Source organism: Bombina bombina, unplaced genomic scaffold (genome assembly GCF_027579735.1).
Source record: "Bombina bombina isolate aBomBom1 unplaced genomic scaffold, aBomBom1.pri scaffold_773, whole genome shotgun sequence".
Lineage (NCBI taxonomy): Eukaryota > Metazoa > Chordata > Amphibia > Anura > Bombinatoridae > Bombina > Bombina bombina.
This window is the reverse complement of record NW_026512552.1, coordinates 103,204-175,292: the sequence shown is the minus strand read 5'-3', so window position 1 is coordinate 175,292 and position 72,089 is coordinate 103,204. Positions and strand designations below refer to the sequence as shown.

The 72,089-nt window shown below is 36.0% G+C and overlaps 2 protein-coding genes across 2 annotated transcripts; one reads left to right on the top strand and one right to left on the bottom strand.

Moving 5' to 3' along the window:
* Positions 1–19,806: 19,806 nt before the first annotated feature.
* Positions 19,807–29,719, bottom strand: LOC128644393 (zona pellucida sperm-binding protein 3-like). Its single transcript, XM_053697021.1, has 9 exons — positions 29,456–29,719; positions 27,842–27,960; positions 26,105–26,208; positions 24,656–24,833; positions 24,465–24,585; positions 24,249–24,340; positions 23,846–23,995; positions 22,954–23,071; positions 19,807–19,851 (listed from the first exon to the last, which is right to left on the bottom strand). The coding sequence occupies exons 1-9, from the start codon at positions 29,717–29,719 to the stop codon at positions 19,807–19,809; spliced, it is 1,191 nt and encodes a 396-aa protein (XP_053552996.1).
* Positions 29,720–45,160: 15,441 nt separating this feature from the next.
* LOC128644392 (olfactory receptor 1361-like) lies at positions 45,161–46,105 on the top strand. Its single transcript, XM_053697020.1, has one exon. It carries the CDS (start codon positions 45,161–45,163, stop codon positions 46,103–46,105), a length of 945 nt encoding a protein of 314 aa, XP_053552995.1.
* Positions 46,106–72,089: the final 25,984 nt, after the last annotated feature.

The following is a 72,089-nucleotide window of genomic DNA, read 5'->3' as shown; positions in this document are numbered from 1 at the left end:
AAAAAAAATGTTGTTCAAATTTTTATATTAGTTTAAATATTTAACAATGTAAATTTAGACGTGTGCATTTGGAGGTTTCGGATACCTCTGAATGAGGAAAGGCGGCAGCTGTTTGTGCTGTTCAGCTATTTTTTTTATATATACAGATAGTAAACTAGAAGAAACCTTTCAATTAAATAAAGTATGTATACCTTTTTATAGAGATGATATGATTGGTGGATAGAAGATAGATAAGATAGATAGATAGATCAGGCACTGCATAATATGTTGGCGCTTTATAAATTGTTATTCAATAACATTTTAATGTAATTATATGTTGTCATTTATATTTGTAAATGGCAATTCTTTTAAGAACCTTACCTTAGAAGAATGCATTCAAGGTAATAAATAGTATGTCTCCTATAGCCAACCAAGTTCCACACAGTGAAAGATTCATAAATATCTTTTATATCCTCAAATTTATAACTCAAGGGAATACCTTAAATCCCAGATCCTCTCACATAGTTTCAACTGACTAATTATTTTTGCAAGGTAATTATAATTGCTGTAATAATTATTTTTAGAAATTTGCTACTATCCCTTTTTCTTGGCAATTAATTGCCTGTTTCTCCAACATTGGTGTGTCCGGTCCACGGTGTCATCCATTACTTGTGGGATATTCTCCTCCCCCACAGGGAAAGGCAAGGAGAGCACACAGCAAGAGCTGTCCATATAGTCCCTCCCAGGCTCCGCCCCCCCCAGTCATTCTCCTTGCCGCTCTGAACAAGTAGCATCTCCTCGGGGATGGTGAGGAGTTTGTGGTGTTTAGTTGTAGTTTTTTATTCTTCTATCAAGAGTTTGTTATTTTAAAATAGTGCTGGTATGTACTATTTACTCTGAAACAGAAAAAGATGAAGAATTCTGTTTGTGAGAGGAAGATGATTTTAGCAGACAGTAACTAAAATCGATTGCTGTTTCCACATAGGACTGTTGAGATGAAGTAACTTCAGTTGGGGGAAAAAGTTAGCAGGCTCTTCTGCTTAAGGTATGACTAGCCATTTTCTAACAAGACTGTGTAATGCTGGAAGGCTGTCATTTTCCCTCATGGGGATTGGTAAGCCATTTTTTTAGTCTCAAACAGAATAAAGGGCTTATTATGGGCTATAAACTGGTAGACACTTTTAGGGGCTAAATCGATTGCTTTATTTAAGTATTATATGCAGTTTGAAGTTGTATTTCACACTTTTATAACATTGGGGAACGTTTTTAGCACCAGGCACTTGTTAAGACACCTTCCCAGTCAGGAAGGGCCTTTCTCTGTAGTAGGCAGAGCCTCATTTTCGCGCCATTACTGTGCAGTTAATTTTGAGTTCAATACATGCAGCTGCATGTGTGAGGGTCTGGAATCCACTAAAAACGTTCCTAGAAGGCTTCATTTGGTATCTTATACCCCCCTGGGATTGGTGAAGTTGCAGCAAAGGCTGTGGCTGGGACTGTAAGGGGGTTAAAATTAAAAATGGCTCCGGTTTCCACATTTTAAGGGTTAACAGCTTGAAAATTGGGGTGCAATATTTTGAATGTATTAAGACACTGTGGTGAAAATTTGGTAAAGATTGGATAATTCCTTTTCACATATTCAGTAATAAAGTGTGCCCTGTTTAACATTTAAAGAGACAGTAACGGTTTTGTTTTAAAACGGTTTTTTGTGCTTTATTAACCAGTTTAAGCCTGTTTAACATGTCTGTACCTTCAGATAGATCATGTTCTGTATGTATGGTAGCCAATGTGGTTCCCCATTCAAATATAGTGTGATAATTGTGCCATTGCGTCCAAACAAAGTAAGGACAGAACTGTCACAAATTGTAAAGTTGCCCAGGATGATTCCTCAGATGAAGGGAGTAGACATAGTTCTACATCATCTCCTTCTGTGTCTATACCAGTTATGCCCGCGCAGGCGACCCCTAGTATTTCTAGCGCGCCAATGCTTGTTACTATGCAGTAATTGACGGCAGTAATGGATAACTCCATAGCTAATATTTTATCCAAAATGCCAGCATTTCAGAGAAAGCGCGATTGCTCTGTTTTAAACACTGTAGAGCAGGAGGGCGCTGATGATAATTTTTCTGTCATACCCTCACACCAATCTGAAGTGGCAGTGAGGGAGGGTTTGTCAGATGGGGAAATTTCTGATACAGGAAGAATTTCTCAGCAGGCAGAACCTGATGTTGTGACATTTAAATTTAAATTAGAGCATCTCCGCGCATTACTTAAGGAGGTACTATCTACTCTGGATGATTGTGACAATCTGGTCAACCCAGAAAAATTGTGCAAGATGGACAGTTCCTTGAGGTCCCGGTGCACCCTGATGCTTTTCCGATACCTAAACGGGTGGCGGACATAGTGAATAAGGAGTGGGAGAAGCCAGGCATACCTTTTGTCCCTCCTCCTAATATTTAAGAAATTGTTCCCTATAGTCGACCCCAGGAAGGACACATGGCAAACAGTCCCTAAGGTCGAGGGGGAGTTTTCTACTCTAGCCAAGCGCACGACCATTCCTATTGAGGACAATTGTGCTTTCAAAGATCCTATGGATAAAAAATTGGAGGGTTTGCTTAAAAAGATTTTTGTACAGCAAGGTTACCTCCTTCAACCTATTTCGTGCATTATTCCTGTCACTACAGCGGCGTGGTTCTGGTTCGAGGAACTGGAAAAGTCACTCAGTAGGGAGACTCCATATGAGGAAGTCATGGACAGAATTTACGCACTTAAGTTAGCTAATTCCTTTATTTTAGACGCCGCTTTGCAGTTAGCGAGGTTAGCGGCAAAAAAATTCAGGGTTTACAATTGTGGCGCGCAGAGCGCTCTGGCTAAAGTCTTGGTCGGCGGATGTATCTTCCAAGACAAAATTGCTTAATACCCCTTTCAAAGGTAAGACCCCTTTTGGGCCAGAATTGAAAGAGATTATTTCAGTCATCACTGGGGGAAAGGGCCATGCCCTCCCACAAGATAAACCTTTCAAGGCTAAGAATAAGTCCAATTTTCGTTCCTTTCGCAATTTCAGGAACGATAAAAGTGTATATCCTGCGCAGATAACAGAAGGGAAAGGGGATATGAAATACCTCTGGCTCTCCTCAGCGGGTCCCTAGTGTACCCAATATGAAAGTAGAAAATAGATGGGGGTGGAGGTGAGCGCCAAAAAAGGCTGAGGTAGGGAATGGGGACACCTGTTAGACTGATAGAGCGGTGTCCACAATGTAGGTTCTCTTGTTGACGTTGGTGGAATCGATGTACAAATAGTATAATAACTATAAATTAGTTGTAAACTTTAAGAATGTATATCAATGTTTAATCCACACAAAAATGTTAAAATATCTCAGATCTACTTAAAAACATACACAGTCCTAAAAATAGAAATAAAAATAACAATCATATAAAATCATATAAAATCATGGATCCATGTTACAATAAAATAAATGCAAAAAATGGGAATGCACAATAAAAACCTTTTTGCAATAATTGATCTTATAGACCAAGTATCCTAATTAGGCCACGTGTCCTAATTGGAGTAGTTTATTTAGAAACAGTCCAGATGGTGGTAAATGTTCTTATGGTTATATTTGTCCAATTAAATCACAATATGGCAAAAAAAAATTAGTGTCTCTGTCCGTGACCAATTCTGAAATAATTCCAAAGCAGTGTGTGTCCTGTGCCTGAAATGGTGAGAAAATGGAAAATCCAAAAATGTGTGATCACTTAATGTGAAAAAAAGGGGAAAAAAATGTAGAAAAAATGTAGAAAAAAATGTAGAAAAAATGTGTAACCTTGCAAAAAATGTGAGAATCCTCCAGTTTATGTGGCAAAAAGTGAGTATTCAAGGTGATTAAAAAAGTGTCCAATGTGATATAGTGATTTCTGTGCAATGAAGTTGTAGCTCAGTATGATCCAATCAAAAACCAAATAACATTGTGCAAAAACCTGTAAAGAAAACAAACAATACTATAATATATACAAACTGTTAAGTGGGTATATCAGTATTATGCTTACTCAAATCAGTCGACGCGTTTCGGCCATGTACTCCTGGCCTTTATCAAGACTCAGTCTTGATAAAGGCCAGGAGTACATGGCCGAAACGCGTCGACTGATTTGAGTAAGCATAATACTGATATACCCACTTAACAGTTTGTATATATTATAGTATTGTTTGTTTTCTTTACAGGTTTTTGCACAATGTTATTTGGTTTTTGATTGGATCATACTGAGCTACAACTTCATTGCACAGAAATCACTATATCACATTGGACACTTTTTTAATCACCTTGAATACTCACTTTTTGCCACATAAACTGGAGGATTCTCACATTTTTTGCAAGGTTACACATTTTTTCTACATTTTTTCTACATTTTTTCTACATTTTTTTCCCCTTTTTTTCACATTAAGTGATCACACATTTTTGGATTTTCCATTTTCTCACCATTTCAGGCACAGGACACACACTGCTTTGGAATTATTTCAGAATTGGTCACGGACAGAGACACTAATAAATTTTTTTTTGCCATATTGTGATTTAATTGGACAAATATAACCATAAGAACATTTACCACCATCTGGACTGTTTCTAAATAAACTACTCCAATTAGGACACGTGGCCTAATTAGGATACTTGGTCTATAAGATCAATTATTGCAAAAAGGTTTTTATTGTGCATTCCCATTTTTTGCATTTATTTTATTGTAACATGGATCCATGATTTTATATGATTGTTATTTTTATTTCTATTTTTAGGACTGTGTATGTTTTTAAGTAGATCTGAGATATTTTAACATTTTTGTGTGGATTAAACATTGATATACATTCTTAAAGTTTACAACTAATTTATAGTTATTATACTATTTGTACATCGATTCCACCAACGTCAACAAGAGAACCTACATTGTGGACACCGCTCTATCAGTCTAACAGGTGTCCCCATTCCCTACCTCAGCAATTTCAGGAACGGACCGGCTTCCAACTCGGCAGCCTCTAGACAAGAGGGTAATGCTTCCCAGATTAAACCAGCTTGGAAATCAATGCAAGGCTGGAACAAGGGTAAACAGGCCAAGAAACCTGCTGCTGCTACCAAGACAGCATGAAGAGGTAGCCCCCGATCCGGAACAGGATCTAGTAGGGGGCAGACTCTCTCTCTTTGCTCAGGCTTGGGCAAGAGATGTTCAGGATCCCTGGGCACTAGAAATAGTCTCTCAGGGTTATCTTCTAGAATTCAAGGAACTACCCCCAAGGGGAAGGTTCCACATGTCTCACTTATCTTCAAACCAAGTAAAGAGACAGGTTTTCTTACATTGTGTAGAAGACCTGTTAAAGATGGGAGTGATACTCCCAGTTCCAACTGTGGAACAAGGTCAGGGGTTTTACTCAAATCTGTTTGTAGTTCCCAAAAAAAAAAAAAAAAAAGAGGGAACTTTCAGACCAATTCTGGATTTAAAAATTCTAAACAAATTTCTCAGAGTGCCATCGTTCAAAATGGAAACTATTCGAACGATTTTACCTACAATCCAGGAGGGTCAATTTATGACTACCGTGGATCTAGAGGATGCGTATCTGCATATTCCTATCCACAAAGATCATCATCAGTTCCTAAGGTTCGCCTTTCTGGACAAACATTACCTATTGTGGCTCTCCCATTCGGACTAGCCACTGCTCCAAGGATTTTCACAAAGGTGCTCGGGTCCCTTCTAGCGGTTCTAAGACCCAGGGGCATTGCAGTGGCACCTTACTTGGACGACATCCTAATTCAAGCGTCGTCTCTTTCAAAGTCAAAGGCTCACACATTGTTCTAGCCTTTCTCAGATCTCACGGGTGGTAGGTGAACATAGAAAAATGTTCCCCGTCTCCGTCAACAAGAGTCCCTTTCTTGGGAACAATAATAGATTCTTTAGAAATGAAGATTTTCCTGACAGATGTCAGAGAGTCAAAGCTTCTAAACGCTTGTCAAGTTCTTCACTCTGTTCTACGGCCTTCCATAGCTCAGTGCATGGAAGTAGTAGGGTTGATGGTTGCAGCAATGGACATAGTTCCTTTTGCGTGAATTCATCTAAGACCATTACAACTGTGCATGCTCAAACAGTGGAATGGGGACTATACAGACTTGTCTCCAGTGATTCAAGTAGATCAGAAGACCAGAGACTCACTCCATTGGTGGCTGACTCAGGATCACCTGTCCCAGGGAATGAGCTTCCGCAGACCAGAGTGGGTCATTGTCACGACCGACGCCAGTCTATTAGGCTGGGGCGCGGTCTGGGATTCCCTGAAAGCTCAGGGTTTATGGTCTCGGGAAGAGTCTCTTCTCCCGATAAACATCCTGGAACTGAGAGCGATATTCAATGCTCTCCGGGCTTGGCCTCAACTAGAAAAGGCCAGATTCATAAGATTCCAATCAGACAACATGACGACTGTTGCTTACTTCAACCATCAGGGGGGAACAAGGAGTTCCCTGGCAATGAGAGAGGTGACCAAGATCATCAAATGGGCGGAGGATCACTCCTACCACCTGTCTGCGATCCACATCCCAGGAGTGGAAAACTGGGAGGCAGATTATCTGAGTCGTCAGACCTTTTCATCCGGGGGAGTGGGAACTCCACCCGGAGGTGTTTTTTTGCCCAGTTGACCCAATTATGGGGCATTCCAGACATGGATCTGATGGCGTCTCATCAGAACTTCAAGGTTCCTTGCTATGGGTCCAGATCCAGGGATCCCAAGGCGACTCTAGTGGATGCATTAGTGGCGCCTTGGACTTTCAACCTAGCTTATGAGTTTCCACCGTTCCTTCTCATTCCCAGGCTGGTAGCCAGGATCAAACAGGAGAAGGCCTCTGTGATTTTGATAGCTCCTGCGTGGCCACGCAGGACTTGGTATGCAGACCTGGTGAATATGTCATCGGCTCCACCATGGAAGCTACCTTTGAGACAGGATCTTCTAGTACAAGGTCCATTCGAACATCCAAATCTAGTTTCTCTCCAGCTGACTGCTTGGAAATTGAACGCTTGATTTTGTCTAAGCGTGGGTTTTCGGATTCTGTGATAGATACTCTGGTACAAGCCAGAAAACCTGTGACTAGAAAGATTACCATAAAATATGGAAAAGATATATCTGTTGGTGTGAATCCAAGGGATTCTCATGGAGTAAGATTAAAATTCCTAGGATCCTTTCCTTTCTCCAAGAAGGTTTGGATAAGGGATTATCAGCGAGTTCTCTAAAAGGACAGATTTCTGCTTTATCTGTCTTGTTACACAAACGACTGGCAGCTGTGCCAGATGTTCAAGCTTTTGTTCAGGCTTTGGTCAGGATCAAGCCTGTTTACAGACCCTTGACTCCTCCCTGGAGTCTAAATTTGGTTCTTTCAGTTCTTCAAGGGGTTCCGTTTGAACCCTTACATTCCATAGATATCAAGTTGTTATCTTGGAAAGTTCTGTTTTTGGTTGCTATTCTTCTGCTAGAAGAGTTTCTGCATTATCTGCTCTGCAGTGTAATCCGCCCTATCTGGTGTTCCATTCAGATAAGGTTGTTTTGCGTACTAAACCTGGTTTCCTTCCAAAGGTTGTTTCCAACAACAATATTAACCAGGAAATAGTTGTGCCTTCTTTGCGTCCGAATCCAGTTTCAAAGAAGGAACGCTTGTTACACAATTTAGATGTAGTCCGTGCTTTAAAGTTCTATTTAGAAGCAACAAAGGATTTCAGACAAACGTCTTCTCTGTTTGTAGTTTATTCTGGCAAGAGGAGAGGTCAAAAAAGCTACTGCTACCTCTCTTTCCTTTTGGCTGAAAAGCATCATACGATTGGCTTACGAGACTGCCGGACGGCAGCCTCCTGAACGAATCACAGCTCACTCTACTAGGGCTGTGGCTTCCACATGGGCCTTCAAGAACGAGGCTTCTGTTCATCAGATATGTAAGGCAGCGACCTGGTCTTCTCTGCACACTTTGTCCAAATTCTACAAATTTGATACTTTTGCTTCTTCGGAGGCTATTTTTGGGAGAAAGGTTTTGCAAGCCGTGGTGCCTTCTGTTTAGGTAACCTGATTTGCTCCCTCCCTTCATCCGTGTCCTAAAGCTTTGGTATTGGTTCCCACAAGTAATGGATGACACCGTGGACCGGACACACCAATGTTGGAGAAAACAGAATTTATGCTTACCTGATAAATTACTTTCTCCAACGGTGTGTCCGGTCCACGGCCCGCCCTGGTTTTTTAATCAGGTTTGAAGAATTTCTTTCTCTATACACTACAGTCACCACGGCACACTATAGTTTCTCCTTTTTTTCTCCTAACCGTCGGTCGAATGACTGGGGGGCGGAGCCTGGGAGGGACTATATGGACAGCTCTTGCTGTGTGCTCTCCTTGCCTTTCCCTGTGGGGGAGGAGAATATCCCACAAGTAATGGATGACACCGTGGACCGGACACACCGTTGGAGAAAGTAATTTATCAGGTAAGCATAAATTCTGTTTTACAGCTAGAGCTATTCATTATGCCTCATAGTAATTACCAATGTTGATGTAGATTTAGTTACCCAAAAAGAGACATTAATGAAGCAGACAATTAGAAGACAGTTCATATAGACGTGTCTACTTAATGGAGCATTAAAATAACTTTTTTGTTTTTGCATCCACCACATTACAACATATATAAAAGACAAAATAAATGTCAAAAAACAAAACATGTCATTGTGTTTGGAAAATATGCATTGTTTTGTAGTCCCTGGACACAACTCTTAAGAAATCATTTGAATGCTGTTTACGTTACTTCCTTTAGTGTCGCCAATTAGGGATGGATATTATTGAGCTCCTGAGCATGATGACCAATCACTGTGCAGCACATTGGAGTGCCAGATAATCCGTCTCTGCACGCTTTAAGTATTATTTCTGCCTGTGCTGGACATAGCTATTGTGTAATACACTTACATAGCCCTCAGGCCCTTGGTAGGTACATCAATTTTGAGGTCAATTCAAGCCAGGGGATTTATACATATACCAGACATTAAACACCACTTAGTTAGATTATTATCATAACACAATAGTCTATTTTACATTTAGGAGACCTTTACTTTATAGGTTTAATTCCTTGCTTCTGTTTAACGTGCACTAGCCTATTTTCTATTATATGGGCCCTTGATGCATTGTATATTTCAATTTTAGCGTGCTCCAGCTCTTAGGTAGTTTAGCTTCATTAACAACAGCTCTCTCTTGTAAAGTTAGCATGCTCCATTCAAGTAAGTAGAACCAGGGCCGGTGCAAGGATTTTTGTCTACACAGGCGAAGGTGCATTTTGACGCCCCCCCCACCACAACACCATAAAAAACCCAGACAATACCACCAACCTTCCTGCCCTCCTCCAGACCACCCCCATACCAAGTACATTTTATTGGCAAAATAGAGCTAAAGAGCAGCATTGTTACATTATAGGATATAATACTCTCTAGCACCCAATGGGGTTAAAAAGTTGAATTTTCCAAGCAAGAAATGTAGTAATCTGCAGGTGTTCAATAAATTTTCTAAACTTCATGTTACATTATACACTGATCTCCAGAGTCAGCACTGAACTTTATCATAGATCACTTGTGTCTAGTTAGTTGAATGCACTACTGTATTTGAATTATGTATTAGAAATATGACAATTAGTTCATTAATATTAATCTAAATTGCACAAACCTTGGTAGAAAGCCAATAAATAAAAGGAATTCCCTCTTACACAACAATTTAATTAACTACTTTATTTACTTTCCATTTATGCTCTCTGGCACTGTTTTTTTTTAAAAAAAAACCTCATACTTTATTTTAAAGTTTAGTAGGAAGCTTCCTCACTTTTATTCTGAGAAGCACCAATATAGTTTACTGTTAATAAACATAAAAACACTTCCACAAAAAGGGTTTGTCTCAGAAAAGCACAATATAATTTTGTCTCAAAAGGTGTGCACAAAACTTTCAAACATTTTACAATACTTAATTAATTTCTGTATGGAATTGATAAAAAAATAATGTTAATAGGGTGGAAGATTTTCACTAGTCCAGTACTAGTATTTTCTCCACTAGATTAATTTTCTGATGGACAAATTTATTTTCACCTGCCTGGTAAACTGGGTTATTTTCCACCCTGGACATTAGGATGCTTAGCATAACATGTCCTTATATAATAACCTCTTGGATTCTGCAGAACTACTGTAGTTCTGCAGAATCCAAGAGGTTAATATAATACATACACGTTATAGCTGAATCAATTTCACTGCTCCATCTGCAACTATCACCGCACAGTGCCCCCTCAGAGACCCCCACCATTCCAAATGCCCACTCCGGCTGCCGGACCCCTGCACCTGAGCCCCCCATTCCTAGGCTACAAGTGACCGCTCCAGGCCTATATATGTCTTATATATACATACATATATATATGTGTGTCAGAGGAAGGGACGTTGTTGGTCCTGAAACGTCACAATAAAATTTTGATTCACATTGCTGTCTACAGTCCAGTGAGTGCTTTCTCAAATTCCTGATTTCTACATACCTGGCTACAGCACCCTGGCAAGTTGTGGTCTGTTGGTGAGAGTGCATATACAACACACTTTCAATATATATATATATATATATATATATATATATATATATATATAACAAATAGTGCTTTTTATATTTTCATTACTAATATTGTGGGGTTTTCTCTGACAAAATTATCTGCTGGTAACCGTTAAGCTATAGTCGAACATGTATATTCCAGTATAAATATATTATAAATAGTGCTAAGCTAATAAGCTATTGAACTCAAGTGGATGGACACAGGTCAGGCAGGGATGTTAATAGAAATACAATTATTCCATAGCTTTAGAGGCTGGCCTGACTCCTGCTTATTATGGGTCTGGTGGTTTATATTAAAATCAGTAAATTATAGACCGGCAGACCCTCACCATTCCGTGAGCCCCACTATCAATCTGTGCCCGGGTGCCCCCATGATCCCCATTCCAGATTTTCCTACCTGCTACAGACCTCTCCTCCTCACTTCTCGTTGATGGTCGACTTCACTGGTCGTCTGCAACTGCGGGCAGCGGGCCGGGCTCACTCAGTCCCCTCACGTAGCTCAGATGGAGGCATGGAGCAGAGTCAGACAGTGTGTGAGCCTGTCACGTTGAGACGTCAAGGCAAGTGAAGTGAGCTCCGCTCCGCCTCGTCACCTCCAGTCCTGAGCGCGGAGAAATCTGAAACAGTCGGTCACAACACGCACGCGCGACGTGCACGGACTCCCCATAGGCTAAAGAAACTACTGTCTAGGCTATAAAATATAAGCTAAGCAATATGTTATATGCTGGGCGGCAGGGCCAGCCCAGAGTGGGAGGGACAGGGGGCGGCAGTGCAGCACACAGGTCACTCACTCAGGTCTCAGCTCAGGATTAGAACGAAGTTAGAACTTGTTTGGAAGTGACTGTGAAGTATAAACAGTTTAGTAGCGACAGGCACGTAGATGATGGATCAAATTTAAAAAAATAAAAATGCATTTTTTGTTATCATCATAGGCAGCAGTCAGCAACTCGGCACCGCTCTCAGCGCCCCCCTGCTGGTGCGCGCTAAGGCGGCTGCCTGATCTGCCTAATACAAAACGCCAGCCCTGAGTAGAATGTTTACTTATATTGGTCCGGATTACGAGTGGAACTCTAACAGTTAGTCGGGAGAAAAAAGATGTTCATTGCGGGTGTTCGCTTGCGTCAGATTTTCCACTCGTATTACAAGTTGAAAATAAACACAATCATTTGAGCACAATCAGGATTTACGCTAGAATAATTACAGCATCCTCAGAGCTCTAGTTAACTGTTTTGCAAAACGAAAAAAGTGTCACAAAACACATCAAAAATACATTACAAAGTACACTTACACTCATAATAACAGTACTAAACATTATTCAAAAAAATATTGCACAATAAAGTTATAAGGGCTTAAAGATAAAAATAGGCAGGCAAAGGGCTTTAACATATATATATATATATATATATATTATACACACACGTCTGAAGATGTATATGTATGTATTTTTATATAGTTTGACAACACTAACAACAGTCATAAAAAATATCCAACGCTATTAGTGTGCCCGGGATAGGGTGCAGTCTAAGCACCCTAAATAGATATACAAAATTAAAATAATCCCAGCACTGCAATTAATCCAAGAATTTTAATGTGTCATAATACATGTACATCAAAGTATATTGGCAAAATATAGAAGGTAAGGGGCCATCCTCATTCACCAACTCAATCATTTACATACATACACATATGAACAAAGAAAAAGAAAACAGAAAAAGAAAAAAAAGGAAAGAAAAAGAGAAAATCGATAACCCCCAAGGTGTCCCAAGGGGGAGGGGGGGACTGTCATCACCTATACTAGTGGTCACAAATTGTATATACAGACTACAACATATATGGCAGTTTAAATGTAGTAATAAATCAAATTGTTGCCAAAGTTATAAGCTGGTTTGCACATATCTGCTGAAATACTCCTTATTGAGTTTAGAAGTTCATAGCAAATCCACATATGTGCTCAAAAACGATATCACAGGCAGCGTCTATACATATTACACTTCTTGTACAACAATAAGCATCCTTATCTGCCTATATTTATACCCTGCTGTCAGCCTGTACTCATGCACGATAATACACAAGGAATCAAAATATTCTTAATGTGCACATGTGGCGGTTAAATGGTTAATCACTTGTAAACACTCTTTTTTCCAAAGCTCCGTTCCACAGTGCAAAATGATCACATATAAACACAAATCTATCTATCTATCTATCTATCTATCTATCTATCTATACAGTATATATATACATTGGAGCCCTTTGCAATTAAGTAGATGAAAACATGTAAAATCATATTTATGCAATATTGAAATTTAATTAAATATTCATATTTTCAGGTCGGGTTAGCACACTTGAGAATATGAGATCATGTTTGAGCGCGAGTAGGCTGTTTTTTTCCTACTTATTTTCACTCCATTGATTTCTATTGGAAAATAGGTAATCACGCATATGTGTTCGGCTTTTTTAAGTGCATCGGGTTATCATGAGAGCGAAAACACTTTACTTTCAACTCATAATATGAGTGCAACCCAACGAGCACAAAAAGCCAACTTCTAGCACAGTTAATGCTCTAGAGGGAGTGTTAAATAGCGCTCTACTTGTAATCTGGTCCATACAGTTTGGCAACGCTTCAGTTAAATTTACCCGCTGCACTATTTCTGCCAACCATGCACCGAGGCAACGGTTATCCCTGTACCCCTGTGTCCTCTGCCTCCTGTATTACCTGCAAACCTCGCATAGAGGAGGTAAGATAAGCTAACTTCCAAGAGCCAGGATAGAAATTATTTTTTATTATCACAAAGGGGGCTTTCTTCTCACTTTTCTTCATTATTCTCTGACTTTAATGATAAAGTCATTGTTCCTTATTGCAATGTTATTATTTCACTGTTGTGTTTATACAAATTTACACAGTAAAGTTGCTTTAATGGTCTTCTATTTATTTATCTGTGTATGGCATGGAGCATCTGGAACTGTCCCCACTCATTTAGATCCCTTGGAGGGCAGAACCCTTTGATGAAGTGATTAATGGATCTACCCTCTAATTTAAGGGACATGAAATCCAAAATATTTCTTTCAAGATTCAAATAGAAGTAAATTGGAAAGTTGTTTAAAATTGTATTATCTATTATCTAAATTTTCTTCATTCTTTAGATATCCTTTGTTGAAGAAATAGCAATGCACATGGGTTAGCCAATCACATGAGGCATCTATGTGCAGCCAGCAATCAGCAGCTACTGAGGCTATTTAGATATGCTTTTCAACAAAGACTATCAAGAAAATGAAGCAAATTGGAAAGTTGTTTCAAATTACATGCTCTTTCTAAATCATGAAATAATTTTTTGGGGTTTCATGTTCCTTTAAGTGCATATTTTAAAATCTTGTTACTCCTCCAACTATAAACTATAAAGATAGTTTTAATCTCTTCCTTTTTAAGGAAAGATTTTATTTGGTCCTTGTCTATACACTATCATTTAATTTGTGTCTGGAGGAAAATTAGCTTTTCTCCCTCAGGACAAGAAGTCTAAGGGGAATTTTTTTTAAAATAAAACAAAGTAGTTTTTGTTCCTTTTGTGAATCTAGGAATCAAAAAATGCTCTTCCTTCTCACAAACACCTGCGTCTTCCAGATATTCCTGGAAGCCCAAGCAATCTAGAAAGCCTTCTTCCTCTTCCAATTAGCATGGTATGGTCCCCAAACCAGATTCTCATCTGGTAGCGGGCAGATTACACCTTTATCAGAAGGTCAGAGAAGAGTCTCTCCACTTCAGGCTCCATCTTTACCTTCAGCTATTTTTCATACCAACAGACTGCTGTATCTTTGCAGTCATGGTTGGAAAATTAGTATCCCAAAAAGTTCTCCTCAGATAAGAGTCTCTTTTCTAGGAGTCATCAGACTCAGTAACATTGCAACTTTCTCTAATGGATCATCGGGATCAAAGCTATAGCCAGCTTGTTCAACACTACATTCAATTTCCAACCCATCTATGGCTCAACGTATGGAAGTGTCAGATCTGATAATTGCAGCATCAGGTGCTATTCCTTTTGCACCGTTTCATATATGAGACCTCTTCAACTTTTCTTGCTATAACAATGGTGCAAGGATTACACTCATCTCTCTCAAAGAATCCTTTTGGATTGTACAGTGAGGCAATATCTGTCCCAGTGGATAGATCACCAATCCATTTATTTGGGGGCAGCCTTTATTCACCCAACTTATAATAATAATCAGTACAAGTGCCAGTCTTTTAGGTTGGGGTACATTCTAGCGATCCAGAAGAGTGCAGGGAGTTTAGTCTCCTTAGGAGGTGAGGTTACCAATAAATATCTGGGAACTCTGTGCAATCTTCGTGTCCCTTCAGAGCTGGCATCTTCTGTTAAGAAAAAGTTATCTGTGTTTTTTAAACAAAATGTCACTGCTGTGGCCTATATCAATCATCAAGTAGACATTTGCAGTTCCTTAGCAATGAAGGAAGTCTCAATGATTGTGAATTGGGCAGAGAAACAAAATGTATGTACAATTTCTATGATTCACATCTCAGGAGTGAAAAAATTATCTGAGCCAACAATCTCTTCATTTAGAGGAGTGATCTCTCCATCAAGAATTTTTCAACCAGTTTGAAGTTTGTGAAACAATGGCGTCTCCCAGAGATAGACCTAATGACTTCTCATTTAAAAAAACTTCCCAGATACTGCAAAATTCAGTGATCCTCAAGCAGAGTTTGTGGGTGCTCTTGAAGTGTCTTGGTGTTTTTGTTTTCCACCAACTGTTCTGCTTGCAAGAGTAATAGCGTGGATCAATCAAGGGCATTCAATGTTAATTTCCATTCCTCCAGCTTGGTCCAACAGAAATTGGCTTGCAGATTTGATTCAGATATCCAGCTTTCCTCCATGGTCTCTTGATTTTTTGTCTCAAGATCCTTTTTATTATCAAGATCTTGCGTCTCTAAACTTGAAGGCTTGGAGATTGAATGTCTAATTTTAAGTCAAATACGTTTTTCTGGACATTTTCTTTTTGTGGTGCTAACTAACCTGACATTCAAACCTTTGTTCAGGCTTCAGTCAGGATTTGGTTTAAGAACTTTACAAGTTTCCCCTTTTGAATATTTGCATGGTTTAGACATTCAACTTCTGTCTTTGAAGGTTTTGTTCCTTTTAGCAATATCCTCCACCAGATTATCTGTTCTTTCTTGTGAGACTAATCTTACTTTTCATCAAGATAAGGCATTCTTAAGGACTCAATATGACTTTTTTCCTAATGTGGTTTCTTTAGAACCTATCAACCAGGAGATTGTATTTTCTTCTCTGTCCTAATCCTAAAAATTCACGAGATACACTTACATAATTTAGATGTAAGAGGAGTACACATTTTATTTACAAACCACAAAGCATTTTAGAAAATCCTCTAGTTTATATGTTCATTGATCTGGTCCACACAAAGGTGAGAAGGCCACAGCTGTTACTTTACAGTGAAAATTTGATTCACAAGGCTTACATGGTGGTGGGAAAGCCTCCCCAAAAATGTATTACTGCCCATTCTACTGGAACAGTTTCTATTTAAAAGGACAGTCTACACAAAAATTGTTATTGTTTAAAAATATAGATAATCCCTTTATTACCCATGCCCTAGTTTTGCATAACCAACACAGTTATATTAATACACTTTTTACCTCTATAACTACCTTGTATATAAGCCTCTACAAACTGCCCCCTTATTTCAGTTCTTTTGACAGACTTTTAGCCAATTAGTGCTTACTTATAGGAACTCCACCTGCGTGAGCACAGTGTTATCTATATTACTCACATGAACTAACACCCTCTAGTAGTGAAAAACTGTCAAAATGCATTCAGCTTAGAAGTGGCCTTCAAGGTCTTAGAAATTAGCACATGAACCTCCTAGGTTTAGCTTTCAACTGGTTTTCCTTGGTTTTCCTTACATACTTTCACTAAGTTCTACCATTTTGAGGTTTTTGCTTCTTCAGAGGATGTTTTTAGTAGGAAAGTCCTTCAGGCAGCACTGTTTGGTAATTAGGTGACTGCCTTATATTTTGTTCCACCCATTTACTCATGGACTCCAAAGCTTGAGTATTAGATCCCAGGAGTAATGGCTCATGGACTCTCACCATCTTATGAATGAAAACAACATTAATGCTTACCTGATGAATTATTTCATCGTGGTGAGAGTCCAAGAGACTTGCTCAATTCTAGTTAGCAACTCTTTTTCCTGGCTTCCACCTTTCCCGCTTCTCATTTTTTGGCTATACATTAGGGTGATATACCAGAGAAGTGGGAGGGATGGAAAACACTCCTCCAAGTGGCCAGGAGTTGAATCCCAGGAGCAATGGTTCATGGAAAGAAATTAATTTATAAGGTAAACATAAGTTGTTTTTTTTTCCTAGCAGGTTTCCTTCTAAAGAGTGGTTACTCCAAAAATAATTTCTATACTTAAACATTTTAGGATGCTTAAGATATATCTAATTTTCCTGCAAGTGTTCAACATAAAAACTTTCAGAAACATGTGAAAGTTCCATATTTTTAAGAGAGAGTTATTCTAGCCTGACTGTACAATATTGCCTGTTGATGACCACAATACATCTGATTGATGCCCAATGTTTCAATCCATTGACGTCTCTTGTGCAAATTTTCACTGTTTCGCGAAGACTTAAAATGTGAGCTTCATGTCTCAGAGAAACAGATTCTCTATTTTTCAGAGAAAAATGCCCCCCCCATCAGTGAAACAAAACTCCACAGATGCCATTTTTTTGGCTGGAGTGCAGCTTTAGACAAACAAGACTTAGGGCAGATAATCTCTAACATTTTTCTAGAGATTACTGGAAATTTCTGTCTTTAATAATCTGTGTACTCTTTCTGAATGTTACAGATACCAGGCTGTAAGGGCAATCCTTTCCTAGTTGGAACTATTATCGTGTTTTCCCCTATTTCATTGGTGTTGCAGTGACTGAACTTTGCCCTGAAAGATCCTATTACTACCCTGCTTCACCCTTTTACCTTTACCAGGTCCCACCTGGAATCCCATGGAACTGTGCGCTGGCTGGGATTGCCATGGAAACCCGCTGGACTTTAACCAACAGATCTTAGTGTGTTTCACTTGCACAAGAGGATATTCAGCTCTGTAAAAAGTTTAATACTAAAAATAGTCTCCTACTTCTGCATTTGGCAGTATTAGAAACTGCCAAATGCACACATCTAGTATATAGACATGTTCTTATTTATTCTGACAATATAGGCTGGCATACATCAAGCAGGTGTTCACAAAATGTTTCTAAGTGAGACTTTAAAGACATTCAGAATGTCTGTGATATCTGCAATGCATAATTCAGGTCAGTTTAACACAGATATTTTTAACAGAATTTGAGGATTTAGAAAGTTTGGCTTTTTCCTTGTAGAAAAAAATAAAAAAAACTAAAAATTTTTTTTTTTTGTTCTGTCTTGGTGAAAACCCCCATGCTTGCTCAAACCTATGACATGCTGCCTATAACAATAACTAATCCAACCTTAAAATTGTTTAAACAGTGTCATTCAATATCCTAAGTTATCATGCTTATCCATTAGATCATTTTTCACTGAAAAATTCACTTAATTCTGCAAATCTTTAGTATTTTTCTTAAAAATATTGATAGGTATTTTTGTGTGTACAAAACTATATCATTTTAAATACATGTGTTGCCATGTCAGTGCTATATTGTAAAATAAAACATCTCTAATTACTATTTGATTGCAGGTAGCATTTTCCTCTTACATTGTATTAATATTTTTATATAAATAATTTGTTCAGTGTATGTGAGAAGATTGGTGTCATTGAGTGTGAATTGTACAAACAATAGTAAAAAGAATCATAGCAATCGCTAAGTATGCAATGTTCTCTTTTCTTTGATTTCCCCTTCAGATTCTATACCAGCAGTTATGCAGGAGTTGGATATATTTGGAAGATATTCCAACTTCCTGGTAAACATGCAGAAATCTGAAATTTTGAACGTTTCATTGTCCAACTCAGACTTTAGCTCCCTCTCCTCCATTTGCCCACTACACCTACAATCAGAATCCATCAAATATTTAGGGATCCATATTTCATCTAACTAATCAACACTTTTTGATAAAAACAAAATATGTCTCCCTACTACATAGCACACAACGAGAACTCACTACCTGGGCCAATAGACCCCTCTCATGGTGGGGAAGAATATAATCTTTTAAAATGAACACTCTTCCTCAAATTTTATATGTTTTGCAGGCACTGCCAATGCACTTACCCAACTGGTTCTTGAGGCGCCTGCAAGGTTGCATCAACTCTTGTGTGGGGGAAATGCAAACCTAGGATTAGTAGAGACACCCTATACAGACACACAGCGAGGGGGGGGGGGAGGAGACTAGGCTTACCTAAATTTGAAGATTACTATGGGGCAGTAACGCTACAGAGAATCTTAGATTGGCACAATGCGGGAGCACACAAAGCCTGGGTATCAATAGATTAGCACATACTTAGAGCCCCACAGGTTAATGCACTGTGTTGAGTACGAAATGAGTTAAGCCCCCACAATGCCAACAGCTTGACATCCACAAACACCTTTTCAAAAACTGGGACAATTATTTCCACTAGACCTCACATTATAACCAGTAGATCCTCTCTGTTCCCAATAGTGCTGAATGCAGAGATGGTGGGAGGTTTGGATAAAGGGTATAAAAGATTAACCAAATGGGACAACACTGTCCCCCTGACCAACTTTCTAGAAGCATGTAAACTATTGGAAAGAGATAAGTTGGAGATAGCAGATTTTATAATTGGCAGAAATACGCACAACTACACCACTTTATTCTCACATCTCCAATTAAGAGTGATAGTCTGCAACAACTTACACCCTTCGAACATGTATGTAATTTGGGAAGCTTAATACAAAAGCCCCTTGTCTAACTCCTGTAAATTCCTTTTGGCTGATCTTGATACAAACCTTCCTTAATACGTAGTAAAATGAAACAGACTTAGGTAGACAGAATCTTCTGATCATTTAGGAAATCCTCTTCCTCCACCAAAATTTCAGAATTAAATTATAAGCTACTTCTCAGGTAGTATCTCACCCTAGTGAGATTGAGTACCATTTATCCAAATTCACCTCGAATGTGCTGGAGAGAATGCAAAGAATGTGGCAATTTACCACATATGTGGCAGTACTGCAACCCCTATGGAAATTCGTGGAATGCCATTTACAGTCAATCTTGGGCGATAATTTCAAACTCACTCTTTATATTGCCTTGCTAAAATGACATGACAAAAATCATATGTACACTTAAAAAAAAAAAAAACTTATTCTACAAATTGACCTCAATAGTACAAGACTACTAATTGCCAGAAACTGGAAAACACCTATTATGCCCACCAAAACTATGGGGATAAATGAAACCATGTATGAAATGATTATATTTCTGAAACAAAACAAATGGAGTGCACAAATGATATAAGTGCAGTATTAAAAGTACATTTTATTCCTAAACATAAATGCACTCACAAAAGGTGCCCTCAAACATATGAGGTATGTAGTTGCGATAAACAGTCACTCTGTCCCTTTAAAACCCTGCAGCCAAGGTATCCCGCTTAGTCCTTTTGTTTGCCAGACTCCTTACTTTAATCGTTAGCTTGTGGTCCTGAGGATTTCCAGAAAGTCTATGGCTTACAGGGTCAGAAAGTATATACAAGAGAAAATGAGATTATGTGAAGTCACTGCATAGCAGAGCTGTAAAAAGCTGGCTTCAGTCTAGCTGAGCTGTGATCACACTCAAGTCTCCTCGTTGAAAAAGTGGACGTGGCCTAATGAGTTTCGCAGGCTCCTCCCTGCTTCATCAGCCTTTTACAGCTCTGCATTGACTTCACATGATCTCCTTTTTTCTTGTATATACTCTGACCCTGTAAATCATAGACTTTCTGGAAAGCCTCAGGCCTACCACAAGCTTAAGATTAAGGAAAGGAGTCTGGCAAACGAAAGGACTAAGTGGGATACCCTGGCTGCATGGTTTTAAAGGGACAGAGTGACTGTTTATCGCAACTACATACCTCATATGTTTGAGGGCACCTTTGTGAGTGCATTTATATATGTTTGGCATGTGCTAATGCTTTTAATAGCAGTCAATGCTTTTCAATAGCAAAAAAAAAAAAGGCGTTATTCTGAAACTGCGCAAATTGAACCGTTGTAAACCGAGGGCCACCTGTACTTTTAATGCTGCACTAAGATCTTTTGTGCACTCCATTTGTTCTGTTTCACAGATATAATCATTTCATACATATTTTTGAGCCCGAGAGTGAACACCAGAGGGCTTAGAAGTAACAGCACTTTCATCATTTAGAAGAAAAAGTGACTTTTTTTAGACTAAGTATAGTCTTTTAGCTTTTTATTGTGCTAAAAATCATATGTATAATTTATTCTGTGCTATATTAATTATTTGATAGATTTAACACATTTGAATAACCATATATGGTGCTCCTTATAAGTTCTCGGATAAATGAAACAAGTGAGCTTTTCTCAATGAAGGAATATGGCCACCTCAAGCCTAACAAATTAGAGTTTTTCGGAGGCTATGTTCATTTGGGACAAATCAACCCTGAAATCAATGTACCAAACTTCTCTCCCACTACTCTGACTTAGATGCAAAATACAGTGAAGCCTTACCCAAGCCATAAAACAGGGCTGTTCCTCTCCCCAGGGCCACGGTAATACTCCTTCTTCCCCCTCTCTTCTCATTACTTACGGTGTGCTAATCTCTATAATAGTGATGTTATTAAAGATCATATGTTCTACTCAAGGCTGCAGCTGTGATTTTACCTCCTCCACCCAATTTCATAACCTTATTATGGCACCTGTAGAAAAATGACCAGAGTCTTTTTGATCTCCATAGTGAGCAAGAATTATTTATGTGTATTGCTATTAGTTTCCCTTTTTGTATTGGTTTTGTTTATGCTTTTTTTATATTACAGGTATGGTACTCCTGAAGCCTCAATGCAATATTAAGGGTTTTCCCATGAGAACTGTACCTTGCAAAACCTTGTACTATTAAAAAAAAAAAAAAAAAAAAAAAAAAAAAAACCTATCATAGCAAAAAGGCACTAGGCACATAAAAAGTGCATGCAACGTAAATGTTAACCAAAACAGTCCCAATGATTACACGTCTACAAGAAAGACAGAAGTGAGTTTTTCATTCAGCTTCATCTTACCACATATAGTTACAACACTACTCCTAGACATAATGCTCATACAAGGAATATTTAAATTTCTAGTGCAGTGATTCCATCCCAGGCTATGATGTGAGGATATTCAGTAATAAAGTGGTCTCCAAGCCTTTGCAACCCCGTGCTCAGGTTTTTAGATACTTTGAAGTCCTGGCCTTGTGTTAATTCCTAAGGACACGTTTGAGGTGGTGCATCCAAAATATATCCTTCTGACCCTGAGACAAGAGAGATACCATGGGAAGATGCCTAAGAGCAATGGTGAATGTTACTGGATCAGGCACTTAGACCAGATGTATTTACGGTATTTTTTTTTTGGGGGGGGGAGGGGGAAGCGCAATATATTCCCAGCCTCAAAGGCTAGCAATCTTGCTACAGAGAATTTCTTTCTTATTGATCTATCCATAACAAAACATTTGTTAAAGGGACAGTCTGGTTAAAAAAAAAAAATTCAGATAGGGCATGTAATTTTAAACAATTTTCCAATTTACTTTTATCACCAATTTCTTTGTTCTCTTGTATTCTTAGTTAAAAGCTTAACCTAGGAGGTTCATATGCTAATTTCTTATACCTTGAAGGCCGCCTCTTAAGAATGCATTTTAACAGGTTTTTCACCACTAGAGGGTGTTAGTTCACGTTTTTCATATATATAACACTGCTCATGCACGTGAAGTTACCTGGGAGCCATCACCGAATGGCTAAACTGCAAGTCTGTCAAAAGAACTGAAATAAAGGGGCAGTTTGCAGAGGCTTAGATACAAGATAATCAGAGAATATATATATATATATATATATATATATATATATATATATATATATATATATATATATATATATATATATATATAAAAGGGATTATCTATCTTTTAAAACGACAACAATTCTGGTGTAGACTGTCCCTTTAAGGTGGGTGCTTCACAATGACCAAGATGCAAAAGTCTGACCTGCAATATATATTTGTCTTGTTAAATATAACCAAGATTTTCTGTAGGTTTGTCATACTAGCTGCTTTATTTACAAAGAGACAAGTTATTTTTATTTATTTTTTATTGTTGTGAGTAAGTAATTTTTTTAGTCAAGAGTCTCCAGTTTGTGGCAACACACACAAAAACGACAGACAGGCACAAAACAGCAGTTCCCACCAATAGCCAAAGTTCCAGCTTGTTGTTATTTTCTAGAATTGATGAAAATTCTATTTTTTCAGCAGATCCAATAACCATTAAGGGACCTAGTGTTGCTATTGCTTCTTCTTCCTCAAGGCTTAAACCTACGGAGAATAATAATGTCAAGTAACTGACCACACAAATCCTCAAATGAGGTAATTTAGAGCCATCAATTAGGCTTTTGTTTTTTACAGGTAAAAGATGAAGTAAACCACTTCTTTAAGATGATTTTAATAACTTGAATCCAGTAATTTACTTCTATTATCAAAATTAGCTTCACTCTAGATCTCTTGAACAATAGTGAAGCTAATTTGATAATAGAAGTAAATTACTGTATTTCCGGTCATATAGTGCTTCAGTAATGTTCACACACTACCTATCTAGATATCTCTTCAACAAACAAGATAGGTAGAGTGAACTTTACTGGAGCACGATATGACAGGAAATAGTGCTACCAACTAGTGATGCAGGCACATACTAAACCATCCCCCCCCTAAAAAAAAAAAAAAAAAAAAAACCACAAACAACAACAAGAACAACAACCAGATACCTTCCTGCCTTTCAGCAAGCACAAACACCACCCACACCCTTTAAACTGAAAGAAAGAGCTGGGATTGTTTGATTCTGTAGACATCAGTATAAGTGACGAGATGCACACTTACACCATAAAAACATTCCCCCCTCAAATTAACAGTGACATCCATTTAAAGAAACTAAAAAACCACTAGTTCTTTAGATGCTACAAAGGAAGCAATGGACCAAAGAAATGATTTCATAGCAGACAAGATTTTACATTCACGTATATAAGTTGAGAAACCCATGTTTAGAAAGAATGCTCTTTAGAGGTTTAAGATGACATGTAGTACTGAACAGCCAATTACCTGTTTCAGCTTCTCTTTTCCAGTTTCTTCGAGAGCCTGTATAATAGGGCCCCCGTCCCCTGCTTTGTCCTGGAGTCACCACACAATTTCCAGCATCACAACAATTGCAAATGTTACTGGGTCCTTCAGTTGAAGACCAGCTGTATATTTAATTTAAAAAAAAAACAAAAAAAAAAACCCCAAACAAAAAAAACAAAAAAACAGTAAAACCAGAGAAACATACAAAATATAGACAACACTGCAAAATTATCAGAGCTGTATATATAAAATCAAAAGGCATTTATCTTAAGAGGTTTGTGCCACACAAACCAACTCCATTACTGTATATATTCATTTAGCTTTTAGAAATAACGGACATTCCCTTAAGCCATAAATAAATTGGTTAATACTCACATGTTTGTAGCTTTGTTGAAGGAACAAGCCTTGTGCATAGTATCTGGGGCCTGAGTAAGTGCAGCAGCTTTCAGATTGCAGGTGATATAGATCTAATGAGTAAGGGAATGATAAAACAAAAAGCAACAAATACAGTAACAAATACAGAAATAGTAAAATAGCTTTCTCTTTAAAGAAATGTGTAAAGCCTCCCTCCTCCCTTTTCCACACGCACACCATTGAGATATCTTTCCCTGTGAATCTGAAGGCATCAACTGTAAATTGAAGTTTGTCTGGTTGCATTCTTGGTGCTCTAAATGCAGAAGAAGAATCTTCTTGTTTCCCATCCAATAGACACCTACATATACAAGAGATTTATTGTAAAACCACTTAACTGTTTAGTTAGAACTGCCATGCCAACGTCTTACCCATTTGCAGCAATGATCTCATAGCGTGGACTGGAGTAAATATCTGTAGTTAGGGTAGCCACGCAGCTATCCACATAGACTGTCATAGGCATATGATTGACACTGCTAATAGAGGCTTCTATATGGAAAACTTCCCCCAGGTGAAAGACTGAAGAAGTTCTTATGGAGCTCCAGTCATCTGCAAGGAGAAATGATCGGTTCTATTCTACATCAATGAATTATACATTTTTTGGGTATATTAATTTTTTTTTATTATTATTATTTTTTAAAGGAATCCAAACTTTTCTTTTATATAAAATTTTAAGCTGTTGTGCTAGAAATTGCTGGGTTAGGACTTATGAAACAAGGTTCATTTTTGTTTTTTTTTGCTGGTCAATCTTACATAAGCTCATATAGCTCAGAAATACTGGGTGTCATGAGAGACCAGCAAATCTCCACAAGAACTTATTTTTATAAAGACCCTTGAAGGGATACTAAATAAAAATTTCTCTTTCGTGATTCAGATAGAGAAAGAAATTCTAAGCAAATCTAATTTACTTCTATTTGAAAAACGCAGCAATGCAAACTTAAGAGCCGGTACATTTTTGGTTCAGCACATGGGTAGCACTTGCTGATTGGTGGCAAAATGTACCTAGGTACTGAACCAAAAATGGGCTGGCTCCTAACCTTACTTCTTTTTCAAATAAAGATTGCAAGAGAACAAAAAAAAAAAAAAAAAAAAAAAGATAGGAGTAAAAAAAAAAATTGCTTAAAATGGCATGCTCTGAATCATGAAAGAAAACAATTGGGTATAGAATCCCTTTAATATTATGGGGCACCCACAATTAGAGGGATGTGCATGAAATATATTTAGGATATAATGTCCCTTTAAAGTATATATCTATATCAATCCTAATTTTAACCTTGGTACATATTTATGCCTAATTGCAGCAGTTGCAAACATAAAAATTATAGTGGCAAGTCTTGTCTAGAAGGTCAGTCGATAGAGTTTGCCCACTAAAAAAAAAAACAACTGAAAAATACAAGGTGTAAATCTGTTCTTAAAACCTTAGATAATCTATTGGAAGACCAAATGAAAAGCCTTTAAAAGTTTATTTAACCAAGCCTTGTAGTATATTTTTATTTATTTATGAAAAAAAAAAAAACACAGTAATGTTATTTGCCTTTTCACATGCGATGTCATGGTATTTGAACTTACTGTACATCTTAGTTCAAACAAACGCTACAAAATGGATAACTTATCAAGTAAGCTACTTTTGGACCAGGTCAACCAGGTGGTTTTTATAATCTGTCTGAACTTTGAGTCACATTCCAGGGTGTCCATTTAACAGTTTATTTCAATCAAGTAAACATTTCTTTATTGTAAAGTTTTACAAAGCTCTTCCATAAAGTATCAATGTATTAAGGTTTCTCGGTTTAAATTAAGATTCCAGTGATAGAACCACCTACCATTCATCAGTTGCAATGAGAAGACAAGCTTGTCTTCGAAAGATACGGTAGTGCTGAAAGGAGCCCATGTTGGTTTGATGGCATTACTGGATACATTACCTTGTCTTCAAATGGAGGAAAGGAGAAAAAAAAAAAAAAAAAAAAAAAAATGAATTAGTTGCTTAAAATTAAGAATGCATAATCAGTTTCTCGTAACACCTATTAGACATTTTGCTTTTAAAAAAAAAAAAAAAAAAAAAAAAAAAAAAAAAAAAAAAAAAAACTTATTTACCCGACAAAGACTAGATGACAAGTGGAGCAACAGTGTGTTCTCTTTTGCTCAGACCCATACTAAGAAAATGCACAATTACTAGAGGATAGTAAAAATTAACAAGAGAATTCTAAAACCGCTAACTTTTTTAGCTTGCCCTATACTTTTTATGGAGAGTGAACAGAGCATTATTAGTAATCATTTTACAAGTGGCGAGATAAACAGGTGCAAAGCAAATAGCACTGAAATAGTCACATTTCAACACAACACCATAGTTTATACCCAACGGAAAAACTGCTACTTTAGCACAGGTTTAATGTAACATTGGCTTAGCGCTCGAGTTTCCAGTACACCCCATAGAAGTCCATTATGTGAGGATTTAACGCACCAGCGTTATCCAAAACCAAGTTGTTAGTGCACCCTAAAATCAAAACAATAAAAATACTTTATTAAAATAAAATGATGCTTTTGCACAAACATTTTTCACGATCCACTTATAATCTAGCCCTGAGTGGAAACAAAACCAAAACCTTGTTAAAAAGCACACTATGCATCAAGGTCAGAAATAATAAAATAGTATACACACACCAAATAACAGAATAAACTATTCAGTGCACCACAAAAATCTCTCTCTCACCAGCACATGGTAGTACAGATCAAAGTTGGTATGATACCAAAAGAATAAAACAAAAAAGCAACTACCACCGAAGTTGAGTTGTCTTAGTAACACCGTAGAACAGTCAAACCAAAAAAGTTATTTAGTTGAATTTACATATTTCAACCTACTTCTCAAGGGACTGATATCAGTCTTATATCATTTACTTGACAAAAGTATGTCAGATTCTAGCTTAGCTAAACTGCTTCTCTGGGGTTAAAGGGACAGTCTAGGACAAAATAAAAACTTTCATGATTCAGATAGAGCATGTAATTTTAAACAATTTTCCAATTTACTTTGATCACCAATTTTGCTTTGTTCTCTTGGTATTCTTAGTTGAAAGCTTAAACTAGGAGGTTCATATGCTAATCTTAGACCTTGAAGCCCACCTCTTTTAGATTGCATTTTAACAGTTTTTCACCACTAGAGGGTGTTAGTTCACGTATTTCTTATAGATAACACTTTGCTCGTGCACGAGAAGTTATCTAAGCAGGCACTGATTGGCTAGACTGCAAGCCTGTCAAAAGCACTGAAAAAAGGGGCAGTTTGCAGAGGCTTAGATACAAGATAATCACAGAGGTTAAAAGTATATTATTATAACTGTTGGTTATGCAAAACTGGGAAATGGGTAATAAAGGGATTATCTATCTTTTAAAACAATAAAAATTCTGGTGTAGACTGTCCCTTTAAAGGTGAAAACATACTCAGCTGTGGCCTTTTCTGATCACTCTTTTTTCATAGCTGCTAATTACACTCTACTATAAATCAATTAGTACATTTGTTCCAAAACATAAAAAAAATCCCCACAAAACACAAAGAAAAATGCAAATACCTGGGATAATAACAGTTGATTGGGATCACAGCAGAATTTGTTCTAATGATGAGAGAGTTTGAGGTAGGAGTTGGATTATATATTAATTGTGTAGCATAGATCATCCATTCTGGTGTCATCTATGAAAAGGAAATTAGAATGCAAGATCTATGAAATTTGTAAATTAGGGGGATTTTTTTTTTTTTGGAGAATAGTTATAGGTTATCGGTTGTATGTGGCATTATCATAACTAACATTAGTTTATCTACAGATTGCACTTCACAGTATCAAGAGAGGAAAAAAACAAAAAAAAAAGTAAAGTTAGATAACAGAATCATGAAAGTGTGTCACATGTCTCTTTAAACAGATTTTTCTCTAACTTTAAATCTCCACATATCTTCTATACCACTCTTACTAAAATATAATTATGAAATGGTTAACCGACAATTTTTATATATATATATATATATATATATATATATATATATATATATATATATATATATATAAATATATATATAATGCAACCGCTCTTGTTTGTTTAATTCAAATAAAAAAAATAAAGAAAATCCCACCTTATGATTCAGTCAACTTTTTAAGTTTACTTTTGTGGTTATTTAATTGTCTTGGTTCTCTGTATCCTTTGTTAAACATTGTAAAGCTTTTCAAAGCTCTTCCATAAAGATGTTAGAGAGCATGGGTTAAAGTATCAATATATTAAAGGGACAGTAAAAAAAAAAAAAAAAAAATTCATGATTTAAATAGGGCATGTCATTTTAAACAACTTTCCAATTTACTTTTATTACCAATTTTGCTTTGTTCTCTTGGTATTCTTAGTTGAAAGCTAACTCTAGGAGGTTCATGTGCTAATTTCTTAGACCTTGAAGACTGCCTCTAATGGGAAAACATTGACAGTTTTTCACCACTAGAGGGCGTTAGTTCATGTGTTTCATATAGATAACATTGAGCTCGGGCACGTGAAGCTCCTAGGAGTCATCACTGATTGGCTAAAAATGCAAGTCTGTCAAAATAACTGAAATAAGGGTGCAGTTTGCAGAGGCATAGATGCAAGGTAATCACAGAGGTAAAAAGTATATTATTATAACTGTGTTGGTTATGCAAAATTGGAGAATGGGTAATAAAGGGATCCAAGCTCAGGCACAGCAATGCACTGCATCACATGCCTCTTGTCAGGATCACCTGTGTTTTTGGCTAGCAGCCAGTAATAGTGCATTGTTGCGCCTTCAACAAAAGAAACAAAACAAAAAGCAAACTTGATAACAGAAGTAAAATAGGTTTAAAGTTGCATGTGCTATCTGAATCATGAAAAATGTTTAGCTTTTTATACAATAAATAAGCCAACAAAAGCAAGATGCCTTTACAATTAAAAACTGAATAACTCCATAAAGCATGGATCTCTACAAATGCAGTCCAGGGAAATATTACAAATAGATTTTGTAGTGTTAGATTTATAAGTAGGGTCTAGCTAAAGCCTTTGTTGCCAAGCAGTGCTTTAAAGTAAGAAGTTTTTTTGCTAAAAAACTACTAATAGGAATGTTAGCTGGTCATATTTGATAAGAATTTAAAAAGAAATATTTGAACAAATCTGAAATTCAGTTAAAATGTTGTACTTACCTGTAAGCGGATTCCACACTGCTGTAACCCATACTGAAAAACTAGGATTGTGTTAGTAGATTGTGAAGTAGGTTTACATAGCTGGGAACCTAATACCATATCTGAAGGTTTTGCTGGCACTCCATTGCCATACAAATCACGTTGGACAGTGACAACCAGTTTATCAGCTTCACATTGAACTGCAATAGTTTTCTGCTGGGATAGCTGTCTGCGTTCTGCAGGAGGGGTATAGCTGTCTTGAAATCCCTGACCAAATCCAAACATACGTTGGGGGTAACTATCCCACCAGGATTCCCCATGTCTCCAATTCCAAGCAGGTCTAGGGTCTTGTGAATTTACAAAAAAAGAACCACAAACCAATAAAATCAAATGCAACCAAACTAGATTTCCCCACATTTCCATTGTTATAGCAAAGGAAACAACAGCATTAAGTAGTCCTATATACTATATTACCAAATGCACTCACTGTCCACCTGGGGCATATAATTATATCAAACTAAAATGCAATCAATCAAATCCTAATTGCCTTCTAGTATGTAAACTGCATAGTGCAAATGTGTAAGTAAATGTATGCTGGAATTGTAAAAAAAGAGAGTATTAATTAAGGATTATTTTCTAAATCAAATCTGATCTTTATTCTTTAATATTATCTTTATTCATTGTGGGTTTTATTCATCTTATAGTGAATATCTGTGCGAGGTTAGATTGCTATGTAAAATACAAGGAAAAAAAATAATATATATATATATATATATATATATATATATATATATATATATATATATAGGTGTGTATATATATATATAATGTATATGCACGCACACACACACATATATATATATATAAGCTTAAAAACAAACATATATATCAAAACAATGGTTTGCTAATAAGATGTTTGAGATTTTCATTCCAAAGACCAACAAAGTTCAAAGGTATTTTAATTTTCATAATCAGGAAACCAAATTAATATTATATAAAAAGTGAATGTTCTTGAATACTTCTGTGCTTGTGCAGCTCCAGTAATTAAAGGGACAGTATTCATTTTGCATTTGTAATATGCTTTATTTTTTGCATAATAAAACTTTACTTTGCAACATACTTTATTTATTTATTTTACCCCTTTTTCCTATCATTTAATTTTGAAAAATATGGATTTTCCAGGTCTGAAAGCTGTCCAAACATATGGAAGGCTTCAAAAGTATAGCCTTGCCACATATGTCTTCCTTATTTGCAGTTTGTTATCTATTAATTTCTGCTAAAAAAATATATGAGATTTTGTATACAAAATGACAGTAGTAAGTCCAGATTGGCTCCTCCAAATAAGGAAAGTGGTGGCTGGAGTTTTACCTTTGAAAAACAATTGCAGCAAAGACAGAGTTAATCTGTTCTATGTTCAGACTCTGCTGATATGGTAGGTTTGCCACCCGTCCCTTAAAATACAGAACCATTATAAGTTACACATGCTGCAGGGTGTACAGGGGGTAATAGGAATAGTGCTGTCCAGAAACACAATACATGTTCCTCCCTGCACACCCTGCAGCATGTGTAACTCATAAGTGTCCAGGAAAACATGGCTGAGGTGGCAACCCTAGTTGCACTGTGTAAACATGTTGTAATTACAAGGTATTTACTTTCAAGGGACATTAAACACTTTGAGATGGTAACATAAAATGATAAATCATATATAAGAAAACTCTACACTATACTCATTATTTATTTTGTTCCCGTTTCCTATAATCCCATTCTGAAATTTGTGAGCATTTTAGTTCCTGTTAGAAATGGAAGTGCAGAACGCTGTTATATTCCACACAGCCATTGGAAGCACACTTTATGGACCTATTTATAACTGTCCCTTATTGGCCACAGCGGAGGAAATAACCTAAGTTACAACATGGCAACTCCCATTGTTTAGACTTTACATGTATTTTTTTGTTACTATTTAAACAACTAATGATACTTTTAAAATACATCTACATGCTATTTACAGACTAATCTTTTCTTTGAATGCACCATTCTATATAGCATTTATTTAGTGTTGAATGTCCCTTTAAGGGGACATAAAAGTGTAAACATATTTTATTATTGCACTATTGCTTACATATAACTATGTGTTCATCCCCTGCAAAGTAAAATTTAAAAAAAATATTACCAATTATCATTTACAATTAAAGAAACATCAAGCCCACATTTTTTCTTTCACGATTCAGATATAGCATAAAACGTGATACATCTTTCCATTTTACTTCTTTTATCTATTTTTGTTTGTTCTCTTGGTTTCCTTTGTTGAAAAGAAAACCTAAGTAGGCTCAAGAGCCGGGAATAGCTGCTGATAGGTGGTTGCATACATATACCTCTTGTCATTGGCATACTGATGTGTTCAGTTAGCTCCCAGTGCATTAATGCTTCTTCAATAAAGGATACCATCGGAATGATGCAAAACTGATAGTAAAATAGAAGTAAATTGGAAAGTTGTTTAAAATTGTATGCTCTATTATAAAAGAGAAGTTTGGGGTTTTGTGTCCCTTTAACTTTATCTTGTTTAGGTCTCTCCATCATTGGGCTATTTCCTGATCTATTGAAGCATCCAATAGTTACACCCTTATTATAAAAACCATCTCTCAACCCCACCACTCTAAGGGCTAGAATACAAGTGGAGAGCTAATTAAATGTGTGCCTATAAACGGGCAAATTTGCCCGCTCACGGACGCACGTTTAACAACCAGCCATTAATAAATGCCTCCAAATTTGCCCCCAAATAAAATTTAAAGTTATTTTATAAAAATAAAAAGATGTAGCATCTTTATTTTTTTAAATAATAACTGCATAAATACATTTTAAGAAGTTAAAGTGTGTGGATGTGGGGTGTTGGAAAAAAAAAACGGCACTAAAAATGCCTTTACATTGCGGTCTATGGGGACTGTGTTATTACTCTAAATATATATGTATATGCTTATATATATATATATTTATGTGTTAGTATGTGTATATACACATATAAACACACATATATGTATATATTCATATATATTTAAACTTTGCTGCCCATCGCTGCACGACTTACTGCCTTCGCTCACTAGGTTCTCTGCTGAGACTATTGGCATGAGCATGAGGCTCCCATTGAAGCCTTTGGAAGTGCACTCTTGTGAGTGCAAAGCTTCCATGCAATGGGAACGCATGGTCGCGTTTGCATTCCGCTCAACTTCTAATACAAGTATTACAAGTGGAGCGCAAATATACATATGGAGCTATGTATATATAAAAAATATGAGGAAAAACAGTGCAGGTTAAATACAAAACTATACACCAAACATACAGATAGGAACACATTGCTTCAATATCAGAGTTACAGTACCATCCACCACAACTTAAGATAGGCATTTTAAAATCCCAACTTTTAAGAGTTCTACATAATAAAACTGAAGAAGAAAATAAACAAAAACAATATGTCATTATGAAAAATACATTTCTAGCACAGGGATATACAGCTAAAGAAATTGACAAGGTATGGACAATATACATCAACATAATATCAAAGTACAGCAGATATAAGTCAATAAGGAGATACATTAAGTGTCCATATAACAAGTAGAAAATAAGTATACACATACTGCTAGATTACGAGTTTTGCGTTAGCCTTAAAAAGCAGCGCTGAGAGGTCCCAACGCTGCTTTTTAACACCCGCTGGTATTACGAGCCTGGCAGGTACAGGTGTACCGCTCACTTTATTTCCGCAATTCGAGCATACCGCAAATCCCCTTACGTCAATTGCATATCCTATCTTTTCAATGGGATTTTCCTAATGCCAGTATTACGAGTCTTGGAAAAAGTTAGCGGTACACCCTCTCCTGTCAAAACTCGTACCGCATTTAAAAGTCAGTAGTTAAAAGTTTTATGGGCTAACGCCGTAACATAAAACTCTTAACTAAAGTGCTAAAAAGTACACTAACACCCATAAACTACCTATTAACCCCTAAACCGAGCCCCCCCCCCACATCGCAAACAGTAAAAAAAAATTTTAACCCCTAATCTGCTGACCGGACATCGCCGCCACTTCAATAAATATATTAACCCCTATACCGCCACACTCCCGCCTCGCAAACATTAGTTAAATTTTATTAACCCCTAATCTGCCCTCCCTAACATCGCCGACACCTACCGACAGCCAATCAGAATTGAAGGGACGCCATCTTGGATGACGTCACTTAAAGGTACCGTCATTTAGTGTTAGTCGTCGGAAAGAGGATGCTCCGTGTCGGATGTCTTGAAGATGGACCCGCTCCGCTCCGGATGGATGAAGATAGAAGATGCCACCTGGATGAAGACTTCTGGCCATCTGGAGGACCTCTTCTGCCCGGATCGGATGAAGACTTCTGGCCGTCTGGAGGACCATTTCTGCCCGGTTGGGTGAAGACGTCTCAAGGTAGGGTGATCTTCAAGGGGTTAGTGTTAGGTTTTATTAAGGGGGGATTGGGTGGGTTTTAGAGTAGGGTTGGGTGTGTGGGTGGTGGTTTTAATGTTGGGTGGTATTGTATTTTTTTTACAGGTAAAAGAGCTGATTACTTTGGGGCAATGCCCTGCAAAAAGCCCTTTTAAGGGTTATTTGTAATTTAGTATAGGGTAGGGATTTTTATTATTTTGGGGGGCTTTTTTATTTTATTAGGGGGATTAGATTAGGTGTAATTAGTTTAAAAAAATTGTAATTATTTTATTATTTTCTGTAATTTAGTGTTTTTTTCGTAATTTATATAATTCAATTTAATTGTAATTAATTAATTGTAGTTAGTTTAGGGAATTAATTTAATTATAGTGTAGTGTTAGGTGTAATTGTAACTTAGGTTAGGTTTTATTTTACAGGTATATTTGTATTTATTTTAGCTAGGTAGTTATTAAATAGTTAATAACTATTTAATAACTATTGTACCTAGTTAAAATAAATACAAACTTGCCTGTAAAATAAAAATAAACCCTAAACTAGCTACAATGTAACTATTAATAATCTAAATAAAATTACTAGAATTAATTAAATTATTCCTATTTAAAACTAAATACTTACCTTTAAAATAAACCCTAGGCTAGCTACAATATAACTAATAATTACATTGTAGCTAGCCTAGGGTTTATTTTAAAGGTAAGTATTTAGTTTTAAATAGGAATAATTTAATTAATTCTAGTAATTTTATTTAGATTATTTTAAATTATATTTAAGTTAGGGGGGGTTAGGGTTAGACTTAGGTTTAGGGGTTAATACATTTAATATAGTGGCGGCGACGTTGGGGGCGTTGGGGGCGGCAGATTAGGGGTTAATAAGTGTAGTTAGATTGCGGCGACATTGGGGAAGGCAGATTAGGGGTTAATAAATATAATGTAGGTGGCTGCGATGTTGGGGGCATCAGAATAGGGGTTCATTTGTATAATGTAGGTGGCAGCGGTGTACGGAGCGGCAGATTAGGGGATAATAATATAATGCAGGTGGCAGCGATGTTGAGGGCGGCAGATTAGGGGTTAATAAGTGTAATATTAGGGGTGTTTAGACTCGGGTTCATGTTAGGGTGTTAGGTGTAGACATAAAATTGTTTCCCCATAGGAATAAATGGGGCTGCGTTAGGAGCTGAACGCTGCTTTTTTTTGCAGGTGTTAGGTTTTTTTTCAGCCGAATCTGCCCCATTGATTCCTAAGGGGAAATCGTGCATGAGCACGTTTTGCCAGCTCACCGCTACCGTAAGCAATGCTGGTATTGAGGTGAGATGTGGAGCTAAATTTTGCTCTCCGCTCACTTTTTTGCGGTTAACGCCGGGTTTAAAAAACCTGTAATACCAGTGTTGTTTGTAGGTGAGTGGTGAGCATAAACTGAGCGTTAGCACCGAACCCCTGTTAACGGAAAACTTGTAATCTAGGTTATAGTTTGCCTGACTAACTGCATACCAGCTAACTGAGTCATGAAGCCACTCTTGGACCTCCCATTAATGTAAAAGAATGTAAAGAAGCTAGGGCAGGTAATCTTCAACATGAGGAGACCACTCTTGGGTCTCCAATGATGAATGTTTTTTTTTTGGTAAGGGTTTATCGGTTATCTATATGTTTAAACAGATACATTTAAAAAATGGGGATATAGGACATAAATGGGATATATTTTCCTTGATTTTCATAATAAACTGTGTGGGGGGGGGGGAGACTAGTAATAGTGTAGAAGGTTCGCTATTGATGAAAAATAGTTCAATATTTTAAAGGGTGGTATATCATATGCTGTGGAGTCTTCTAATATAGGTAGGTAGAATAAACACTACTGTATCACATCTGTAACGGATATGTATGAAAATTTATCAATCCCATGTATAGAGTTGTTGTAATAAATACATAAAAAGTACTTAATAGTCCCAGTTTGATAAGAGGCTCCAGAATATGATTTACCTTTAGTGTTAAATATCCACCAATTAACCTGCATAACTGATCTAAAAGAGCCTATTGGGCTTAGGACTAGACACTAATCTTGGACTGTATAACTTATTGAGCAGCTAGACAAATGTAAATATCACTCAGCAGGTTAAATAGAATATTATCTAATACCTATAATTATATATTGGGTTCCTCGGCATGAATCACTGCCCAAGATATTTTTTATTTTTTTTATTTATTTATTATTATTTTTTTTAGTCCTAAGCAGGTAGGTGGCTTTCTTGGACGGGTCATTTCCAATGAGATTATGTGGCGGACTAGCAACTGAGAAAAAGTGCAAAAATGAAATAGATAATACGGGTATAGATATATTAGTTTAGATAGGAAATAGTCTATTAGCGGTCATATATTAGTAGTCTTAAGTATTAAGGTTTTATCTCATGGATATTTTATAGAATAAGTCTGCCACTTGAGTATGGGCCCTATATTCCCCGTGGCAAAAGGCTTAAGACTCCAAAACTTGGTATACTAAATGACTATCATATTAAGACGTCTATGATCAGCTATAGACAGATAATTCCTAAATTTGATCCTTGGAGGATAGCAGGAACAACATATACCCTAGGTTGGGTCACAAAGGACATAGCCATTTACTTTCTTCCTCCAAACTTAACTGTATATCCCATGTCAGATTTCAGATTCTATCTTTAAGGGTTAGAAGTGGAGGTGTCCCCTCTGTGTGTGCTCAGTTGCTAAACTATCTTTCTGATCCCAAGTACAAGTAAACATAACATCTTAGGTAAACTATGCAATTTGTAACTAACAAACTAAAAATTCTTTCCCACAGATCTGTTATTACTATGGGATAAATCAAAGATGTCATCATAGATTGGTATAACAAAAATGAAAGGCAACAAACTGCATATTTAAACAATATAACAAAGCCAGCATATCGGTCAAAATATTTAAATGAACGTATTGAAAATCCTTTAGATAACATCAAGGGGCATATATTTGCATCTACAGCAATAATATATATGGCATGTTAGGATACTTCCAAGTGTCTCACTCCCAGCTTTGGCAATGATCCAATGCCAAATCTACAGGGAGTGCAGAATTATTAGGCAAGTTGTATTTTTGAGGATTAATTTTATTATTGAACAACTACCATGTTCTCAATGAACCCAAAAAACTCATTAATATCAAAGCTGAATATTTTTGGAAGTAGTTTTTAGTTTGTTTTTAGTTTTAGCTATTTTAGGGGGATATCTGTGTGTGCAGGTGACTATTACTGTGCATAATTATTAGGCAACTTAACAAAAAACAAATATATACCCATTTCAATTATTTATTTTTACCAGTGAAACCAATATAACATCTCAACATTCACAAATATACATTTCTGACATTCAAAAACAAAACAAAAACAAATCAGTGACCAATATAGCCACCTTTCTTTGCAAGGACACTCAAAAGCCTGCCATCCATGGATTTTGTCAGTGTTTTGATCTGTTCACCATCAACATTGCGTGCAGCAGCAACCACAGCCTCCCAGACACTGTTCAGAGAGGTGTACTATTTTCCCTCCTTGTAAATCTCACATTTGATGATGGACCACAGGTTCTCAATGGGGTTCAGATCAGGTGAACAAGGAGGCCATGTCATTAGATTTTCTTCTTTTATACCCTTTCTTGCCAGCCACGCTGTGGAGTACTTGGACACGTGTGATGGAGCATTGTCCTGCATGAAAATCATGTTTTTCTTGAAGGATGCAGACTTCTTCCTGTACCACTGCTTGAAGAAGGTGTCTTCCAGAAACTGGCAGTAGGACTGGGAGTTGAGCTTGACTCCATCCTCAACCCGAAAAGGCCCCACAAGCTCATCTTTGATGATACCAGCCCAAACCAGTACTCAACCTCCACCTTGCTGGCGTCTGAGTCGGACTGGAGCTCTCTGCCCTTTACCAATCCAACCACGGGCCCATCCATCTGGCCCATCAAGACTCACTCTCATTTCATCAGTCCATAAAACCTTAGAAAAATCAGTCTTGAGATATTTCTTGGCCCAGTCTTGACGTTTCAGCTTGTGTGTCTTGTTCAGTGGTGGTCGTCTTTCAGCCTTTCTTACCTTGGCCATGTCTCTGAGTATTGCACACCTTGTGCTTTTGGGCACTCCAGTGATGTTGCAGCTCTGAAATATGGCCAAACTGGTGGCAAGTGGCATCTTGGCAGCTGCACGCTTGACTTTTCTCAGTTCATGGGCAGTTATTTTGCGCCTTGGTTTTTCCACACGCTTCTTGCGACCCTGTTGACTATTTTGAATGAAACGCTTGATTGTTCGATGATCACGCTTCAGAAGCTTTGCAATTTTAAGAGTGCTGCATCCCTCTGCAAGATATCTCACTATTTTTGACTTTTCTGAGCCTGTCAAGTCCTTCTTTTGACCCATTTTGCCAAAGGAAAGGAAGTTGCCTAATAATTATGCACACCTGATATAGGGTGTTGATGTCATTTGACCACACCCCTTCTCATTACAGAGATGCACATTACCTAATATGCTTAATTGGTAGTAGGCTTTCGAGCCTATACAGCTTGGAGTAAGACAACATGCATAAAGAGGATGATGTGGTCAAAATACTCATTTGCCTAATAATTCTGCACTCCCTGTACATATGTCAGCTAGTTTTGTGATCTTTCGCTTTCCAGGTGGATTATGGAGTAGCTCGATTCAAATTGAATTGATGTCCCTCATCATTAATTTCAATTAGTTGCGGTCCATCAGGATCTCTTTAACAGAATTTGTCCCTGAGATATTCCGGACCACATATTGCTGTACTTTATCGGTCCAAATACTGGGAGTAATCTCGTGGAATCTCTTATCTGCGCGATCCTTGCATGTGATCTCATGCTTGCCCAATGCCTCTGTTGGGGCTGCTAGGCCGTACCTCGCAAGACCTCCCCAGCACTCGCAGAATGATCCAGCAACCTGCTCTTGGGGCTCGGCTGCACCCTCCTGGTAGTGTGAGAGTGAAGAAAGGTAGGAGATCTCCAAGTTAGAGGGAGCGTTTGGCATCTTAAGCGTAGTATCGTAGCCCAGAGGCTGTAATAGACTGTCGCACTTTCATATCAGGGATTTCTCAAAATCTTCAAAGAGATTGTATAGAATTGTAGAGATTCTCTCCATGATGGCAAAGCTTGTTGTCGTTTATCTCAGTAATCTGAGAGGAGTGTTGACAGCTCCTGATGTTTAGAAGGTACCGAGTTATATAAAAAGGGTTGCTGTGATTCCAATAGTAGCGGATTACATCAGCCTGCTCATGGCCACCCTGACGAGCTTAGTCTAGGAACAAAGACACCGCAGGAGCTCGCATTCATGTTAAAAGGGTACTTGAATGTCTGTGACCTAGGAAGTCCCAAAAGTAGATTGAATTATTTTAGAACTTCGATAAAAAAGGTTTTGACCAAAAATTGGTCACTACTTTCTGATGAACCTACATTACCCTTTGGGGAAATTAAACCCCCAAATGTTATATCAGAGAGGTTATAGCATTAGAACAATGTTGGTGAAAAATGACCATGTGTTGAACAGAAAACATGGTTGCCTAGGGGTAAACTTGGCTGTTATCAATGTGGGAGTTGTGTCACGTGTAACACAATGTTATCAGGCACTACATTTAGCCATCCATACAAATATAAGAAATATACAATACGACATAGACTTTCATGTACGTCAGGCTTTGTTATTTACTATCTTACTTGCCCATGTGGGAAATTTTACATTGGTAAGACGTGTAACTCCTTTAGGGAGCATTTATCAAATTATAAAAGTGCTATTAGAGCAGCACTTAATGGACACAATGACCAGCCAATTGCCAGGCACTTTTTAGAAAGTGGACATACAGTAGCAATGATAAGAACCATGTTGATTGACAGAGTACCCCACTGAGGAAAGTATGCAACAGGGAGGAAGAACTGTTAAAAAGTGAGGCACAATGGATATACAGATTGGGAATGATGACACCCAAAGGGTTAAATACACACTTAGATTATTCCGAATTTTATTGAATTAGGTGTCTTTATGTTATATAGTAAATCTTCAAAACTGGCCAAATATGTAAGTAGAAGAGTATAAAAAATAAAAATTAATGTAATAAAAATATTAATGTAGTAGATTTATGCTGTGGATGGACATAAATGGTTAAAATGACACTAGGTAGTGATTCATGAAAGACCTGGAGGGATATGTTTGTTTATAGGGTGATCAGAGAATTAATATGCAAAATGAAGAAGAGTATTGCCTATGAACTTTTATGTCAAGGTGGTGTTGTTCCATTGCAATAACCTCACCTATTCATGTATTTGTAAAATGTTGCAAAACTCAAGTAGGTTAAAAAGTTGTAAATCATCATGAAAAGTCATAAAATGTTGCAATTTGGAAAAGGCAACATGGTTGATCGGTTGCAACTTGTAATAATGTATTCAACACAATTAGATACATACAATGTGGCTATAAATGTATATTGAATGAGTAGATGCCTAGCGCTAGTAAACCCCACCTCTATGACATGATGCCACATCCAATCAGGTAGCGGCGGGTATTTCTGAGAGTGTCCTACATGTACACCATACACGGAGCTCTGGAATGGCAACACAGAATGCCTAAATACATTTAATCCTAGTAAGGTATGTTAAATGATAATTTCATCGTTTATAGGAATATGTTTGTGCTGTGGTGAAGTAATTTCTGATACATACACTTAAGGAAATCTCTGAACAAAGAATATGTCAAATGTTTTTAATGTAACAAGGATGAATACAGATAGCAGGATATAGTGTTACATTGGGAGATTCATAGAATATTACACAAGTATTTTGGTATTTGTATGTAAATATTGGTATTGGTGTTTGATGTACAATACCTTTTTGTTGATGGTCTTGACAAAGGGTTAATGAACAAGCCAAAACGTTGACTTTTAATGGATGAATTTTGTTTATGCTAAATAAATTATGAGTATATTTTGGAAAAGATAAGACCTGTGAGTGCCCTCATATATTGAAAATGTGTGTGTGTGTGTGTGTATATATATATATATATATATATATATATATACTGTATATATATATATATATATATATATATATATATATATATATATATATATGTATATATATACACTCACACACTCTTTATTTGTATAGATACAAATGTGCCTGTAACTCATATTAGATGAGATTGCCGTTAAAGAAAACACATGAAATAGTCTACACCAAATAATGTTACATAGCAATAATAACGTTACGTAGCAATAATAATAATGACTGAGCATGCACGGAAGGTGATCAGCTGAGAACAGATTCTGTGGCACTCGGAGTTAATGAGAACGCTGAAGCGTACACTGTAGGTAAGCAAGTGAAGAAGCCAGCCGTAGCTAAAAGGACTCTCACTCTGATTCAACTGTGATGCAGGTACCTGTGAAATTGTTTTATGCTTGGGCTTAAAAGTCTTGCGGTTTTGACAGCCTGGTTCTGTCTTGTCAGTGTACATTGTGCGTTCTCCCTCAAAAGACGTAGTCTAATTCATTCACGGGTCCAATTCACTGTGTGGAGCCACCAATTTATGATCTCTGTTGTTAAGCTGCAATATCGTATCAACATATTGAAGGTCTAGTTCAGAACCAGAGCGTGTGTTTACACTTATGAGCCTGGGATATGGACATTTATTAAACGCTTTCAACAGCTGCAACTTTGGGGCCCCATTCTAAGATTGCTGGACTGGAATAATTGTATCTCAGTTCTACGTGATTAGTAATCTACAACAGTTGATACTTTGTATATGTTGAATGTGAGAGTGATATGAATATGACATAGATCTTGTGAGTTTGCCAGGTCTGTTCGTATGCAAGTGTATTTTATTGGGTTTGTTAACTGCAACTAAGGAAACGGGTGGAGGGTAGACGTTCTGATTTGTTTGTTTTTTGTTTGGAGGTACTTAGTAATAAAGCTTCTGGTAGACTATGTGTAGCCGGTGTCCCTCTTTGATTGACTGATAATATTGTTCAATCCTGTCTCTTTAAGTGGAAATGTAAATTATTTGGGACAGCTAGCACAGTTTTGTGAGCATTGAGATCTGAGAAATAATTTGTGCACCACCATATTTTTAATTATTTGTATTATATATATATATATATATATATATATATATATATATATATATATACACACACACACACACTCTTTATTTGTATAGATACAAATGTGCCTGTAACTCATATTAGATGAGATTGCCGTTAAAGAAAACACATGAAATAGTCTACACCAAATAATGTTATGTAGCAGAAAACAGTAATTAGTCCTTCGATAATCAGATCTGGGACTAAAGATTTTCCCCTGGGTTAAAGCAAATATAAAAACAAAACCTAAATTATGTATCAGACAATAAATGTATATATATATATATATAACTGATTTAAGGCAAGGCTATTTCAATTAGTACAATCTTTTCATCTTTCCAGGTGAGAATAAAATACATTGCATTGAATGTAATAGTATATTTATATCATAATATAATCTCAATAAATAATTCTGACAATATTATTTTTATTGCATAATTGCAGCAGAGCTGAATTAAAAGATATTACAAGTTAAATTGAGAATGTCATCTATCTATCATCTATCTATCTATCTATCTAACAAACTATCTATCTAGCTATATTCTATTGTACCACTAGATAGATGGATAGATAGATAGATAGATAGATGGACTGATAGTTTTAGATGAACAAATGAACAGAACAGATATCTCTCCCAGAAACCCATATGCTGTGTATATATTAGGGATGTGCATTCTGCTGTTTCGTTAGCAAACAAATGTCAAAAATGGCGATCGCCAGCAGCATTTGGGTCTATTCCAAGCCAGATTTCTTCTTGTTTAAGTGCAACACACAAAGAGCAGGATTTCCACAGATTCTTGTGTGTTGCACTTTCACAAGAAAAAACCTGGCTTACCAAAAAAGAGGCATTGCATCATACCAAGGAGTATACTGGTCACAGAGCAGAAAGAAAGACAGAGGAATGAATATTTTTACAGTATAAAAATGACTGTTTTATATAAAGGGTTCCTGTTTAAGTCGCTCTAATGGTAATGTGGTCCAGCGATATCACGTAGCATGACACTTGTAATCTGACCCTAATTTAACTTTACTTGAGTGTTACAAGTTGAAAGTCATGGATTGTGCTCGATCGAAAACTGAGACTGCGCTAGAATATTTATTGCAACTTTAGACCTGAAGTAAATTGTAAGGGTTAAAAAAAGTTGTACAAAACACATCCAAGACAAATTAAAATAAGGTATTATACACATATATACAGTTTTTAATAAAAATATATAGTTAATTTTACTAATAGTGTTCTAAAAGGATTAAAAGTTATATGGTATATGGCAAAGTATTTGACTGGGAAGGGCTCCAATGTGTGAGTGTATATATATATATATATATATATATATACACCAGGGGTTAAAAGATGGTCTCACACACACTTTGCGACTCATTAGGTATTGTCTTAAAGCTTGATAAACTGTTTTAGCCACCCCTGACGATATAACTTATAAGCTTGATTTACATTCATGAGATGTTGCCTTAGTAGCTTGATAAACTGTTTTAGCTACCCTTGAGTATTTAAGTTATAAACCTGACATACATTCTTGTTATTTTTTAACAAAGGATAGCCCTACTACAGGATTAGATCTAGTGCTGTGCGCAAGCACACACGTCTATACAGTGACATCATCCTCCTATGCAAATTAGCCATGCGGTCTGAGGAGGAACACCACAGACGTCGGAGGTCAATTCTCTGCGCCTGTTTTTTCAACACACTATTTGGATGGTTGCCTAGCCATGGTCCAAGCATAAACTTATTAGACTACACACTGAGGCATAACAGTGAGTACTAACGACTCAAGTAACATTGGGGGAACAAAGCGCATAATGGTTAGAACATAAACATGCTGACAAGCCTATTTTTAGCTATCATATCTTGCAAACAGAGGTTTTTTTATGCGATCCTTTAACTCCGGTGGGGATTAAACCATGGTATGTGTATTGCCTATAACTGGTGACCAATATATTTGATAATATGACTAACATCTGTGATCTGGGTGTTCAGATGTAATCAATATTAAGGTTGATATGTGAATGTGATAAGGTACATGTAGATATATGTATAGATTAATAGGTGGTGAGAGATTTATTGCACTGAGGTTTGATTTTATTTGTTCCATTTCTTGCGCTGATTTACTGCCATAGGATGTTGCAACTGTTAAACAATAGTGGATACTATGTTACATATGTATCTGTATACTCCAGGTGATGTGCTTAGATAGACTTTATATATTAGCATTAGGATAATATGGAATGTAATGGGGGCTGTTGCCATGACAACTCCGGTTTTGGTGCAATTTGCACTAAATGTTTGATGGGTGTGGCTTAATGTGTTTATATTGCACAGTGTTCCCTTGTATGTTTGTTCTGGTCTGAGGAAGAGGTCTAAGGACTCCGAAACGTTACCACAATTAAATTTATTTTATCTAAAATCCAGCGAGTACAGTCCTTTGTTGGAATTGACTGTGAATACTACTGACTTGGCACCCTGGTTGATGACTGAAAGATATTGTGAGTGCAGATACACATGGAGGATATATATATATATATATATATACACACATACATATATAAATAATTAAAAATAAAAATAAAATTTTCTTCTATGTGAAGAACATAGGACTGCAAAGTATTCTTAACTGACTTTGGGTTTAGCACAGTTGGTCTAATGCGGTGTCTGGTTAGCGCCCATAGAAATCTATCTGAAGTCCTGAAGTTAACATGTCTCGGGCTTTCACTTGCATGATAAGTATAAGAAATCAGATTTTCTTGTATTATATATTATAGGGGGTTCAAATAATTGAAACAACGCTTATCTAATGGACTGGAATTTAATTTAAAAGGAAACAAAAAAACAACCAAGTTGTGTGCACAATTTTAAGTGATAAACGCTAAAAACAATGTTAAACGACCCCATGTTTTTAGAGGTTCATACATACCTGTATACAGTCAGTAGAGGACAACTGCATGTACTGAATATATGCTTTAAATAGATCCTAATGTGCAGAGGAACAAAATATTTAAAACACATCCATCATGGAAATGGTTTTTCTAAATATATTCCTAGTCATTGTAGTAACATATATGTTTACTGAAATGAAAGAATGTTCTTTTCTTTCTGATCCTTAGTTTTATTTTATTTTTTTTAAAAGGAAATGCGGGAACAAAATCAAACAGTAGTCAAAGAATTTCTGCTTCTTGGATTTGGAAATCTCCACAGCTTCAAGACCCTATTTTTTATCTTTTTTCTGCTTCTTTATATTGCAACATTATTTGGAAATATGCTGGTTATTTTCCTAGTTGTGACCTGCCAGAGTCTTCACTTCCCTATGTATTTCTTCCTCAGCAACTTGTCTTTATCTGAAATTCTATTCACCACAAATATTGTACCAAATATGCTACGTCTTGTTTTACTAGGAGGAGGCACCATGTCTGTTACTAGTTGCCTTATCCAGTTGTATCTGTTAGGTGTCCCAACCGTCGCCCAGTGTTTGCTTCTGGCTGCAATGTCATTGGATCGTTATCTTGCCATTTGCCATCCATTGCATTATATGTCCATCATGACCTTCAACTTTCAAGTACGAATTGTCACCATTTGTTGGTTGTTGGGATTTTTGCTGACATTTGTCATATATATTTTCTTAACCAGGTTACAATTCTGTAACTCCAATGTAATTCCTCATTTTTATTGTGATATTGCCCCACTTGTAAAGCTTTCTTGTTCAGATACCTCCACTCTGAACATGGTCACATCTACGGTTTCCTTTACTGTAGTTGTTTCACCATTTTTGTTTATCATTGTAACTTATATCTCTATTTTTGTTACTATTCTTGGGATCCCAACTGCTAGTGGGAGACAAAAAACATTTTCCACGTGCAGCTCTCACTTGACAATAGTGTGCACTTATTATGGCACACTTACAACAATTTATATAGTCCCATCAAATGATCATTCAATAAATGCTAACCGAGGTCTGTCCTTACTTTATACCTCAGTAACCCCATTGTTTAACCCAATTATATACAGTCTACGAAATCAAAGTATGAAGAGAGCAATACACAGGTGTGTCCAAGATTTTAGGAAACAGATCGGAATATGAATTTATTGTAACATTTTAAAAGAATCGGAAAATATGGGTTAAAGTGACAGTGCACTGTAAAATAGTTTTTACCATAATGTGTTTCCAATGACTGCAGAGTATAAAATATATGTGAATATATTACTCCTTCATGTTTATTTTTGTATTTGATATGTTTTGCTCTTTAAAATCACAACCCATCAAAATGGGTTGAGCTTGAGATGATATCAGTTATCCTTATTTTAACACTTTGTGTACAACAACATGCTTCTTTATATTGTATATATCTGTCTGTAAACCAATCCCCATTATGTAGAGAGAACAATTGAAAATTAACATTGTATTGCTTATTTCTTCTACCTCCTACTGGGAGTGTAATTTATTCTGCTGGCTATGTTTACACAGCTTTTCTATAGCCTATACTTAAGTATATAAACTTTCAGTATAGGTAATGAGCTATTTGTACATAATTTAATACTCTCCAGCAGGTAAAATGAATCATTGGGAACAAATTTAAGGGGGAAAATTAGAGTTAACTGTTCCTTTAATTGAATACAAAGCACAATATCATAATGGAATTAAAAGAAAAAGATCTATTTGTTTATAAATCAGCAATGCCAATATACACAGAGAAATGAGAAGACAATAAAAGAAGTATCAATATGAATATTATTTCTTTCAACCAAAAGTTAAAAAAAATTCTAAATGCAAAAATGACACACCTTAATTTGTTATGGCATGTCATTTTAGCATAACTGATCTTGGCTAATTATCAGCAAGATTACAAGTGTTGCGGTGCGGCTATACCACTGAAAAATTGGCCTTTGCGTGCGGAATGGCAGGTCTCCAGTTTTACAAGTCGCGGCAGTACAGCTATACCACAAGCTTTTTAGCCTGTACTGCAACTCTCCATTCTGCACTCAAAAAATGGCTTTTGACGGTGGAATTTTCAGGTCAGGCTATTACTCTAGCGTTATAGCTTATACCGCAATGATCCATTCCGCGATCAAAGATCAGTAGTTATGGATTTTGCAAAGCAAAAAGTTTCATAAAACTCATAACAAAAATGTTACAAAGTACACTAACACCCATAAACTACCTATTAACCCCTAAACCGCCATTTCCCTGCATCGCAAATACTATATTAAACCTATTAACCCCTAATCCGCCTCCCACCCACATCGTCAGCACTAAAATAAAGTATTAACCCCTAATATGCCGCCGCCCCCACATCGCTACTACTAAAAATTAACCTATTAACCCCATAAACCGCCGCCCCCCACATCGCAAATACTAAACTAAAATTACTAACCCCTAAGCCGCCGGCACCCCACAACGCAACGCACTAAATTAAACTATTAACCCCTAAACCTAACACCCCCTAATTTTAAATGAATGTTACAATATAACTACATTTAAAAAAAAAATTAGCTTTGAAATAAAAAAAATAACTAAGCTTAAACTATAAATAAACATAATATAACTATTTTAAAAACTAAAATATAAAAAATATAAAAATCTAAGTTACAAATTTGGAAATTCCTAACACTATGAAAGAATTAATAAAAACTAACTAAATTACTAATAATAAAAAAAAATCCAAGATTACAAAAAATAATAAACAAAATTATCCAAAATAATACAAATTAAACCTAATCTAATACCCGTATGAAAACAAAAAAGCCACCCTAAAATAAAAACACCCCCTAGTCTAACAATAAACTACCAATAGCCCTTAAAACTGCCTTTTGTAGGGCATTTCCCTTAAAGGGACAGTAAACACCAGAATTTTTGTTGTCTAAAAAGATAGATAATCCCTTTATTATTACCCATTCCCCAATTTTGCATAACAACACAGTTATAATAATATACTTTTAACCTCTGTGATTACCTTGTATCTATGCCTCTGCAAACTGCCCCCTTATTTCAGTTATTTTGACAGACATGCATTTTTAGCCAATTAGTGCTTGCTCTTAGGAGCTTCACGTGCTGGAGCTCAATGTTATCCATATGAAACACATGAACTAACGCCCTCTAGTGGTGAAAAACTGTCAAAATGCTTTCCGATTAGAGGCAGTCTTCAAGGTCTAAGAAATTAGCACATGAACCTCCTAGATGTAGCTTTCAACTAAGAATACCAAGAGAACAAAACAAAATTGGTAATAAAAGTAAATTGGAAAGTTGTTTAAAATTACATGCCCTATTTAAATCATGAAAGCTTTTTTGTGACTTTACTATCCCTTTAAGCAATCAGCTCTTTTAAATAAAAAAATGACAAAGTACCCCCTAACAGTAAAACCCCTAACCCAACCAACCCCCCAAAATAAAAAACCTAACTCTAAAAAAATCTAAGCTACCCAATGATCCTAAAGGGGCATTTGTATGGGCATTGCCCTTAAAAGGGCAAAAAGTTCTTTAGTGCCCATTAAAATAAAAAATCCCTAATCTAAAAAAAAACACACCCAAAAAAACCCCCAAAAAAACCTTACACTAACCTTAAAAATGTACTTACCGTTCCTGAAGTCTGGGGATAAAGATCTTCATCCATGCGGCTCCATCTTCTTCCATCACGGGACCATCTTCTATCTTCTTCCCGGGGGTGCGGAGCGGTCTTTCCCGATAGTCTGATTTGAACGGCCGATAGGATTTAAGCAGCTCTCATCCTATTGGCTGATCTGAATATTTCAGCCAATAGGAATGCAAGGTACCCCAAATATAAAAGGGGTACCTTGCATACAATCTTCAGTGTGCACGGAGATCGCATAAAGAGGAGCCTCAACGCCGCTGAGGACCGCCACTGCTGAAGAGGACCACCGCTCCGGATTCGAGCATCAGGGAAGACCGCTCTGCACCTCCGGGAAGAAGATAGAATATGATCCCGTGATGAATGAAGATGGAGACGCATGGATGAAGACCTTTATCGCTGGACTTCAGGAACGGTGAGTACATTTTTTGGGGTTAGTGTTAGTTTTTTGGTGTTTTTTTTTTAGATTAGGGATTTTTGTATTTTAATGGGCACTAAAGAGCTGATTGCCCTTTTAAGGGCAATGCCCATACAAATAGCCATTTAAGGTTTTTTTTTAGAGTTTTTTTATTTAAGGGGGTTGTTGGGTGGGGGGATTTACTGTTAGGGGGCACTTAGTTTTTAATTAAAAGAGCTGTTAAACTTAGGGCAATGCCCTACAAAAGGCCATTTTAAGGGCTATTGGTAGTTTATTGTTAGATAAGGGGGTGTTTTTATTGTGGTGTGGTTATTTTGTTTTTATAGGGGTAATAGATTAGGTTTATTTTTTTATTATTTTTGGATAACTTTGTTTATTATTTTTTGTAATCTTAGATTTTTTTTACTTTTCTTAATTTTAGTGTTTTGGTTTTTTTGTAACGTTATTTTTTATTTTATTTTTTCGTAGTGTTAGGATTTTTACATTTTGTAACTTAGGTTTTTTATTTTACGTTTATTTTTGTTTTTTAAAATAATTATATTAAGTTTATAAATAGTTTAAGCTTAGTTTTTTATATTTCTCAGTAAGTTTTTTTATTTAAAGGTAGTTATATTGTAGCTTTAATTTAAAGTTAAGGGGTGTTAGGCTTAGGGGTTAATAGTTTAATTTAGTGTGTCGTGATGTAGGGGGCCGGCGGTTTGGGGGTTAATAGGTTTAGTTTAGTATTTGCGATGTTGGGGGACGGCAGTTTAGGGGTTAATAGGTTTAGTTTAGTATTTGTAATGTGGGGGGCGGGGGGTTAGGGGTTAATAGGTTTATTTAGGTATTAGCTATGCGGTGTGTGGCAGATTAGGGGTTAATAATTTTAATTAGTGTTGGAGATGTCGTAGGCGACAGATTTGGGGTTAATAACTTTATTTAGTGTCGGCGATGTCGGGGTGCAGTGGATAAGGTGTATTTAGACTAGCAGTTTATGTTGGGGTGTTACATTTTTACATAACTTTCTTGTCCCCAATGGGGAATGCGTTACAGCGATCGCCATTCTGCAATCACAGGTGTTTTTTTCTAACACTTTCTCTCCATTGATGTCTATGGGGGAAAACGTGAGCGAGCATGTCAAGTCAGGCCTTGGCTTTTATGAGGTATGTAGCTTATCGCACCATATCGCACAACAAAAGAAAGATTTTCTGTAACTTGTAATGGCAGCGCTATAGAAAGTGCAGTACCACTAAATATTTAGCGTTACGCACCGGGTTTAGCGCACAACTTGTAATCTTGGTGTATGTTACAATTAGAGCACAAAACAATACAGGTCGTAAGGAACTTAACATCAGTGATGTGCAATATTTTGTGCTTCAATACCCCTTGTATGTTTGAGCTACTAATACAATTGGATGGTTAACACTTATGGTGCATGTGGCGATATGGTGCTCTCTACAGTACACATGACAGGTAATGCGGATACGTAATTTATTTTCCTCAGGTAATAGATTTCTATGTAGAACCACAATAAAATTATTGATGTCTGAAAATGTTAATACCCGAAAAGCTGAATTTAATTCTGTTGCAAATTCTAATAGGGTCCCATCACCATATGCAAAATACAAAATCTATATATCACCACCAGGTGGCGCCATAATTTAGGAATTTTGTTGTCATATACGATTCTCTCCTCAACCTCACTCATAAATAAATTGACATATGATGGGGCCATATTGGACCACATGGCTGTTCCTTTAACCCCTTAACGACCAGCGTTGTACCCTTGTCTGGGCTTCTCTCTGTCGCAATCTCGCTCAAAATAGCTAGATTGCGCTATTTCTGCATGCCCTCACGAGTGGGGCACTAAAGAAATAGATTTGCAGAGTTACCGATGCAGAGAGGGCCACTCCGTGGCCCTCTCTGCATAGGACAGTGGTGGTACCGATTGTTGGTGGGTGGTTTAGGGTAAGGAGGGAGGCGGGTGGGCGGCCCATCGCTGGAGAAGGTGAGAGGAGGGCGGGAGTGGGTGGGACGATTCGGCCACGCTACATTGAATTAAAAAAAAACGTAATTGAGGGGGAAGGAGGGCGAAGGGAGTAGGGGCAATGAGGGGGATCCCATGTGGGATCCGTAAACAGAAAACGATCTGGGAGGGGGAGGGTGGTAGGGTATTGAGGGGGGCAGCTACACTACAGAAAAAAATGGTCTTATATAAAAAAAACAATTGAATAGCCAAATTTGCAACAAATAGGTAGAGGGGGAGGGTTAGAGAGCTATTTTTTTTGGGGGGGGGGGCAGGGAGGCTTGGGGGTTAGGGGGGAACCTACACTGCAGCAAATATATATTTTTTAAATAAATTATATATATAAAAAAAAGGCTTTTATTTTAATACTGGCAGAGTTTTTGCCAGTACTTAAGATGGCCGTGACAATTGTGAGGTATGGGAGAGAAGAGAGCTGTTTGAGGGGGTCAGGGAGGTATCAGGGTGTGGGATGTGTCAGGTGGGAGGCTGATCTCCACACACTAAAAGCTAAAGTTAACCATACAAGCTACCTAATTAACCCCTTCACTGCTGGACATAATACAAGTGTGGTGCGCATCGGCATTTAGCGGCCTTCTAATTACCAAAAAGCAATGCCAAAGCCATACATATCTACTATTTCTGAACAAAGGGGATCCGAGAGAAGCATTTACAACCATTTGTGCCATGATTGCACAAGCTGTTTGTAAAAAAAAATTCAATGAGAAACCTAAAATGGTGAAAAATGTGAGGTTTTTTTTTTTTATTTGATCGCATTTGGCAGAGAAATGGTGGCATGAAATATACCAAACTGGGCCTAGATCAATACTTTGGGTTGCCTACTAAAAAATTATATATAGTTTTGATAGGCAAATATAAAAAAAGCAATGCCAAAGCCATACATGTCTACTATTTCTGAACAAAGGGGATCCAAGAGAAGCATTTACAACCATTTGTGCCATGATTGCACAAGCTGGTTGTAAAAAAAATTCAATGAGAAACCTAAAATGGTGAAAAATGTAACTTTTGGGCCTAGATCTATACTTTGGGTTGCCTACTAAAAAATTATATATAGTTTTGATAGGAAAAAATTTAAAAAAGCCTCTATTTATGTTAAAATTTAGTGATGGCAAAAATGCTAAAATGCTCTGGTCTTTTGGGGAAGTTTTTGTCTGAAATGCCCAGTCCTTAAGGGGTTAATCTGTAAGTAGCAATCATCGTGAAAAAGATAGTAATTCCAATACAGGATAAAACAGAAAAATTCCTCAATAAACACTCCCTGTTCTTTTAAGTGTGTCTTGTTAATCAATAATGCATTATTTATTATCGCTACACCAGTTTCATGTTTTATTGCCACATACAGGCTTTTCACATCCATAGTAAACCACAGAAATTTTCATAGGGTAAATTAAGATTTTTTTTCTTTTTCTAAAAAAATTCCCCGTATGTTTAAGATACAAGGGCATTTTGTACACCTCAGACTATGAAAACTTATTAATACATTTTGAAATATTCATAAATAATGAATCAACACTTGAGACTATAAGTCTCCCTGGAGGGGTAGCAATGTTTTTATGGACTGTTTACAGATAATCCTTTTTTTTATATCAATTATGCCATTTTTGTTTGTATATAAATTTAAAATCAATCAAACAGTGTATAGATATTCACATCATAATACCATGCAGCATACTCATCAGTGTATAAATTCTCACATCATTATACTGTGCAGCATACTCATCAGTGTATAGATACTCACATCATTATACTGTTCAGCATACTCATCAGTGTATAGATATTCACATCATTATACTGTTCAGCATACTGATCAGTGTATAGATATTCACATCATTATACTGTGCAGCATACTGATCAGTGTATAGATACTCATATCATTACGCTGTGCAGCATACTCATCAGTGTATAGATACTCACATCATTATACTGTGCAGCATACTGATCAGTGTATAGATACTCATATCATTACGCTGTGCAGCATACTCATCAGTGTATAGATACTCACATCATTATACTGTGCAGCATACTCATCAGTGTATAGATACTCACATCATTATACTGTGCAGCATACTCATCAGTGTATAGATACTCATATCATTACGCTGTGCAGCATACTCATAAAAAGGAACTAGGTGGCATTACAAATGAAATTGCAGCAATAGCATCCGATCTAAAGCAGTTTGCCTCTAGACTAACAGAGGCTGAGGAAAGGATCTCTAATATAGAGGATCAACTTAATAGTCAAGAAGTAGTTTTCAACAAACATGATAATAAACTACTCACTCTAACAGCTAAAATTGAGGATATTGAAGACCGCGCTAGGCGCAATAATATTCGATTAGTGGGCCTCCCCGAAACACCGGCTTATGACGACTTAATCCATTTTACTTCCCAGCTTCTCCCTCAAATGTTAGGTTTTCCTAAAGAAAAACTACCCATTCCTATAGAAAGAGCACACAGAGTAGGAGCAAATAGATCTAATCAAGAGGGCTCTAGCCGAGATAGGATGCTGATATTTAAAGTTCTAAATTTCCAAGATAAATTAGAGTATTTTAAATATTACCGGAAAAACTTGCCATTCATGATAGATAATCGCAAAATACTTCTTTTTCAAGATTTTTCGAATGAAACCCAGATAAAAAGAAAGGAGATGTCCCCCTTTTTTCCACAATTGATAGATAAAGGATATAAAGTTAGGATGATATACCCAGCAAAAATAATTGTGGAGAATAATGGCAGAATTAACACGCTTAATAACAGTAAAGAAGCTAGAGATTTTCTTATCCATGATAAACTTTAAAATAATAATATTCCCATTATTTTCAGATCTTATTAATCATGCGGTGTCTATGGTTAGACAGATGTTCTATCCAGTTTGTTTTAAGTCTTGTCTTGTGTTATGTGATTTTATTATTAAAATATATTTTTCCTTTTTTTTTTTTTTTTTTTTCCTTTTTCTGTTTTTCTTTTCCCTTCTTTCTCCCCCGGTACCTCCCTCCTTACCTATCGTGGCCTATTGGATTAAGATTATTAAGTTGTCATGACAGCACCTCTTAAAATTCTTTCATGGAATGTCGGTGGAATAACATCCCCTATTAAACGTAAACAAATTATATCTCTATTGGGTAAACACTCCCCTGACATTGTATTTCTACAAGAAACCCACCTCAAAGAGGCTGAACTTCCTAAATTAAGATCACGTTGGGTAGGACGGGTTATCGCAACCACTTGTGTGAGCCGGAAATGTGGAGTTGCTATCTTATTTAATAAGAAATTAGAATTTGAAATTATTAGTATTGAATGTGATACAGATAATAGATTTATCATTATGAAGATTCGGATTAGAGGATGTGAATTAATTTTATGCAATGTTTATGGTCCAAATCAGTTTTCTTGCAGATTTTGGGACACAATTCAAAACAAATTATATCCTCATTGTAGTGATAGACTTATTTTAGGTGGGGACTTTAATATGGTATTCTCTCCGAATATTGATAGAATGTCCCAGAATAAACGACAAGATATGAAGGCTAGCAAGTATTTTAAAACCTTTTGTTCTTCTCTTAAACTTAATGACATTTGGAGGACCAAATTTCCTGACACCATAATATTCTCTTGTGAATCCAAAGCGCATTGTACATTCTCAAGGATTGATTATATCTTAGTCTCAGAACAGCTTCTTCAGCTAGGTCTATCTCCTCAAATTTATGATATTATTATTTCGGATCACGCGATAATTTCTCTTAATATCCATTTATATCAAAGAGAGAACTCTCATAATTCTAGTTTCTTTTTTCCTCAGTATTTATGTAATAACAGCAAATTTATAAATTGGCTAAAACTACAATGGCAAGATTTCTTTAGGAACAATATTTCATACTACAATAAAAGTGAAATATTCTGGGAAACCTTTAAAGCTGTACTCAGAGGCCAAATTAAGTCTTATTTATGTCATTATAAAAAGAAATCTCTACAGAATGAAAGACAATTATCTAACCAAGTCAAAAATGCTTTTAATCAATATAAGCTTCATTCTTCCCAGAGCAATTGGATATATTATTCTCAGTGCAGAATTAAAAGAGATATATATATTAAGCAGCAATGTCTTGAGGAAGATACTAAATTGGCCAATCGTTTTAGAGGTCATTATGGTAGTTCAGCCAAATACCTGGCCAGAATTACCAAAAATAATAAAAGCAGAAACTACATTCCGGCTATTAAGGTTGCACACCAGAGATATACAGACAATAACAATATCAGAAAAGTTTTTTTTGAATATTTTCAAGAACTATATAACACCCAACCGATAGACAATTCTAATAAACACTTTTTTTGGAATAAGATTTCCATCCCTCAACTTTCTCTCTCAGATGTAGAAATCTTGAATGCACCCATTACTAAGGAAGAAATATTGTTAACAATAAAAAATGCAAAATTGAACAAAGCTGCAGGGCCAGATGGGATCCCGGTAGAATTGTATAAAATACTTATGGAAGAGACAAGTAACTTATTAGTGGCTATGTTTAATAATTATTATATCACTTCTTCCCCTATATCAAATCTGTTCTCAGCAGCTAATATAACCCTTATCCATAAAAAAGGTAAAGACCCTGAGTACACAGCTTCATATAGACCTATATCTGTCTTAAATTCAGATTATAAAATCCTTTTATCTATCATAGCTAATAGAATGAATACATTTTTGCCTAAAATAATCCATATGGATCAAACGGGCTTTATTAACGGACGTACTGTAACCTCTAACTTATGGAAAGCTGAAATACTGTTAGATTTTTTTTGGAATCAAAATCAGACTTCAAACAATGATAAGCTTGATAAGGATCTAGCTATAATTTCTATAGACGCCGAGAAGGCATTTGATTCCATATCATGGGATCACCTGCTACATTCATTAGAAAGTTTTGGTATTAAAGGTCACTGCTTAGATTTCATAGCCAAGATCTATAAAAATCCATACTCAGCACTTTTGATTAATGGCAATCTTTCCAATAAAATCGTGTTAGGGCGAGGCACCCGACAAGGCTGTCCTTTGTCGCCTTTATTGTTTAATATTGCAATCGAGCCTCTAGCAATCTGGCTCCGTTCAGAACTAGTTGGGATGAGAGTGGGCACAATGACGTTCAAAATCTCTCTCTATGCTGACGATTTGCTAATTTTTTTAGAGGATTCGAAAAAGTCCATTCCAAAAATTCTTAATTTACTTTCAATTTTCAGTTCATTTGCAGGGTATAAGATAAATCTCCAAAAAAGTGAACTTTTATGGATAAAAAAACATAAGGGAAGCTGTACTGATCATCCTTTTAAAAACACAGATAATATCAAATATTTGGGTATTATATTACATAGGAATCCCAAGATGTGGTATAATTTAAATTTTAAACCGGTTTTTGAGAAAGCCATTTCAGATCTTAAAAATTGGTCGTCATTTCCCCTCCCTCTCTCGGCTCGAGTTAACCTAGTTAAAACAATTATTTTTCCACGGATACTTTATTTACTGCAAAATCTTCCATTATTCATTCCTAACCAGGAAATTAAAAAATTCTATACTGCATGTTCACAATTTTTATGGAAAGAACGAAAGCCTCGTATCTCAATTGCTAAACTTTGCCAAAAAAAGAGAAATGGTGGACTGGCTTTGCCAGATATTAAACTTTACAACTTGATGACTTTAACCAAAATAGCTATGGGTTGGTTGATCAGTTCAAACAAAATTTTGTCTGCAGAGATGGAGAGTTTATTTATAGCTCCCTTCTCCTTAAAAGCAATTTTGCATTGTTCAATTAAAAAACTCCCATCAAACATTTGTAATCTTATATCCTTTAAGAATATAATCATAGCATGGCAAAAAATTTGTAGTATAGGCGATGTAGATTTTAGATTCTCAGCGTATTTACCAATTCAAGGCAACCCAGAATTTACTCCAGGAATTAATGAGCAAATATATAGTATATGGGCCCAAAAGGGCCTTAAGTATATGTACCAGCTTATTAGTTCTTCAGGACAGATATTCTCTTTTAATGATCTAATGGATTCATTTGATTTACCAAAACATAGTCTATTTGCATATTTTCAAACCCGTCACTTTATTAACTCGCAAAATTGGGATAGCTGTATTGATTTACGATGGTCAGACATTAATGAGTGTATTAAAAAAGCTGTTGCAGGCAAATTTACAATTTCTCTTTTATACAATATAATGCTTGCAAAACAGGGCCAAATTTCTTCCCAAAATCTGGTCTCTTTCTGGTGTCAACACTTCCCTCGATTTGAATTAATTAATATCTCTTATAGTTTTTCTGCACTGGAGAAATTGAATGTGTCAATTGCATGGAAAGAATCACAGATTAAATTATTACACAACTCATATTTAACTCCCCTCAAAATGTCTAAATTCTCTTCTTCAATACAACAATGGTGTCCAAAATGTCACTTATCAAATGCGGATATTCTACATATGGTTTTCCATTGCCCCAAAATAAACCAACTGTGGGGCAAAGTTAACCACTGGTATAATCGGCAGTTCCATGATTGTTTTAAAATACAAGCCTATCATACAATCTTTTTGATACATCCGAACCTAATTAGGGTTAAACCTAAAAATATCAGGATATTAAATACAATAATTATGGTAATTAGAATTCTGATATTGAAAAAATGGAAAGACAGATTTCCTCCCAGATTCTCCCACTTCCGTAACATGTTGCTCCAACAACTTGTGTTTGAATCACATAATACAATTTTACAATTTAAAGATAGGGCCGAGGTTTTTGTTAGGAATTGGAGTCCGATAATTAATTTATACTCACTTTCAATACAGAAGCGAATATTAGCTCCCTTGTGCTCTACCGATACTTATAGAAACTTTTTTGCCCACCCAGTATGACAGTTAGTATCAGAAAATATATTTTAACGGCCATATTTTGAGAGGTAGAGGTGTGAAGAGAGAAGTACCGGGGTTTCCTTCCTTCCGTCTTTTCCTTCCCCCCTTTTTTTCCTAATTTTTTTTTTTTTTTTCTCCCTCTCTGTATAGATACTCACATTATTATACTGTGCTGCATACTCATCAGTGTATAGATACTCACATCATTATACTGTGCAGCATACTGATCAGTGTATAGATACTCACATCATTACACTGTGCAGCATACTCATCAGTGTATAGATACTCACATCATTATACTGTTCAGCATACTGATCAGTGTATAGATGTTCACATCATTATACTGTGCAGCATACTCATCAGTGTATAGACACTCACATCATTACGCTGTGCAGCATACTCATCAGTGTATAGATATTCACATCATTATACTGTGCAGCATACTGATCAGTGTATAGACACTCACATCATTACGCTGTGCAGCATACTCATCAGTGTATAGATACTCACATCATTATACTGTGCTGCATACTCATCAGTGTATAGATACTCACATCATTATACTGTGCAGCATACTGATCAGTGTATAGATACTCACATCATTACACTGTGCAGCATACTCATCAGTGTATAAATTCTCACATCATTATACTGTGCAGCATACTCATCAGTGTATAAATTCTCACATCATTATACTGTGCAGCATACTCATCAGTGTATAGATACTCACATCATTATACTGTTCAGCATACTGATCAGTGTATAGATATTCACATCATTATACTGTGCAGCATACTGATCAGTGTATAGATATTCACATCATTATACTGTGCAGCATACTGATCAGTGTATAGATACTCATATCATTACGCTGTGCAGCATACTCATCAGTGTATAGATACTCACATCATTATACTGTGCAGCATACTGATCAGTGTATAGATACTCATATCATTACGCTGTGCAGCATACTCATCAGTGTATAGATACTCACATCATTATACTGTGCAGCATACTCATCAGTGTATAGATACTCACATCATTATACTGTGCAGCATACTCATCAGTGTATAGATACTCATATCATTACGCTGTGCAGCATACTCATCAGTGTATAGATACTCACATTATTATACTGTGCTGCATACTCATCAGTGTATAGATACTCACATCATTATACTGTGCAGCATACTGATCAGTGTATAGATACTCACATCATTACACTGTGCAGCATACTCATCAGTGTATAGATACTCACATCATTATACTGTTCAGCATACTGATCAGTGTATAGATGTTCACATCATTATACTGTGCAGCATACTCATCAGTGTATAGACACTCACATCATTACGCTGTGCAGCATACTCATCAGTGTATAGATATTCACATCATTATACTGTGCAGCATACTGATCAGTGTATAGACACTCACATCATTACGCTGTGCAGCATACTCATCAGTGTATAGATACTCACATCATTATACTGTGCTGCATACTCATCAGTGTATAGATACTCACATCATTATACTGTGCAGCATACTGATCAGTGTATAGATACTCACATCATTACACTGTGCAGCATACTCATCAGTGTATAAATTCTCACATCATTATACTGTGCAGCATACTCATCAGTGTATAAATTCTCACATCATTATACTGTGCAGCATACTCATCAGTGTATAGATACTCACATCATTATACTGTTCAGCATACTGATCAGTGTATAGATATTCACATCATTATACTGTGCAGCATACTGATCAGTGTATAGATACTCACATCATTATACTGTGCAGCATACTGATCAGTGTATAGATACTCATAACATTACGCTGTGCAGCATACTCATCAGTGTATAGATACTCACATCATTATACTGTGCTGCATACTCATCAGTGTATAGATACTCACATCATTATACTGTGCAGCATACTGATCAGTGTATAGATACTCACATTATTACACTGTGCAGCATACTCATTATTGTTCAGATACACAACTAATTATACCGTGCAGCATATTCATCAGTGTATAGATACTCACCTCATTATACTGTGCAGCATACTTATTATTGTACAGATATTCACGTCTTTATAATGTAAAGCATACTCATCAGTGCATAGATATTCACATCAATATACCATGCAACATACTCATCAGTGTATAGATACTCACATTATTATACTGTGCAGCATACACTCACATCATTATACTGTGCAGCATACTCATTAGTGTATAGATACTCACATCTTTATACTGTGCAGCATCCTCATCAGTGTATAAATTCTCACATCATTATACTGTTCAGCATACTCATCAGTGTATAGATACTCACATCATTATACTGTGCAGCATACGCATCAGTGTATAGATACTAACATCATTATACTGTACAACATACTCATCAGTGTATAGACACTCACATCATTATACTGTTCAGCATCCTCATCAATGTATAAATACTCACATCATTATACTGTTCAGCATACTCATTAGTGTGTAGATACTCACATAATTATACTGTTCAGCATACACATCAGTGTATAGATCATTATATTGTTCAGCATACTCATCAGTGCATAGATATTCACATCAATATACCATGCAGCATACTCCTCAGTGTATAGATACTCACATCATTATACTGGGCAGCATACTCCTCAGTGTATAGATACTCACATTATTATACTGTGCAGCATACTTATCAGTTTACAAATATTCATATCATTATACTGTACAACATTCTCATCAGTGCATAGATACTCATATCATTATACTGTGCAGCATACTCATCAATATATAGATACTCACACCATTATACAGTGCTGCATGCTCATCAGTGTATAGAAACTGACATCATTATACTGTGTCACATACCCATCAGTGTATAGATACTCATATAATTAAACTGTACAGCATACTCATAAGAGTATAGATACTCACATCATTTAATTTGTGCAGCATACTCATCAGTGTATAGATACTCACATCATTATACTGTGCAGCATACTCATCAGTGTATAGACACACACATTATTATACAGTGCAGCATACTCATCAGTGTATAGATATTCATCATCATACTGTGCAGCATACTCATCAGTGTATAGATACTCACATCATTATACTTTGCATCATCCTCATTAGTGTATAGATACTCACATCATTATACTGTTTAGCATACTCATCAGTGTATAGATACTCACATCATTAAACTGTTCAGCATACTCATTAGTGTATAGATACATCATTATACTGTTCAGCATACTCATCAGTGTATAGATACTCACATCATTATACTGTGCAACATACGCATCAGTGTATAGATACTCACATCATTATACTGTACAGCATACTCATCAGTGTATAGATACATCATTATATTGTTCAGCATACTTATTCGTGTATAGATACTTACATCATTATACTGTGCAGCATCCTCATCAGTGTATAGATACTCACATCATTATACTGTACAGCATACTCATCAGTGTATAGATACATCATTATATTGTTCAGCATACTTATTCGTGTATAGATACTTACATCATTATACTGTGCAGCATCCTCATCAGTGTATAGATACTCACATCATTATACTGTGCAGCATACTCATCAGTGTATAGATACTCACATTCTTATACTGTGCAGCATACTCATCAGTATATAGACAATCACGTCATTATACTGTGCAGCATACTTATCATTGTATAGATACTCACATCATTAAACTTTGGGCATAATCATCAGTGTATAGATACTCATATAATTATACTGTGCAGCATACTTATCAGTGTACAGATACTCACATCATTATGCTGTGCAGCATACTCATCAGTGTATAGATAATCAAATCATTATGCTGTACAGCATTCTAATCAGTGTATAGATACTCACATCATTATACTGTGCAGCATAATCATCAGTGTATATATACTAACAATTTTACTGTGCCGCATTCTAATCAGTATATAGATACTCACATCATTACATTTTTCAGCATACTCATCAGTGTATAGATACTCACATCATTATACTTTGCAGCATACCTATTACTCATCAATGTATAGATACTCACATCACTATAAAGGGCAGCATACTCATCGGTGTATAGATACTGACCACATTATACAGTGCAGCATACTCATCAGTGTATAGATACTCACATTATTATACTGTGCAGCATACTCATCAGTGTATAGATACTCACATCATTATACTGTGCAGCATCCTTATCAGTGTATAGGTACTCACATCCTTATACTATTCAGCATACTCATCAGTGTATAGATACTCACATCATTAAACTCACATCATTACACAGCATACTCATCAGTGAATAGATACTCAAATCATTATGCTGTACAGCATTCCAATCAGTGTATAGATACTCACATCATTATACTGTGCAGCATACTCATCAGTGTATATATACTAACATAATTTTACTGTGCCGCATTCTAATCAGTATATAGATACTCACATTATTATATTTTTGCAGCATACTCATCAGTGTATAGATACTCACACCATTATACTGTGCAGCATACTCATCACTGTATAGATACTCACAACATTATACTGTGCAGCATACTCATACCTGGAGGGGCTGCTATGTTTCATGGACTTTTGGGACTGTATAAAATATAGGGAGATGTGGATTATCATTTTACAGATAACCCTTTTCTTTTTATATTTTAAATGCCATTTTTGCTTTTATATACAATCAATCATAAAGTGTATAGATGTTCACATAATTTTACTGTACAGCATACTTATCAGTGTACAGATATTCACATCATTATACTGTACAGCATACTCATCAGTGTATAGATACTCACATCATTATACTGTGCAGCATAATCATCAGTGTATAGATTTTCACATCATTATACTGTACAAAATACTCATCATTTTATAGATACTCAGATCAATATACAGCACAGCATACGTATCAGTGTATAGATACTCACATCATTACACTGTGCAGCATACTCATCAGTGTATAGATATTCCCATCATATACCGTACAGCATACTAATCAGTGCATAGATACTCACATCAATATACAGCACAGCATACGTCTCAGTGTATAGATACTCACATCATTATACTGTTTAGCATACTCATCAGTGTATAGATACTCACATCATTATACTGTTCAGCATACTCATTAGTGTATAGACACTCACATGATTATACTGTTCAGCATACTCATTAGTGTATAGATACTCACATCATTATACTGTTCAGCATACTCATCAGTGTATAGATACTCACATAATTATACTGTTCAGCATACTCATTAGTGTATAGATACTGACATCATTATACTGTTCAGCATACTCATCAGTGTATAGATACTCACATCATTATACTGTGCAACATACGCATCAGTGTATAGATGCTCACATCATTATACTGTACAGCATACTCATCAGTGTATACATACTCACAACATTATACTGTGCAGCATACTCATCAGAGTATAGATACTCACATTCTTATACTGTGCAGCATACTCATCAGTATATAGACAATAACGTCATTATACTGTGCAGCATACTTATCAATGTATAGATACATCATTAAACTTTGAGCATAATCATCAGTGTATAGATACTCATGTAATTATACTGTGCAGCATACTTATCAGTGTACAGATACTCACATCATTATGCTGTGCAGCATACGCATCAGTGTATAGATAATCACATCATTATGCTGTACAGCATTTTAATCAGTGTATAGATGCTCACATCATTATACTGTGCAGCATACTCATCAGTGTATATATACTAAAATAATTTAACTGTGCGGCATTCTAATCAGTATATAGATACTCACCATTATATTTTTCAGCATACTCATCAGTGTATAGATACTCACATCATTATACTGTGCAGCATACTCATCAGTGTATAGATATTCACATCAATATACTTTGCAGCATACCTATTACTCATCAATGTATAGATACTAACATCACTATAAAGGGCAGCATACTCATCGGTGTATAGATACTCACTCACCACCATATTATACAGTGCAGCATACTCATGAGTGTATAGATACTCACATTATTATACTGTGCAACATACTCATCAGTGTATACTCACATTATTATACTGTGCAACATACTCATCAGAGTATAGATACTCATATCATCATACTGTGCAGCATACACATCAGTATATAGATACTCACACCATTTTACTGTGCAGCATACTCATCAGTGTATAGACGACACTCACATCATTATTCTGTGCAGCATACTGACCAGTGTATAGATACTCACATCATTACACTGTACAGCATACTCATCAGTGTATAGATACTCACATCATTATACTGTGCAGCATACTCAATATTGTACAGATACACAAATCCTTATACTGTGCATCATACTCATCAGTGTATGGATACTCACATCATTATAATTTGCAGCATACTCATTATTGTACAGATACTCACATCTTTATAATGTACAGCATACTCATCAGTGTATAGATATTCACATCAATATACCATGCAGCATACACATCAGTGTATAGATACTCACATCATTATACAGTGCAGCATACTTATCAGTTTACATATATTCAGATCATTATACTGTACAACATACTCATCAGTGTATAGATACTCACATCATTATACAGTGCAACATACTTATCAGTGTACAGAAACTCACATCATTATGCGGTGCAGCATAATCATCAGTGTATAAATACTCACATCATTATACTGTGCAGCATACTCATCAGTGTATAGATACTCACAACATTATACTGTGCAGCATACTCATCAGAGTATAGATATTCACATTCTTATACTGTGCAATATACTCATCCTGTATATAGACAATCACGTCATTATACTGTGCAGCATACTTATCATTGTATAGATACTCACATAATTTTACTGTGCCACATTCTCATCAGTATATAGATACTCACATCATTATATTTTGCAGCATACTCATCAGTGTATAGATACTCTCATCATTATACTGTGCAGCATCCTCATCAGTGTATAGATACTCACATCATTATACTGTACAGCATACTCACCACTGTATAGATATTCACATCATTATACTTTGCAGCATACCTATTACTCATCAATGTATAGATACTCACATCACTATAAAGGGCAGCATACTCATCGGTGTATAGATACTCACCACATTATACAGTGCAGCATACTCATCAGTGTATAGATACTCACATTATTATACTGTGCAGCATACTCATCAGAGTATAGATACTCACAACATTATACTGTGCAGCATCCTCATCAGTGTATAGATACTCACATCATTATACTGTGCAATATACTCATCCTGCATATAGACAATCACGTCATTATACTTTGCAGCATACTTATCATTGTATAGATACTCACATAATTTTACTGTGCCACATTCTCATCAGTATATAGATACTCACATCATTATATTTTGCAGCATACTCATCAGTGTATAGATACTCACATCATTATACTGTGCAGCATCCTCATCAGTGTATAGATACTCACATCATTATACTGTACAGCATACTCACCACTGTATAGATATTCACATCATTATACTTTGCAGCATTACTTATACTTATTACTCATCAATGCATAGATACTCACAACACTATAAAGGGCAGCATACTCATCAGTGTATAGATACTCACCACATTATACAGTGCAGCATACTCATCAGTGTATAGATACTCACATTATTATACTGTGCAGCATACTCATCAGAGTATAGATACTCATATCATCATACTGTGCAGCATACACATCAGTATATAGATACTCACACTATTATACTGTGCAGCATACTCATCAGTGTATAGACACTCACATCAATATACTGTGCAGCATACTGATCAGTGTATAGATACTCACATCATTACACTGTACAGCATACTCATCAGTGTATAGATACTAACATAATTTTACTGTGCCACATTCTCATCAGTGTATAGATACTCACATCATTATATTTTGCAGCATACTCATCAGTGTATAGATACTCACATCATTATACTGTGCAGCATACTCATCAGTGTATAGAAACTCACACCATTATACTGTGCAGTATACACATCAGTGTATAAATACTCACACCATTATACTGTTCAGCATACTAATCAGTGTATAGATACTCACATCATTATACCGTACAGCATACTCACCACTGTATAGATATTCACATCATTATACTTTGCAGCATACCTATTACTCATCAATGTATAGATACTCACTTCACTATAAAGGGCAGCATACTCATCAATGTATAGATACTCACCACATTATACAGTGCAGCATACTCATCACTGTATAGATACTCACATTATTATACTGTGCAGCATACTCATCAGAGTATAGATATTCATATCATCATACTGTGCAGCATACACATCAGTATATAGATACTCACATCATTATACTGTGCTGCATACTGATCAGTGTATAGATACTCACAGCATTATACTGTGCAGCATACTCATTATTGTACAGATACACAAATCATTATACCGTGCAGCATACTCATCAGTGTATAGATACTCACATCATTATACTGTACAGCATACTCATCAGTGTATAGATACTCACATCATTATACTATGCAGCATACTCATTATTGTACAGATACACAAATCATTATACCGTGCAGCATACTCATCAGTGTATAGATACTCACATCATTATACTTTTCAGCATACTCATCAGTGTATAGATACTCACATCTTTATAATGTGCAGCATACTCATAAGTATATAGATATTCACATCAATATACCAAGCAGCATACTCATCAGTGTATAGATACTCACATCATTATACTGTGCATCATACTCATCAGTGTATAGATACTCACATCATTATACTGTGCAGCATACTCATCAGTGTATAGATACTCACATCATTATACTGTGCAGCATACTCATTAGTTTATAGATACTCACATCATTATACCATGCAGCATACTAATCAGTGTATAGTTACTCACATCATTATACTGGCAGCATACAAATAAGTGTATAGATACTCACAACATTATACTGTGCAGCATACTCATCAGTGTATAGATGCTCAGATCATTATACTGGCAGAATACTCATAAGTGTATAGACACTCACATCCTTATACTGTGCAACATACTCATCAGTGTACAGACACTCACGTCATTATACTGTGCAGCATACTTATCATTGTATAGATACTTACATAATTATTCTGTGCAGCATACTCATCAGTGTATAGATACTCACATCATTATACTGTGCAGCATACTCATTAGTTTATAGATACTCACATCTTTATACCATGCAGCATACTAATCAGTGTATAGATACTTGCATCATTATATTGGCAGCATACTCATAAGTGTATAGATACTCACAACATTATACTGTGCAGCATACTCATCAGTGTATAGATGCTCAGATCATTATACTGGCAGAATACTCATAAGTGTATAGATACTCACATCCTTATACTGTGCAACATACTCATCAGTGTATAGACACTCACGTCATTATACTGTGCAGCATACTTATCATTGTATACATACTTACATCATTTTACTGTGCCGCATTCTCATCAGTATTTAGATACTCACATCCTTATATTTTGCAGCATATTCATCAGTGTATAGATACTCACATCATTATACTGTGCTGCATACTCATCAGTGTATATATACTCACATCATTATACTATGCAGCATACTCATCAGTGTATAGATACTCACATCATTATACTGTGCAGCATACTCATCAGTGTATAGATACTCACATCCTTATACTGTGCAACATACTCATCAGTGTATAGACACTCGCGTCATTATACTGTGCAGCATACTTAGCATTGGATAGATACTTACATAATTTTACTGTGCCGCATTCTCATCCGTATTTAGATACTCACATCCTTATATTTTGCAGCATATTCATCAGTGTATAGATACTCACATCATTACACTGTGCTGCATACTCATCAGTTTATAGATACTCACATCATTATACTGTGCAGCATACTCATCAGTGTATATATACTCACATTATTATACTATGCAGCATACTCATCAGTGTATAGATACTCACATCATTATACTGTGCAGCATACTCATCAGTGTATAGATACTCACATCATTATACTGTGCAGCATACTCATCAGTTTATAGATACTCACATCTTTATACTGTGCAGCATACTCATCAGTTTATAGATACTCACATCATTATTCTGTGCAGCATACTCATCAGTGTATAAATACTCACATCATTATACTGTGCAGCATACTCATCAGTGTATAGACACTCACATCATTATACTGTGCAGCATACTCATCAGTGTATAGATACTCACATCATTTTACTGTGCATATATATATATATATATATATATATATATATATATACACTCAAAACCATTATACAATGAAGCATGTATATTATTACTATTGCTTATTACTGAGTTACCTACATATATAACCTAAAGTAGAGAAAATATTATTTTATGCTGTATATTGTATTTATTTTTATCAGTTAGATCCCAAACTTATAATAAAAATATTTGTTAATTGTTTTTGATATTATTGTTATTCCCCATTGCAATTACATAGATAGCATTTAAAAGAACAGATGGTAATGAACTTGTAAGTAGAGGAATTCTATCTCTGCAACCATATGCATTAAATCATTTTATAAGTTCGGTCTTTTACACGTTGCGGGTTAACACGCGAGCGAAAACTTTTTAGTTGCAACTTGTAACACAAACGCAACCCAAAGTGCTTAAATAGTAACCAAGTGAAATATAATGTTAAATAAAGAGAGGAATGCTATTTGAGTTTACATTTAAATAAACAATAACCAATTATTGCTCATCATCTTAAGGGCTTAGGGAAAATGTTGCACTTTAATCTTAAACTTACAATATTGCTTTTTAAGGGAACATAAAACTCAAAATTAAACTTCCATGCTTGTGATAGAGCATGCAATCTTAAACAACTTTCCTATGTTCCAATTTGCTTCATTCTTTTAGTATTCTTTGTTGAAAACATATCTAGGTAGGTTCAAAAGAAGCAATGCACTACTGGGAGCTAGCTCCCAGGAGTGCATTGCGGCAAATTGTTAAGTAGTTTAAAATTGTATGTTCTATATGAATCTTGAAAACTAAAAAGTTTGTGTTTCATGTCTCTTTAAAAAGCAAATGTGTACTGAAGCATAGGAGAAAAGAAAGCTGGGGGTGTACTGCTTGTGTGTACAATTACACAAGTCCATCACTGTATGTTGCCAGGCAAAGTGTTGCACTTGAAAGAACTAAAGCAATGGTTTACTTCTAGATTATATAAATATATGTTTTTTGTAATTATACTTTTTTACTCCGGTTTGGCCCTTTATGTATAATGTTAAAGGGATAGATACTCACATCATTATACTGTACAGCATACTCATCAGTGTATAGATACTCACATCATTATACTATGCAGCATACTCATTATTGTACAGATACACAAATCATTATACCGTGCAGCATACTCATCAGTGTATAGATACTCACATCATTATACTTTTCAGCATACTCATCAGTGTATAGATACTCACATCTTTATAATGTGCAGCATACTCATAAGTATATAGATATTCACATCAATATACCAAGCAGCATACTCATCAGTGTATAGATACTCACATCATTATACTGTGCATCATACTCATCAGTGTATAGATACTCACATCATTATACTGTGCAGCATACTCATCAGTGTATAGATACTCACATCATTATACTGTGCAGCATACTCATTAGTTTATAGATACTCACATCATTATACCATGCAGCATACTAATCAGTGTATAGTTACTCACATCATTATACTGGCAGCATACAAATAAGTGTATAGATACTCACAACATTATACTGTGCAGCATACTCATCAGTGTATAGATGCTCAGATCATTATACTGGCAGAATACTCATAAGTGTATAGACACTCACATCCTTATACTGTGCAACATACTCATCAGTGTACAGACACTCACGTCATTATACTGTGCAGCATACTTATCATTGTATAGATACTTACATAATTATTCTGTGCAGCATACTCATCAGTGTATAGATACTCACATCATTATACTGTGCAGCATACTCATTAGTTTATAGATACTCACATCTTTATACCATGCAGCATACTAATCAGTGTATAGATACTTGCATCATTATATTGGCAGCATACTCATAAGTGTATAGATACTCACAACATTATACTGTGCAGCATACTCATCAGTGTATAGATGCTCAGATCATTATACTGGCAGAATACTCATAAGTGTATAGATACTCACATCCTTATACTGTGCAACATACTCATCAGTGTATAGACACTCACGTCATTATACTGTGCAGCATACTTATCATTGTATAGATACTTACATCATTTTACTGTGCCGCATTCTCATCAGTATTTAGATACTCACATCCTTATATTTTGCAGCATATTCATCAGTGTATAGATACTCACATCATTATACTGTGCTGCATACTCATCAGTGTATATATACTCACATCATTATACTATGCAGCATACTCATCAGTGTATAGATACTCACATCATTATACTGTGCAGCATACTCATCAGTGTATAGATACTCACATCCTTATACTGTGCAACATACTCATCAGTGTATAGACACTCGCGTCATTATACTGTGCAGCATACTTAGCATTGGATAGATACTTACATAATTTTACTGTGCCGCATTCTCATCCGTATTTAGATACTCACATCCTTATATTTTGCAGCATATTCATCAGTGTATAGATACTCACATCATTACACTGTGCTGCATACTCATCAGTTTATAGATACTCACATCATTATACTGTGCAGCATACTCATCAGTGTATATATACTCACATTATTATACTATGCAGCATACTCATCAGTGTATAGATACTCACATCATTATACTGTGCAGCATACTCATCAGTGTATAGATACTCACATCATTATACTGTGCAGCATACTCATCAGTGTATAGATACTCACATCATTATACTGTGCAGCATACTCATCAGTGTATAGATACTCACATCATTATACTGTGCAGCATACTCATCAGTGTATAGATACTCACATCATTATACTGTGCAGCATACTCATCAGTTTATAGATACTCACATCTTTATACTGTGCAGCATACTCATCAGTTTATAGATACTCACATCATTATTCTGTGCAGCATACTCATCAGTGTATAAATACTCACATCATTATACTGTGCAGCATACTCATCAGTGTATAGACACTCACATCATTATACTGTGCAGCATACTCATCAGTGTATAGATACTCACATCATTTTACTGTGCATATATATATATATATATATATATATATATATATATATATATATATATATATATATATATATATATACACTCAAAACCATTATACAATGAAGCATGTATATTATTACTATTGCTTATTACTGAGTTACCTACATATATAACCTAAAGTAGAGAAAATATTATTTTATGCTGTATATTGTATTTATTTTTATCAGTTAGATCCCAAACTTATAATAAAAATATTTGTTAATTGTTTTTGATATTATTGTTATTCCCCATTGCAATTACATAGATAGCATTTAAAAGAACAGATGGTAATGAACTTGTAAGTAGAGGAATTCTATCTCTGCAACCATATGCATTAAATCATTTTATAAGTTCGGTCTTTTACACGTTGCGGGTTAACACGCGAGCGAAAACTTTTTAGTTGCAACTTGTAACACGAACGCAACCCAAAGTGCTTAAATAGTAACCAAGTGAAATATAATGTTAAATAAAGAGAGGAATGCTATTTGAGTTTACATTTAAATAAACAATAACCAATTATTGCTCATCATCTTAAGGGCTTAGGGAAAATGTTGCACTTTAATCTTAAACTTACAATATTGCTTTTTAAGGGAACATAAAACTCAAAATTAAACTTCCATGCTTGTGATAGAGCATGCAATCTTAAACAACTTTCCTATGTTCCAATTTGCTTCATTCTTTTAGTATTCTTTGTTGAAAACATATCTAGGTAGGTTCAAAAGAAGCAATGCACTACTGGGAGCTAGCT

Bases quoted from the DNA above. Each gene is read 5' to 3' on its own strand.
- LOC128644393 (XM_053697021.1), bottom strand. From the start codon at position 29,719: ATGTTTGGATTTGGTCAGGGATTTCAAGACAGCTATACCCCTCCTGCA. The intron at 24,341-24,464 runs GTGTGCGTGTGG...CTTACTCATTAG, and splicing joins CAGGGAAAGATATCTCAATG to ATCTATATCACCTGCAATCT. The intron at 23,996-24,248 runs GTGAGTATTAAC...TTAAATATACAG, and splicing joins TTCAACAAAGCTACAAACAT to CTGGTCTTCAACTGAAGGAC.
- LOC128644392 (XM_053697020.1), top strand. From the start codon at position 45,161: ATGCGGGAACAAAATCAAACAGTAGTCAAAGAATTTCTGCTTCTTGGA.